General features: G+C 35.5%; 5 protein-coding genes across 14 annotated transcripts; all 5 read left to right on the forward strand.

Moving 5' to 3' along the window:
* The first annotated feature begins 2,047 nt into the window (after positions 1-2,047).
* On the forward strand, positions 2,048-4,296 carry LOC132304680 (uncharacterized). Its single transcript, XM_059802415.1, has 3 exons — positions 2,048-2,719; positions 2,923-3,465; positions 3,862-4,296. Exons 1-3 carry the CDS (start codon positions 2,048-2,050, stop codon positions 4,294-4,296), a joined length of 1,650 nt encoding a protein of 549 aa, XP_059658398.1.
* An 11,728-nt stretch (positions 4,297-16,024) lies between these two features.
* Positions 16,025-18,434, forward strand: LOC132304681 (uncharacterized). The gene is made up of 3 exons (XM_059802416.1): positions 16,025-16,232; positions 16,368-17,432; positions 17,524-18,434. Exons 1-3 carry the CDS (start codon positions 16,025-16,027, stop codon positions 18,432-18,434), a joined length of 2,184 nt encoding a protein of 727 aa, XP_059658399.1.
* Positions 18,435-19,938: 1,504 nt separating this feature from the next.
* On the forward strand, positions 19,939-25,614 carry LOC132302636 (uncharacterized). Its single transcript, XM_059799547.1, has 6 exons — positions 19,939-20,424; positions 22,768-22,853; positions 22,981-23,103; positions 23,254-24,102; positions 24,286-24,502; positions 24,648-25,614. The coding sequence occupies exons 1-6, from the start codon at positions 20,142-20,144 to the stop codon at positions 25,217-25,219; spliced, it is 2,130 nt and encodes a 709-aa protein (XP_059655530.1). The 5' UTR covers positions 19,939-20,141; the 3' UTR covers positions 25,220-25,614.
* Positions 25,615-33,522: 7,908 nt separating this feature from the next.
* Positions 33,523-50,928, forward strand: LOC132302637 (uncharacterized). 10 transcript variants are annotated; one of them, XR_009480885.1, is made up of 16 exons: positions 33,523-34,026; positions 34,543-35,750; positions 35,865-36,028; positions 36,248-36,480; positions 36,704-36,772; positions 37,364-37,436; positions 39,132-39,288; positions 39,443-39,734; positions 39,844-39,958; positions 40,082-40,245; positions 40,733-40,807; positions 40,936-41,359; positions 41,892-41,957; positions 42,505-42,556; positions 42,663-42,691; positions 46,426-50,549. XR_009480885.1 is itself a non-coding variant. In XM_059799548.1 (12 exons), the coding sequence occupies exons 1-12, from the start codon at positions 33,616-33,618 to the stop codon at positions 41,122-41,124; spliced, it is 3,150 nt and encodes a 1,049-aa protein (XP_059655531.1). In that variant the 5' UTR covers positions 33,523-33,615; the 3' UTR covers positions 41,125-41,579. The 10 variants fall into 10 exon arrangements, 1 of the variants encoding a protein (XP_059655531.1); XR_009480883.1 differs by lacking the exon at positions 46,426-50,549 and adding an exon at positions 50,566-50,928 and having other exon boundaries at positions 41,892-42,556; XR_009480882.1 differs by having other exon boundaries at positions 41,892-42,556.
* A 1,378-nt stretch (positions 50,929-52,306) lies between these two features.
* Positions 52,307-55,217, forward strand: LOC132302639 (uncharacterized). Its single transcript, XM_059799549.1, has 5 exons — positions 52,307-52,652; positions 52,929-53,032; positions 53,143-53,314; positions 53,673-53,795; positions 53,909-55,217. Exons 1-5 carry the CDS (start codon positions 52,467-52,469, stop codon positions 55,013-55,015), a joined length of 1,692 nt encoding a protein of 563 aa, XP_059655532.1. The 5' UTR covers positions 52,307-52,466; the 3' UTR covers positions 55,016-55,217.
* The last annotated feature ends 16,872 nt before the right edge of the window (positions 55,218-72,089 follow it).

The raw sequence follows: 72,089 nt of genomic DNA on the forward strand, positions 1-72,089 counted from the left end.
ACCTCTGGTTGTGTTGGTGACAAGACTGAAGACGTCACTTATTTCAATCTGTAGATGCAAGATTTGAGAACTAGGGTCAAAGACGTCATGCAAGCAATGAAAGGGAAGGGCCAGGCCACAATGAACGATCTGGTACAGAAGACCAACCTAGCATTTAGCCTCGCTGTTATGTTATGAGTTGTCCTCTATCTAGCAAATTTAATATGCCAACTCTTGAGAGCTTCGATGGGACGCGGGACCCTCTTGATCATTTGGAGACCTACAGCCAACTCTTGAGAGCTTCGATGGGACGCGGGACCCTCTCGATCATTTAGAGACCTACGAAGCTCTTCTGTATTTGCAAGTCGTACCGGATGAGATTATGTGCAGGGCTTTCCCTACCACACTAAAGGGTTGGGCTCGTCCTTGGTTCAATAAATTAAAGCCAAGCTCCATTGAAATCTTTAATGAGTTGAGCAAATAATTCATTGGACACTTCATCGCTGGGCAGAGGCATAGGAGACAGCAACACACTTATTGAATGTGAAACAGCATAAGGGAAAACCTCTCCGTGGTTACATAAGTCGTTTTAACGCTGATATGCTGCAGGTAGAAGAGGTGGACGACAAGGTTGCCCTCACAGCCTTTATGGGAGGACTACAGACTTTTAAGTTCCTATTTTCCTTATCAAAAGAAGCCCTTACAAGCATGACAGAGTTGATGGTTAGAGCATGGAAGCACATGAACGCTGAGGATGCTATGAATGCACGAAAAAACAAAGATGGTGAAGATAAGAGGTCGGAGAAGAAGAGGCCAGCACCTAACACTAGGGAGGAAAATGAATCGAAGTACAAAAAATTCTCAAACAACTAGGCTGACAGATCGTCTTGCCGCCCAGTGAGCCCAGGCAGGTATAATAACTATACCCCCTAAATACATCTGTAGATCAAGTCTTTCTGCAGATTCAAGATGACGCATCATTGAAATGACCACCAAAGCTAAAAGCTGATCCAACAAAGAGGTCTCTAGGTAAATACTGTAGGTTTCACCGGGACCATGGACATAACACAGAAGATTGTTTCGACCTTAAAAACCAGATCGAGAACCTTGTTCGTAAAGGTCATTTACGCAAATTCACAACTGAAAATGGAAAAGGAGGCTCCAACCCAGCCCGGGAGGGCCGAGATGATCGCCCTCCTCAACACCAACCAATGGGTGAGATCAAAGTTATATCGAGTGGCTTCGCTGGTGGTGGTGAGACGAGTTCGGCTTGGAGGGCTCATGCTAGGAGTATTCGGAGTTTTTCAGAGGTGAATGAAGTTGGAATGACAAGTCCTCCAACAAAATTACCTCGAGTTGAGGAGCCGGTCATAACCTTTTCTGAAGAAGATGACAAGGGAATTCACCAGCCCCATGATAACCCTCTGGTAGTTTCCATGGTTGTTGCTAATTTCACTATTCGACGAATACTGATAGACAATGGTAGCTCGGCTGACATACTATTTGTTAGGGCGTACGAGAAATTGAAAATTGGCCGAGAGAAGCTCCGACCCATGAAGTCACCACTGGTGGGATTTTCAGGCGACAAAGTATATCCACTGGGGGCAGTTACCCTTCCAGTTACTGCAGGAGCCAATCCAAAGCAGGTCACTGTAATGGTGGACTTTGTAGTGGTGGACTGCCCATCATCGTATAATTTTATCCCGGGGAGGACAACATTGAATGCCATGAAAGCAATCACGTCCACTTACCATCTCCTGATGTGTTTCCCAACTAAATATGGTATGGGAGAGCTAAAAGGGGACCAAACAATAGCTCGCGAATGTTATGTCGCCTCTCTCAGAAAACAAAATCGCAAGAGGCATTTACGATTGAAGGGCTGGAAGGGAAAGATAGACCAGACTTTCATAGAGCGGAACCTACAGAAGAGCTAGAAGAGGTCATCCTTGGTGATGGTGAGCCCGAGAAAAAAGTGAGTATAGGGTCTTTACTCCCCCCAGGTATCAAAGATAAACTTACTCAATTCCTCAGGAAGAATCGAGACGTATTTACATGGGTCCATGAAGACATGCCGGGTATAGACCCCACTATCATGGAGTACCGCTTAAATGTAAATCCTGACTTTAAACCTGTCAGACAAAAGAGGAGGACTTTCGTTCCAGAAAGGAATCAGGCTATATCAGAAGAGGTGGAAAAGCTCTTAAAAGTCGACTTTATTCAAGAGGTGTACTACCCCGACTGGCTGGAAAATGTGGTCTTAGTGAAGAAGGCAAATGGAAAGTGGAGGCTATGTGTGGATTTCACCGACCTTAACAAAGCTTGCCCGAATGACAGCTTTCCTCTCCCAAGAATCGATATGCTCGTTGAGGGAACGGCTGGACACAAACTATTAAGTTTCATGAATGCATATTCTGGATATAACCAGATATCTATGTACACCTCAGATAGAGAAAAAATGGCCTTCATCACTGATAGAGGTTTGTACTGTTACAAAGTAATGCCGTTTGGGCTCAAGAACGCTGGTGCAACATACCAAAGGCTAGTGAATGCAATGTTTAAGCATCAAATTGGTAGAAACATGGAGGTATATATTGATGACATGTTGGTGAAAAGCTTAAAAGCTGAAGACCATTTTACTGACCTGCAGGAGACCTTCGAGGTACTTAGGAGGCATAAGATGAAACTCAACCCCAGCAAGTGTGCCTTTGGGGTTTCCTCAGGAAAGTTCTTGGGATATATGGTAAGCAGAAGAGGAATTGAGGCCAATCCAGAGAAGATCCGAGCAGTCATTGACATGAGATGACAAGATCAACCAAGGATCTGCAATGACTAACAGGGAAGATTGCTGCCTTGAGTAGGCTAATCTCTCGGTCAACTGACAAGTGTCTACCTTTCTTTCGTGTGCTAAGGAATGCGTTTGAATGGACCCCAGAGTGTGAGCAGGCGTTCAAAGAACTAAAACAATACCTTAGTTCTCCCCCACTACTGTCTCGAACCATACCGGGAGAGGAACTATACATATACCTTGCAGTCTCCACGACAGCTGTCAGTTCAGCTCTGATACAAGAAGAAGAAGGGGACCAAAGGCCAGTATACTTCGTGAGCAAAACACTTAGGGGTGCAGAGGAAAGATATCCAAGGATGGAACAGTTGGTCTTTGCTTTAATTGTGTCCGCCAGGAAACTGAGATCATACTTTCAAGCGCATACGATAGTGGTCCTAACAGATCAACCCCTTCGACAGGTCCTACACAAGCCAGAAAGCTCTGGTCGACTGATGAAGTGGTCAGTAGAGTTAGAAGAGTTCGACATTCAATATAAGCCAAGAACAGCAGTAAAGGCTCAGGTGTTGGCTGATTTCTTAGCCGAGTTTACCCCTCCAGAAGAGGAGAAACAACCCCAATTTTCGACAGAACCAGATTTAAGTGAGCAGATGGGCCCAGAAGTAGTCTGGGACTTGTTTGTGGATGGGTCATCTAATGTTCAGGTTAGCGGAGCCGGGCTTGTTCTTGTCTCCCCAGAGGGAAAAAGTATATAGTACGCACTTCGGTTTGGTTTCAACGCAACCAACAACAAAGCAGAGTACGAAGCCTTGATAGCAGGATTAAAAGTGGCAAATGTCCTAAGGGTTGAGCAATTACACCGACTCCGAGCTGGTCGCTGGACAAGTTCAAGCGGAATATGAGGCACGAGACGAGAAGATGAAGAGTTACCTACAAAAGGTGAAGGAATTAAAGAATCACTTCCAAAGATTCTCAATTCATCAAATACCACAAGAAGAGAATGGGAAAGCAGACGCTTTAGCCCGGCTAGTTACTACATTGAACCTGAGATCAATAAGAATATACCACTGGAATATTTGGACGAACCATCTATATCTCAGGAGAGACAAATTGAAGTGCAACAAGCGATATTGAGTGTGGAATGGGCAGATCCTATCATCAGATATATCAAGGATGGGGTGCTACCAACAGACCGAGCAGAAGCTCGAAAGGTCAAGATGCGGGCAGCTAGGTATCCGCTTATCAAAGGGGTGCTCAACAAGAGAAGCTTCTCCATACCGTATTTACGATGCGTTTCTAGCGAGGAAGCTGACTACATTTTAAGGGAGATCCACCTAGGAGTTTGTGGAAACCATGCTGGGGGTAGGTCACTTACTAACAAGGCCATCCGACTAGGATACTATTGGCCCACCATGCAGAAAGATGCACTTGACTTCGTTCAAAAGTGCGACAAGTGTCAACGATTTGCCAACATCCCGAGACAACCGTCAGAGGAGATGACTCCCATGTCAAGACCATACCTCTTTCCCCCTTAAAAGAATGAAGGGTCAGCTTCATCTTCTTCCCTCTGTAAAAAGATGAGGGGTTAACTACTTCCCTTGTTAAAGGGTGAGCTGAGTGAAGCTCATATTAATCTACTTCCCTGTTAAAGGGTGACCTGGGTGGAGCTCGTATTAATCTACTTCCCTTGTTAAAGGGTGAGATAAGTGAAGCTCATAGTAATCTACTTCCCTCGTAAAAAGATGAGGGGTTAACTACTTCCCTTGTTAAAGGGTGAGCTGAGTGAAGCTCATAATAATCTACTTCCCTCGTAAAAAGATGAGGGGTTAACTACTTTCCTTGTTAAAGGGTGAGCTGAGTGAAGCTCAAAGTAATCTACTTCCCCTGTTAAAGGGTGACCTGGGTGAAGCTCGTATTAATCTACTTCCCCTGTTAAAGGGTGACCTGGGTGAAGCTCGTATTAATCTACTTCCCTTGTTAAAGGGTGAGATGAGTGAAACTCATAGTAATCTACTTCCCTCGTTAAAAGGTAAGCTGGGTGAAACTCATAGTAATCTACTTCCCCTGTTAAAGGGTGAGCTGAGTGAAGCTCGTATTCATCTACTTACCTTATTACGAGTTACGTGAAACTCGTCTTAATCTACTTTCCTTATTAAAGGAACAAGCCGACTAAAGATGTCAATAAAATCAAGTATAAACCCTAACTCAATTTCTCGATTTCTCTAGGGAAATTATCATTCACACTGACTTGTTCGTCGGAACCTACTCCACCGGTAACACACTGGTGCTTGTAGGATCACTTTTTCTTCTCTTTATTCAGGAAGTCAGATCAGATCCAAGTTGCGCAAAATCCATCATCAACATATATGAATTTTGATTGTGCATGTGAGAACCAAATTTGCTAACTTAATCTGAATGCTTTTTTTCGCTCATGTACTGTGAATATATATATGTATATCTGTTTTTTTTTTTTTTTTTCTAAAAAATTAGGTAATGTATGTGTTAGAATCAGAAACCAAACCAAATCTAAAGGTTCACGTATTTGGATTAAGAGGAGGGAAAAAAAAAAAAACAGCAGTTTTGAGATGCACATTTGGATACATAAAAAGAGAACAAGCAGATCTCAATAAGTTCATGTAGGACAGCTTCCACAACATACCACCTATGTGTAAAGAAAAGTTGGTAAGTGATCTGAAAACTCGGATGGATTGGAGATCTGGAAAAAGAAGAGAGAGAGGAGGAACAAAATATGAGAACCAAAAATAAAATAATAAGTTAATTAGAAAAATAAATATAAATTAGTCATACAGTGAGTTAGATTGAAGCTCAGAGATTAGTACCGAATGGTGTGAAAAGAGGGAAAAGAATGAGAGCGAGAGGCGATCTAGAGAGAGAAGAAGGATGAGGAGAGAGAAAGTTAGGGTTGGTCAACTATTGATTTGGGTGTGGATCAGACCCAACCTGAATTGAGCCCGATTTGTAAATTTAAAAGCCCACATTTCAAAAAAATTGGGTTAGATTCGGGTTGGACTAGGTTAACCCACCCAAATTACACCCCTATTTGACATGGATGTTTAAAAACTTTAGATTTGGTTTGGTTTCTGATTCCAGAAACCAAACCACATTTAGTACTTTTTGATTACTTAATTTAAATCTTAATTTTGAATATATAGCGGGTGGTAAGCTCAACTTGAAATTTAATAAAATTTTACATGACATAAATATCACTTATTACTAAATGAAATAATACCTTATTTTGTTTATTACTAAAAAAAAAAAAAAATTAATTATAAGGAAAGTTTTATAATTTAAAAACTTTTTCACTATGTTAGTTACTAAGAGAGAAGAAAATAAAAATTTTTAATTATTTTTACGATTATATTCAATAGTATTTATAATACTGTAATTTATAGAGTATATTATTTAAGATAATATTTAATTTAAAACTTTTATAATAGTTCACTTGTTTCATTTTATTCTTCAAAGGAGGAAGAATGTTCATATTTTTCTTTATTTTTTTATATCATCTCTACCGGACAAGGAAAATAGGATGGTCATATTTTCCTTTATTTCTTTATATCATATCTACTGAATAAAGAAGTCCGTTAATTCTTTTTCTTTTTGTTTTTTAACACATCCTCCCTCCAAATATGAAGGGATAAAATTTTATAAATGAGCAAAAACGGCTCATTCATTATCTTTTCTCTTCAATCATTTCCATCGCTCTACCAGAAGAAGAGAAATTATTAACTCCTTTCTATCTTTTTTCTGCTCCCTCTTCCTCCTACCAAACAAAGAACATAAAAGAAAAGAAAGATATTATCATTTGGATTTGTAAACAAAATCTACCTCCAAGCTGTCTGAAAATTAAACATTAATTCATGCGCGCGCGCTCCACATGACAACGACACACTAAATGGGACCCACATGCTCCCTGAATTTTTAATCCTTTGTCATATAACAGCACTCGTAGTGATTCAGTGAAGGTTTAGATTTGCAATATGATCTCTGTCCTCCATTATTGTACAACAACAGAACATATGGGCTCCTTGACCTCTTACACCATTGTCAAAACAAACAAATTTTGACCAAATTGAATTCTAAATCGAATTTTTGTTATTGAAATGGAAAAGAAAATTGAAATTGGTGTTTACCAAATTTTAAATTCTAATTAAATATAGTGTATTTAAAATTTATGAAATTTGGTCAAAATTTATGAAATTTTAAATTTACTTAATAATATTTACTGTTTTAATTACTTTTTTTGACTCATATTTACCGTCACGCAATTTGGAAAGAATTCGTCTTACATATTTGACGAGAATCAAATGTACACACAACTTAATCTTTCTATATAAAAAGATCATTTCTGATTCTAAATTTGTGGCCTCTGTGACATCGGCCGGGAAAGAAAAAAATTTTTATAAATAATTATTTCGTACTTTGATTTTTATCACCAATGATTAAAAAAGAGTCTATCATTTTGAGTGCTAGTCATTAGGACTACTACCTGTGGAAGAGTCTTGACAGTGATGTCCATCTGTTTTCTTAACTCCTTCACACTGAATCATTATTATTATTATTATTATTGTTATTATTGATAACCCAAAACATCCCTAGAAAGGGCTCTTACGGACCCGCCCCAAAGGTGCCAAACTGGAGATATTATAGCACGGCTCTACAGTCACAATATCAAATGAGTCGAAGGCAAAGGAAGAGGTAAGACTCGAACCTAGGCGGGTGCCTAACCAGGCCAACACTTTACCATTACTGTTGCGCCCTTGAGGGCAGATGAATCATTATTGAGAAGTCACAATCCCAATTAGTAGTCTATGACAAAAAAATATAATAATAAAATAAAATAAAATAATGCCTTGTAACACATTTAATCATTCATTATTGGCGTGTTACGCAATCGGGTGTATAATACATGCACCCATAGTAGTCTAGTAGTCCATATCAAATTGCATTTTCAAATTTAAATAAAAATCTAAGTTCGTGCACAATGTAACTCCACCATGCCACATGTCTTTTGTCCTTGGTTTTTCAATATTTGTAGTCGAATGCTTACTTGTCCCTTTCATGTTTAGGCTGCTACTCCTTCGTTGACTTGGTACAGATATTTGAGGACAATCGAACGACACTCGTTGAAGTCAATCGTCTCCCATTCCAAACTTGCAAGCACGTCCAATGCTGATCAAGAGAGGATACACTACATGTACATGGGCACGTCCGCAGACTATCGAAGCTCGTATCGCGACAAACGAACTTGTGGGGATGTTAGTCACGTGATTACCGGGTAAAAGGTACCAGGTCAGCCTCCGTCTTCACCGTTTACCGGGAAATCCAGGTCAAGAGCGGGCTTGTTTGAACGAGGCAGCCGGTGAGATTTGGAAGGATGGAAAAAGAAGATTCCGCGGGCCTTCGAAAGTCTTCCCGCCTTCAGAAAAGGAATAAATAGTGGAGCCGGCTTAGCTGTCATTTGTACCCATCTCCTATGCGTTACGTCACCTCTTTTGCCTTTATTCCCGACCCTTCTTTTTCAATCCCTCAATTATTTTAATCTTTAATATTAAATACTTTAACAAAAATTTTATTTAATATAACTGGGGAAATATGACTTGATCTGGCACTACATGTAGGCAAATGCTGGTGCAATAAAACTGTTTGATGGTTCGCGACATGGCATTTTGAGTGGTCCCACATCTCTTCTTTCCTTTCATGTTTTTTAATCAATGACATGAATTAGAAATTTAAAACAAATTGTTTTTTTTAAAAAAAGATCATGCTTACACAAAATATTAAATAAAAGCTGTTAAATAAAAGCATTTAAAATATGATTTTTTTTTATATTTTATATTAAAAGAAAGTTTGAAACATTTTCTTATATAGACAAAGAGGTCAATTCACCAATGTTAATATATATATATATATATAGGATAAGACTTGTTTGTTCATTGGTGAATAAGTATTCTTATTTATTGATGATGTATTTAATCATAAATATATAAACATTATTTAATTACAAAATAAGAAAAGTGATAAATAAGGATAATAAATTTTTTGTAATAAATTCTGTGATTTTTTTATTTATTACTTTCTTGATTTAATAATTAAAGACTATGTTTGCTAACAATTAGAGACTATTTATCACTTTACTGATTTAATATGTGACCTAACTAATAGGGCGCGTAGCTCCATCAGCGGGTCTCCCTCCCCCTAATTTGACCAAAAAAAAAAAACACTAATAATAATAATAATGCCCCTCAATATACTGCAACAGCCCATTTGACCACTAACGAATTAGTATGACACTTAGTAGCCTAATTAGTAGAGGGACTAGTTTCATACCCTAATTTGTCAAGAAAAAGCAAACTACTACTACTACTAATAGTACCTCTCAATATACTGCAACAGCTACAATGTGCCCATTTGACCTTTTTGTAACTTTATAACAACTAATTTTTTGATCTTCTACTTATGAAGTTGACTAGGAACAACTAAATTACAGTATTTGGTTATACAAAAGGTGTTTGAGGACCCAATATCTAAAGCACTTTATATAAATATTAGTAAAAGACACATTGTCAAAATTTAAAAATTAATTTATAAAAAAATAATTTTTTTTTTATAAATAACTAATTGGTAACTTGTTTTAAATAATTGATATTTAGTATTTATAAAGTCATTATAAATATATGTTTATAAGAGTTCCGTTTTATTATTTCTTTTATTAATAAATTTTATAAACAATAATCAAGTAGAATTGATAATAAAATAATTGCGATCCAAAACTAAAATAAACAATAATTAATAGAAATAATTTAGCTTTAGTATGTAAAAAATTAGATGTGACCCAAAACTATACAAAACAATAATCAAACAGAAATAATATAGTTTGTATATGTGTTGATAAAATTAATATGTAAATAGTTAATTATGATAAAAAAAAATTAAACTAAACAATAATCAAGCATAAATAAAATAGGAATTGAAAAAATTCATAACAAATAAAAGGTAACATACTCATTTTTTAATTAAAAAAATCCCAACTTTGTATGGAATAGAAAATGTTTCAGAAACCTAATTAAAAATCCTAACTTTTGATTCTTATCTCTCATGATTATTCTTTCTCTTGATTTTTCTTCAGCTTCAAATCCTAAAAATATAACAATAACAACTCTGCAAGCAAAACATGGAAAATGAATTGAAAATAAGAGAAATCAAAATTTTAAAATTTCAAGTTACGTAAAAATATAAAATCTAAACACCAATTATAAAGAGAAAATGAGCAGATATGGTAGAGGTAAAATGTATAATAAAAAATAAATAAAATACTTTCATGATACTTTAAAAAAAAAAAATCACAATGCAAACTAAATATTCAAAATCAACCAACCATTGTTGTCACCAATCAAACATTAAACAAAGAATCATAAATAAAATACTTTCATGGTGTTTATGAGAAAATAAAAATAAAAATTAAAGAAGAAAAACATAATCCTAAGGGTTTGTTTGGTTAGCATGAAGTAGATAGAAAGGAAAAGAAAAGGAAAATATTTAACTTTTTTAAGAGTTTGGTTAGCGTGAAAGAGAAAATTTACAGGAAAATAATTTTCTTGAATTCCTCAAAAATTTTCTGATATAAAACACAGGAAAATTTTACTTTCCATTGAAAGTGTTTCCTTCACATCTTGATTTCCTATTATGCCCATGTCACTCTCTTCACTTTCTCCACAAACTTCTATAACAAGTGAGTTTCATTCTTTTGCAAATTGCTTATAAGATCATGTAAATACTAACTTAATTGTATATAGTTTTATATCAAAATTAAAATTTTATTTTATTTTATTTTTTTCCTTCCACAATTAATAATGATTGAGAGTTATATATATATATGTAAATACTAACTTAATTGTATATAGTTTTATATCAAAATTAAAATTTTATTTTATTTTATTTTTTTCCTTCCACAATTAATAATGATTGAGAGTTATATATATATATATATATATATATATATAACTCTCAATCATTATTAATTGTGGAAGGAAAAAAATAAAATAAAATAAAATTTTAATTTTGATATAAAACTATATATATATATATATATATATATATGAATTAAATTATAATTTAAAAACTTGTATAGACACTAACCTAGTTTATATATATATATAACTCTCAATCATTATTAATTGTGGAAGGAAAAAAATAAAATAAAATAAAATTTTAATTTTGATATAAAACTATATATATATATATATAGTTTTATATATATATATAAAACTATATATATATATATATAACTCTCAATCATTATTAATTGTGGAAGGAAAAAAATAAAATAAAATAAAATTTTAATTTTGATATAAAACTATATATATATATATATATATATATATGAATTAAATTATAATTTAAAAACTTGTATAGACACTAACCTAGTTTATATATATATATAACTCTCAATCATTATTAATTGTGGAAGGAAAAAAATAAAATAAAATAAAATTTTAATTTTGATATAAAACTATATATATATATATATATATATATGAATTAAATTATAATTTAAAAACTTGTATAGACACTAACCTAGTTTTTTATCCAACACTTTGTTACTAAATACTCATATATATATATATATATATATATATATATATATATATATATTTATATATTTATTTATTTATTTATTTATATATTTATATATAGACTTCTTATGATTTTAGGACTCAACTACTGAAATGTACCAAACTCATTTAATTTTAACCCTATGTATATTAGATATACCAAATTAATTTAGTTTTAACTCTACGTATATTATATGTACCAAGTATTTTATTTCTATCAGACTGTTTTTTTTTTTTTTTTTTTTTTTTTGACTAAAAGTACATATATTAACTTCAACCTTTTATCCTCAAGAATATTCGGATCAAAATTTTTTATTAATTAAAATTGTATTGTTAAACATCAGAAGACAAGTACTATAATGTCCATTAATTTATCTTTGAACTTAAAATTTTAATTTTGTTCATAATTCTGGAGATATAATAGTATCTCAAAAGAATACAAAGTAATCTTACTATTAAAAGGTTATTTTTGGGAACTACAATCACTTTCTTTTCACTTTCATTCTTTCCAAACTTATAAAACAATATTTTCTCACTTTCTTGAAAAAATTTCTTGCTAACCAAATACATAATACAAACTTGATTTTATTTTCCTTTATTTCACTTTCACTTTCCATCAAAAATTTCTACCTAACCAAACGGACCCTAAGGAACTTATCAAATGAAGAGAGAAATCTGAACACCAATTACCAAAAAGAAAAGGAGCCAATATAGTAGTGGTAAAACACAGAATAAAAAATAAAAAAAAATACTTTCATGATACTTCTAAAATAATTAAAAAAAAAAAAAATTACAATGCAAACTAAATTTGTAAGATCAACCCATCATTGTTGTCACCAATCAAACATAAAGCCTACAATAAAAAAAAATAAAATACTTTCGTGATGCTTCTGAAAAAATTAACATAAAAACTAAAGTAAAAAAATCGTAATACTACGAATTCAATACGAATTGTACGAATAGAATTTTGAATTTAATTGGTGATTTGTTTTATTATTTGGTACATTATTTTATTAAACAATTAGCCTAAGTCACACAAAATGAGAGCGCGAAAGCTTGGGAAGTTTTTTTTAGTAGTTAATATATATATGTGTGTGTGTGCGCGCGCGCGTGTGGTAGTATAGTAACGTCATACAACTAGGGCATACTGAAATTTAAGTAATTAATATATATATTGAGTAATACTATAGGTAATAAATGTATATATGGTAATTTAGGCGTTCCATATTCTTTGGACGAATGGTGTGACTTAACAATTACCTGTTTTATCTATTTTATTTTAATTGGTAACTTGTTTTATTGTTTGGTAAATTGTTTTATTAAAAAATTACCTATTTTATTTATTTTATTTTAATTGGTAACTTGTTTTATGGTAAATTATTTTATTAAACAATTACTTATTTTACTTATTTTATTTTAATTGGTAACTTATTTTAGTTGTTTTAGCCTTCAAGAATTCCGAGTATAATATGATCATAATTTAATATAGTGTAGATGTAGATTTGTTCTCATATTCTATATATGTGTCTTAGTATCTATCTTTTTTGTTGCATTAGTTTCAAACTTTAGCTTCACTAAAAGCTTTATTGAGCTGCGGGAAACAAAAGAAAATTATTGAGCCAAAATCTCTACCTTTTAAAAGTATTTTTTAATTACCAAATACAGCTAAATATTTTTTATATACCAAATACAGCTAAATATATTTTTTCATTTTTCAAATGTAAAAGATATTGGCTCTTACAGGCAAATGACTAATGAACTATCATCATTTAAAATTGGCATGCCAGGAATGATTAGGGAAAAATAAATAAAACTAATAATTAATGTGCTGGAGGGAAATTAGAAGTATCATATAAAATATAGGAAAAAAAAAAAAAACCTAAACAATTACATATGGGCACTGTGGATTTGAATGAAAAAAGAAAAAAGTATTACATAGTTGTAAGATGGCCCCTTAACTATTTTTTGAAGCAAGTCAACCTATCAACTATACAAATATTGCATATTTCTACTCTTCAGGTATCTGATAAGCATGTGACTTTTTTTTTAATGACAAAACTACCCTTGCATATTACCATTATACTCCTACCTCCACCCATTTGTTATTTGTTTACTTCAATGTTTATATCTAACTCACATAAACCATGAGCAGAAGAACGCATTCGAGAGCGGGAGCAGAGGAGCGAATTCGAGAGCGGAAGTTTGAGAGCGGCAAAATTAAGTTATAAGTATTAAAAATTTGAGTAAGAGCGAGAGCGTGTTAGGAACGTGAGAGCGAAAAGAATTATGTGATTTAGGTTCGTATTCTCCATCCATTATTGAACACACCCCCATTTTAATCCGTATGAGAAAATTAGACGATAAACAGTGATAAAGAGAACTCCAAAACCATTTCCCCCTCTCAAAACCTCTTCTTTCTCTGTGCTTAAAATGTCGCTCTCGCTCGATCGGACCCTCTCATTCCTCACACAACATTTTATCTCTGCATCGTTTTGCATATTCGTGTGTGTGTATATATATATATATATATATATAATATTGTATATACAAGAGAGAAGGAAAAATTAAAACAAATAATATAGAAGTAGAAGGTAAGAGACATACACACTTTATTTTATGCACCTTATATATCCCTCTAATTCATGTTTGTTAATATTGTTTATGTTTATCGATTGTATAAATTTACTTATATAATTATTGTTCACAGATGTCAATTTTATAAATGTTAAAACGACGTTTATGATTATTATTATTATTTGCATGAGAAAACATAAAGTTTAGAAGCAAAACAAACATCATTCTTTATGGCTTTAGATAACCAAGAGGGCTACATTCCACTAAATATCAATAGTTTTTTGAGGAACACACCATTTGCAACCTTGTTAGAAGATAATTGGACACTTCATAAATACTTTTATTATTTGTTTAAAATAGGTGTTGAATTTTTTAAAAACAATTTAAATTTAACAAACATGTTTTTCTATTTTTTTTTTTTTAAATAAGATAAACATTTTTACGTTATCAAACAATGTATGTGTTTATTGATAAACATAAGTTACACATAAACAATCGTTATGTTTAGACTTAAATGATAAATAATAAACATGAACAAAAATGGTTATAAAAAAAGGCCTTAGTGTTTTATACATATTTTTGTAACGAAGACATTGTAGCGATGAAAGTACAAAAAAGGAAATATATATTTTTTTAACAAAAATGACCTCATTATATTTGTCAAACTTACAACACTTTTTTACCAAAATGTTTTTGTATTTTTATTTCAAAAAATCATACATCAAACTTTAAGTTATCAAACACTACCAAACATAGGGGCGGAGGGAGGGGTGGGCCAGCAGGGGCCTGGCCCCCCCAAAAAAAAAAAAAAATTATTAGTATACACATAAAAAAAAATACATATATATATTTTAGTACACTGGCCCCCCCACCCCTCTTGCCTTGCCCTAACCCTTTTTTCTTTACCTTCTCCTCCGTTGAGACTGTTTGTAGGAATTGATGACTTCATTGAATTGGTACACTACTTAGCCTCTTGATCTTCACATTTTCCGATTTATCTCTTCGTCAGATTCTCGAATCATGATTGATTACCTGGTAATTCCAATTTCCACAGAGAACTCACATCCATTATAATTTATTCTGTTATTTTTTCCTTTTCAATTGATACTTCGATAGTGTTTCTGTTTTACGTAACCGTTTACTGGCCCGTTTGTTCAATATTTTTCGAATCTTGTCTGGTATACAAATTTTTCATAGCTATTTCATCAAAGTCTAGGGCAGTAGGGCGTTGTTCACTTGTTCTTAACGCACAATCTTGATGTTTGCTTTGTTGAATTCATGTATTCTGCCTCTTATTTGTAGTTAAATGACAGCATTAGTCAGCATATATAGATAAAATGAAGGAGTTTAAATGTTTAATCGGACCCACTGTGGGACTTTGAGATTGTTTTGGACTTAAGTCTTGAATTGCTTTATTGTCCACTGTCCACAAATCTTACTTTATTAAATTATTGTCCACTGACCACTGTCCACAAATTTTGTTATTTCTCTTACCAACTCTATTATCCACTGTTCACAAATCTTGCTTTATTGTCCACTGTCCACAAATTTTGGAAGCAATTTTATTATTTCTCTTACCAATTTCTCGATGGTACTGATGTTTATAACTTTTTACGTCTCATGAGTAAAACTGCGTAATATTCCGAGAGAAACTATCACGGACTGACACGAAGGCTTTGAAAATCTTAATTGGTACACACTTTTTTCTTCTAAAACTTATCTTTTCCTATTTTTTCTGAAATTCACTTGAAATTAGTCATGTAACTGTTGCTATATATACAAATTCTAAGCTCACTTCACAGGCGAACAATTTATTTTTTAGACATTTCACAAGCACACAATTTATTTTTTAGACACTGCACAGATGCACAATTGTGGGTGATAACTTTTTTATATTTTAAATTAGTTGTTTTATATGCAATGAGGGTGCAAAATTATTTTTACTCAATTATGCTTATTGGGAATTTAGGATTGGTGGTTTAAATTACAATGTAAAACCCTAGGTATTAAAAGTTTGTATTTGAATTACCTTCTTTAGGTACAGTGTTATACGATGGCGAAGCCAAAAAGAACTATTGATTGTTTTTTTCAAAAAAATGATGTGCCTTCCGTGGCTTCCGCCTCTAATGTCGATGTTTCGGTTCATGATAACCAGCGTCCTTCAAAATCTTTAAGAGTTGAACATATAAAAGTTGATCATACCTTTTTAGAACATGATCCAGGATTACATCATCAAATATGGGATTATCTTGTTGATGAACGTGATGAAGTTTGACGAGCTTATATCAATGCGAAACCATATCAAATTGTGCTTTCAGTATATCCGCTTTCTAGATCGGAAAAGCATCGTCGTCGATTTCAATCATCTTGGTTTAAATTATTTCCTACCTGGTTAGAGTATTCTCCTTCAAAGGATGCTGCATATTGCTTACCTTGCTTTCTTTTTGGAGCGAAACCAACGGGGCATCCTGGAACCAATGCATTTACTAGCGAAGGATTTCAAAGTTGGAAGAAAGTTAATGATGGCAATAGGTGTGCTTTCTTGAATCATGTGGGAGGAAGTCCATGTTCTGCTCATAGCATTGCTGAGAGAGCATGTAAGGACTTAATGAATCAACCTTGTCATATTGATACAGTGATGGTTAGACAAACTTCTGAACAAGTTTCAAATAATCGATTGAGATTGAAGGTCACAATTGATGCGGTCCAATGGCTTACTTATCAAGCTTGTGCTTTTAGAGGGCATGATGAATCCTTTCAATCAAGTAATCGAGACAATTTCATTGAAATGGTAAAGGCTTTTGCGTCATATAATGATGATGTCGCTAGAATTGTTCTTGAAAATGCTCCAAAAAATGCCAAATATACCTCACCACAAATTCAAAAGGAGATTTTGCATATTGTTTCTAGAAAAGTGAGAAGTAAGATTCGTGAAGATAACGGTGATGCCAAGTTTTGTATTCTTGTTGATGAAGCTCGTGATGAATTTAAAAGAGAGCAAATGGCTCTCGTTTTAAGATATGTTGATAAGGATGGTTTTTTACAAGAACGTTTTTTTGATCTTGTGCATGTCAAAGATACAACTTCATTGAATTTAAAAAAGGATCTTTGTGCCGTTCTTTCTTACTATAATCTTGATGTTCACAATCTCCGAGGTCAAGGTTATGATGGTGCTAGCAATATGCGTGGTGAATGGAATGGTTTGCAATCATTATTTCTTAATGATTGTCCTTATGCATATTATGTGCATTGCTTAGCTCACCGACTACAACTAGCATTAGTTGCCGCATCTAGAGAAGTAATCGGTGTCTATCAATTCTTTTCAAACTTGAACTTCATTATCAATAACATCGGAGCTTCTTGCAAACGAACTGATGAATTACATTCTGCTCAAGTTATGGAAATTGCCCATTTGATATATCTTGATGAACTTGAAACCAGTCGAGGAGCTAATCAGATTGGTAACTTGCAACGACCTGGAGATACTCGTTGGAGCTCCCATTTTGATTCTGTTTTGTAGTTTGATAAGATTATTTGGTCCAACATGTTCAGTTCTTAACAATCTCATTGAAGATGGATGTAATTACAAGATCCGGGGAGATGCTGATACTGCTTTTAATACTCTTAGATCATTTCAGTTTGTGTTTATTTTGCATTTGATAAAAGATATCACGGGAATAACTAATATCCTTTGTCAAGCTTTGCAACAAAAAGATGAAGACATCGTAAATGCTATGCAATTGGTTTCGAGTACAAAACAAATCATTATGATATTGAGAGAAAATGATTGGAACAAGTTATTTGATATTGTTAAATCATTTTGTGAGTGCCATAACATTGATGTGCCTGATTTGAGTGTTCCTTATACCAAAAAAATTAAGGGTCAGTCACGTCACCCACAAGAGAATATTACACTTGAGCACCACTATCGGATTGATATATTTTATGGCACAATTGATTCACAATTGCAGGAGTTGAATAACAGATTTAGTGAAAAGGCAATGAAACTTGTTACTCTCAGCTCAGCTTTGGATCCTAGAGATGGTTACAAGTTCTTTAACGTTGAAGACATTTGCACGCTTGTAGATGAATTTTATCTTCAAGATTTCACGGACCAAGAGAGGATTATGTTGACATTCCAATTGCAACATTATGAGGTTGAAATGCCTGTTCATTCATATTTGAAAAATATGTCAACGATTTCTGAACTATGTAGAGGATTAGTGGAAACAAAGAAGTCAAAAATCTACTTTTTGATTGATGGGTTGATTCGTCTTGTCTTGACTCTTCCCATTTCCACGGCAACTACAGAAAGGGCATTTTCAACTATGAAACTTGTCAAAACACAACTGCGCAACAGGATGGAGGATGAGTTTCTTGCAGATTACTTGAGTGTCAGTATTGAAAAAGAAATTGCTCAGACTTTTAGTACAGATTCAATTATGTATCATTTTCAACTATAAAAGATCGTCGAGCTCAGCTTTTGTAGTAGTTGTTTGGTCTTTCAGGTTTTTTTTTTTGTATTTATCTATGTCATATTTGACTAGATATAGACTAAGTATTATTTGGTAAACAAATTGGCCAAATTTTGGCTAAATATATTTTTGTATGCATCTAATCGATCATGAAGTACTTTTAACTTAAAATATTATTATATTATATTAGTAAAACTGTTAATACTTGGCCCCCCCTTACATTGAATCCTGGCTCCGCCCCTGACCAAACATGTTTTCAATCACTATTAAACACATTATAAAACAAATGAAAACAAAAATACAAAACGTTTTTGATTACCAAACATGCCCTAGACCTAGATCAATTTATGATGAACTTATTCAAAAAAAATTAGAGGCTTTGCTAAAATATTTAAGGGGAATGCAATACCCAAAAGAATTATATAATTCAACAATGATTTAGACTAATCTATGGAATAATAGTTATCAGCCTGACAGCCTATTTCATGTGTCAAATTAGATTTGAATTAAAAAATCATTTTTAATTTAATATTGGTAGATGAAGGACTTGTTTGTTTGTTTGCTTTTTTATAACTAAAATAACAAATTTCAATGATTCAAAAAATAAGTAATTATTTTTAAATAGCTATAAAACAAATTTTTTTTAAAAAAGTTTTACATAACTTTTCTTATAAATGAAAAATGATTCTTTTGATGGATTTCTCTAAGAGCATCTCGGCAATTTGTTAAAATATATTTTTGTGTAAAATATGGCATGTATGATGTGTAATTTATTTTATCTCTTGTTAAGATACAATGTCACGTCACTTATGTGTAAAATTATTGTGTATTTTACACAACTTTTTTACATAACCACATCAGGACACAATCAGATTTACAAAACAAAATATACAAAACTGTTAAAGATGCTCTAACCTATTTATTGATGAAAAATTTATATCATTTAATGTCATGGATAAGACTTACATTTTAACTTATCCACTACATCAAACGATTAAAAATCTCATCCGTTTTTAAAAAATAATAAATTAAATAGATTTTTGTAATATTTTACAATTTTATCATTAATTAAATGGTGCCATTCTTTCTTTAAAATATTTAGAGAGAGATTATTGAAGTGAGATGATTCAATTTAAATTTTTTATTTTTAAAGGGAAGCCATATATGAATATATGAGACATTTACGTACGTGTGTGTATGTATATATATGGAGTATATATATTTAGTATTTAGAGACAGGCAGGGTATCATTCCCTACTTCGTTTTTTCTCAGAAAAGGCGAAATCTAAATTGTGTGTCAAAGACGATAAATTTGGTAAATCCAAAACTTTCCAAGGGCAATTACGGAAAATAATGATAACGTTACGAAAAACCGCAATTTCCTATGAATTTCCTCCGTGTTATCGCCGTGGACGCAATCCACACCGTTGATCTCAAGGCCTTATCGAACCCTAGTTCCCCCGGTAATATATTACGTTTCAAAAAGCTATTCAAACTCATCCTTCTTCGGTTGTTCCCCAAATAGAGAGAGAAAGTTAGAGAGAGAAAATTGACGTTGCAGAGCCTCAACCTAAATTATTATTCCTAGAGAGAGAGGGGTAACGGAGCTTTCTGTTTATTTATCGATTCTATAAGCTCATAGATATATATATTTTTCAGCCTGAAGATTTTTATTCCGGCGGGAGACTGGCGGGGATGGAGAAATCGGCTGCGGCATCGACGTCGTCGGCGGCGTTCGTAAGATGGGAAGAGTCGTTCGTATCGAACGACAAAGGGAGGAGAGAGGTTCATTATTACCTGAGACGCCGGGATGGGACTTCAGATCTGGCCGTAGTAGGCAAAGAGAAGAGTTCGAGGCACATGTCGTATCACTACGCTATTCGGGATCGATCTCTCCTTTCGATTTCATCTTCTCCTTCTCTCTTGAAGCTGAAATCTCGGAGAGAAGTTATCGATTGGTTGAATTCCATCGTCCCAGGTACATACATGCACCTTATAAATCTTCAATTCCTTTAAAGGAATGATTTTTCTTACGTCTTTTATATTATCAATTCCTTCAAATTTACAAAATGAATGTTTTTTCCCCTCCCTGGTTAATTTTCCTCTTCTTCATAATCATTTGTCGAGGTAGATCTGTGAGGCTATGGTGAGATATCTACCGAATAAGCGTGTTTTGATCGATTTTCCTCGACCTATCTCTAATATTGGATTCTAATATCTCATACCTCAACTAAGGTTTTATCTTGTATCTTATAATTGTGCAGATGGGTAAATTCCGCGGACTTGTAATTGACTATAATTTTTCTTGTGAAATTGAATAGATTGACGATTTGAAATCATCATGTGCTTGTGATCCTGAAGCCTTCAATGAGGGTTTATGGTTCTTTTCTATTTTCGGAGAGTTTATTGCTTTTAATTTTATCTTTTTTATATATATATATGTATATATATTTTTTTGTATATTCATATGTGCCTCTTCTGAGGCTCATAGGACTACCTCTTGAATCCAGATCTGCGTAGTTTTATTATTATTTTTTATAGCAAAGTTGTCATGAAATTCACGATGAAGGTGGGTGATTGGTTTCATGTGGGTTCTTTTTTTTTTTTTTTTTGGCTCCCTTTAGCCCTCGTTGTTTTGGGATGGATTGATGTTTTCACGTTGTTTATTGAATTCAATTTCCGGTGTTGGTTTCAATCTGCTTTTGGTGCTTTCTGGGGAAAAAAAGATTTTTTTTTTCTTGGTGTTTGGATAGATCATCGATAATGATTTTGTATTTATATTTTTAAGGTTGAATTCAATTTCTTCCCGGTGTCAGTTTCAATCTTGTTGTGATGGCTCTGCTTTGGTACATAAAGCAGTTTCTGGGGAATAAAAGATTTTTTTTCTTGGTGTTTGGATAGATCATAGATAATTATTTTGTATTTTTTATTTTTAAGGGCCTTCTTGCTTCAGTTCCTATAGCAGGGCTTTATTTGAGTTATTTGACACAGATAGACTTTACAGAAAAATACATACATTTTACTTTTTCTGCCCTCAATTTTTCTGGATGATTTTCTATTAAATGTAATGCAGCCTGATCCTCTTTTTTTGTAACCATGCATTATATGATGCCTCTGCTGCATTTTCTGTGAAAATTATTACACAGCTTCATTTATTAATTACAGGTTTCATTTATCAGTTTTCTATAATGCTTATTTATCAATCTTTGATAAGACTTCATTTGTGAAAATTTTGGGGAAAATTTTGATGCCCTTCTTGAAATATTGTTTGCTTGAAAGACTAAGAGAAGGCAATGAATTGCTACCTAATGAGGCTACTTCAAATTATATTGGACAATTTATATACATATATGTATATTATTTATTATTATTTATTTTAAATTTTTTTTTTTTACTTATCAAAAAAATATATATTATTATTTGTTGGATCATGCAACTTTAAGAACAAAATGGAGTCTTAGTTTGGCAAACAATGAGAGTAATTAAATATGGTTTTGTTCATTTTTTGAGTTACCTGTTGATATAAGTGGAACTAATTTTAAAAAAAATTGCTGTTTTTATGTCATATTCCAAGAATTGATAATTTGTTGTCATTATCTTTTTCCAATTTCTTGGGGAAATTTCAATTGGCCTTTCACTATCTGTTGGAACTTATTGTGATAGAGTTTCACAGGACAATACAACTTATTGTGATAATTCATTAATTTGTTGTCATTATCTTTTTCCAATTTCTTGGGGAAATTTCAATTGGCCTTTCATTATCTGTTGGAACTTATTGTGATACAGAGTTTCACAGGACAATAGAACTTGTTAAGATCCTCTCCCGTTGTGTCATTTCTACCTTTGCATTTTCTCCCATATCTTTGATTGCTCACCATCTCTAGGTTGCTGTTGGTCGTGTTATTGAAAGTTGACTTTGATCTGGGATGCAGGAAATATATCAATTTCCAAGAGCTGGTTGAGAGCCTCGGAATTCCTGTGCCCTCATTCTAGGTTAAGATCTACAATATTCTTTCATCCACAATTTGTCTTTGGTTTCCTAATTAGGTTTTTGTCTATTGGTGACATTGGTACTTAATTTGGTTCTGTAACTATTTACTTGAACCCTCTTGTTTTTATAATGCTACAGCCTTTTATAGTTTGCACCTCTCTATCTTCTATTGCTATGTAGTGTTTTGCTTCTGCCTGCTTGATTTGCCATTTTCTTTGTGTGTACTTTTTTTTTTTCTTTTTCTCCTTCATGGTATATGAGTTAATTTTCTTGGTTGTCAAGGAACACTTTTTTTTATAATGTATTAATAGTTTACATTTGTGAATTCAGATTCACTTCCTCATCAGTCAACACAATTAGCTGGTGGTGCTTTGGACAGAACAGATGCTTGCGACTTGGATGTAGAAGCTCTAAAGGTGTGAATGAAAGACCGATTGGTTAAAAAATTTCATCTGCAACACACTTTATTTTATTCTTGACTGGGAGTTTGAGGAAATCATTTTCTTATTGTTTATTTTTTTTCTTTCCGTTCTTTCTTTCCAGGAGCCTCATTTGAAGAAGCTTGGCCATCATACTACAGAATTTTTATGGGTAGGATCTCCATGGACTTGCAGGAAAAGGCGGAAGCATTATCAATCATTTCGTAGAAATGGTGTTAAGATATCTGTGAGTGTTTTTTCACTCTTTCCCTCTTTTGTATTTCTTAAGCTGCATTGAACAATCCGAAATGAATTAGCCTTTTTATTCATCATTCACTTTTATGGTTGTCATTTAACTGACTTCCTGCTTTGTTTCTCCCCGTTGAATTCTTTCTAGGTTCATGACTTTGTTTTTGTTTTGGCTGAAGAAGATAAAAGGCTTGTTGCTTACTTGGATGATATGTACGAGGATATTAGAGGCAACAAGATGGTTGTGGTAAGGTGGTTTCACAGAATTGATGAGGTTGGTATTTGTTTGCCTCAAAATTATAATGACAGAGAGATTTTCTTCTCTCTTTGTCTTCAAGATCTCAGTATTGAATGCATAGATGGATTGACAACTGTTCTCAGTCCCCAGCATTATGAAAAGTTTCTTAATGTTGCTGAGCGCGCACAGTTCAAGCCATTCGTATGCCACAGGCAGTTTGACAGTGACGATATCAAGCCTTTTGATGTAACTCAAGTGAAAGGTTATTGGGAACAAGAAATAATCAGATATATGGATTCTACTGCCCATTCAGATGCTCCCTTGAAGACTCAGCCATCTGATGGTGGTCTGAAGGTAGAAGGAAATCTAAATGATGCTGTTGGGATCAGACCCAGGAAGAGGCTTCGTCGGTCAAAAGATAGTAGTGCCCTCTACTTGCATCTTGCTAACAAACAAGAGTCTGTGGATGCATGTCTGCGAAAACAAAATCTTAGTGGAAGTTCAATTGCTTCCAAAGGTGGAAATGGAGGGTGCAGTGTGAAGGAAGACTGCTTTGCTGCATCTGTGTCTGGAAAAGAGGCCATGATGCAAAAGCCTCCACTGCATTTAACCATAGGTTCTCAAATTGAAGTGCTTTCTCAGGATAGTGGCATGAGGGGGTGTTGGTTTAGGGCTTTGATTATCAAAAAGCACAAAGATAAGGTGAAGGTGCAGTATCAGGATATTAAGGATGCTGCCGATGAAGCTAAAAATCTAGAGGTAAGAATACCATCAGCACCATATCCTTATTTTTATCTTTATTTTAGAGGTGGGAAGGGAAAAGATGTCACCTTATTATTATGTTCACTTCTATATTTTTGTATTCTACTTTACCTTTTCATCTATATATAGTCCTTCCAATTTATGTATTATTATTTATATATTCTCTTTTTAATGCTGTAGGAATGGGTTTCAGCATCCAAAGTTGCTCTTCCTGATGGATTGGGCATCCGGATTTGTGGAAGGACAACCGTTAGGCCAACCCCAGTGTCCAATAAAGGCAAAGTTTCATGGGCAGTAGATGTTGGGGCTGTTGTGGATGCGTGGTGGCATGATGGATGGTGGGAGGGTATTGTAGTCCAGAAAGAAACTGAAGATAGATTTCATGTTTATTTCCCAGGTTCGGAGTGATCTTTTCCCTTTTATTTATTTTGCTTTGAAGATGTTATCAATCTCAAATATGTTTGAAGTATTCTGTTTGGCAATTTTTGTTTCTTCCATGTAGATATTTTAAATTGACATATCTTGAATGTTTTGCTTCACAGGAGAAAAGCAAGAATCAACCTTTGGTCACTGTGACTTGAGACATTCTCAGGAATGGTTGGGAAATGGGTGGAAACATATAAAGGTAAGACCGGATCTTGTGACCCTGATACTAAAAAGTCTCAGTACAAAGCACATAATGGTCGAATCCCATGATAGCAAGCCAGACCAAGCTCCAATTTGTGAAAAGAAACAGCGGTTTAGAATTGTTCATAAAGACAGCTCGTCAGTAAAGCCTGAAGTTGTAAGTAGCCAAACTCAGACCGACGACGTAGGGGATAAGCTGAAGGAGTTTAAGGTGGTTCGGGATCTTTCCAAAGATGAGTTGCTTGCACAGTTGAAGTGGAAGTCGTTAGGGAAGAGAAAACGATACAGGAACTCTGCTAAGAAGCTGCCGCATTATAGTGCTGATGATTATAAAAGAAGTCCGGAAGCCGTAGAAATACAGGCTTGTGAAAGATTTTTCATTACTACATCTTTGAATGTTGATCATGACAATTGCAAATATGTTGGGGATTCTCTATTTAGTTCTTCGGTTGTGCCTCCTCTAACAAGCTTGGTTATGTCCAGGTGATCGCTTTTAGCATCCATTAATGAGAGAATTTAACTAAATTCTCAAAGTGGATCTTAGTTGTTTTAGATGTATACATGCTCTTTCTGCATTTCTTTATGCAGCTTTAGGTAAGGTCCCTGACTAACCAATCTTGTTGATGTGGGAAGTGTTTTGTCGAAAAGTAGCAATCGAGTCCTTCACCCCTGTATCAATATGTACAAAACCGGTCCTGCAAATTGTGGGCAGCAGTTTTGAATTCAATAGGAATTACATTTTAGAGCTCAAATTTTGTCTTTTATTTCCATACTAAGCGGCACTTTGTCACACAGGTTTTCAGTGGAGGATTTCTTGAGCAACTTTTGTACTGTACATGCTTTCTAGTAATAAAATTTAAATTCCTTGTTTTTATTAAAAAATAGTTGATTTTCGTGGTGGTACTAGGAAGCTAGTTAGGCTTTGCCAGCATCTCCAATGCAATGCCATATTGCATGCTATTTCTAAAATATAGGGGCTCGAAAAGGAGCTCCAATGCAAAGTTATATTGTCTGTAAAATTTTAACTTTGTCAAAATTGATACCAGTTATAGCACAAGAAATTGCAGTAGTTATTTGAGAGATAGGGTTTCAGATCTACACACACACACACACACACACACAATATATATATTTTAAAAAATCTTAATCAAAATAGGATTTAGTTTGCAAAACAAGAAGGTGAAATAGGATTACAACCCTTGATCAGAGAAAAAAATAGAATTACAAACCTTGATCATAAAAATAGAATTACAGAAAAAAAATTAAAACAAAATCCATACATACAAGTTAGCAGTTGCAAAGAGAGAGGGAGGCAAGCTTAGTCCTAATGGAAAGGCTAATGAACTGGATTTGGAGATTCACCTAAGTTTTACATCCAGAAAGGAGAAAGTGATGGGAAGTAGAGATGTTGAGGCTGAAATGATTTGCCCTAAATATATAGTACTATATTTTTTCCTGGGTCGTGTACATAGTGTACATACTGTCGGCAAAGAAGATACATATCTCTTTACCTTGCTTGGAACAATGTGGGTAGCCGCCATTTCAGAAGGCATCAATGTTTTTCTTACTTGAACAATGACCAGCCTAGTACGAGTACTATCCCCGGTAAGCAGGGGCGAAGTCCGACCCAAGCATAAAGATGGCCTATAAATTATATAGTTAAATATATGGGTCTATAAATTATATAGTTAAATATATGGGTCATGGCCCCCCCCCCCTCTCATTTTTTTTTTTTTTATTAGGTTTAATTTTAATTTTCTTCTAATGTCTATGACTTGATTTGGAATGTGCCTAATATTAATATTACTGATACAAATATGAATGGTGGGAATGGTAGTTGAAAAAGAATGGTGGTTATGGAAAAAAATAACATTTTGCATGAAATGCATCATTAGAACAGAATTGATAAAATGTAGCATTTTGACACTATAACACCTGTCAAAATATAAATTTGGCACGTAAAAATGACTTTTAGCATTAAAGATGGTCTAAGGGCCTATGTTTTTAGACATCTTGCATTTTCCAATAACTTTTGGTCTGGTTTCAGATCATGATTCCCCTACCTAGAGGGATAGATAGGTCCTTCCATTTTTGTTTTGGATGGGTTCTTTCTTTTGATTTGGCATCTTTGTCCTTGTCCCACATCGGATATGAGTGGATGGGTGGGTATGTAGGGGTAAATAGACAAGTGCTCTTTAAATGGACATTCAGGGTAAATGGACAAGCGCTCTTTAAATGGACATTCTAGAGGGTGAATGTTTTTAGTATTTTTAGCAACTCTTAGGTTGAATATTTTTGTTAACTCTGCAATTTTATTCATTTTATTTTTTATAATGATAATTACATTCCTTTCTTAATAAAGTTGTTATTATTAAATATGGTAACATCATATTAAAAGATATTATTGTAAAATAAATAATAAAATTGTCTAAAAAAATCTTGTTCCCAAATAAATTAAAAAATAATTTAATTTTGAAAAATACTTATTATAATTTGTCACAAAATACCTACTATGTGTTTTGTATTGACACAAACTTTTTTACTTCTATTGATAAAAATGCTTTTCCTATTCCAACAGCAATCCCAAGCGAGCTCTTAATATCATAATTAGACTATTCAGTGTATCGACAAGCTGGGTATTGTGAGTTCTGATAGGAAAAAATGTTACAAAAGGTATTTGTGCCATATCCGATTCAAATGAAAAATAAATTTGATATTCCATAAATGAATGAGTATATAATATTACTATCTAATAATTTAAGTTTTTAAATAAATAGGCAAATAGGTGTGTTTTAATCCTCTGAGCTACATGCCCAATTCCGGCTCAACTGGATTAGTTTCCAGAACCATGATTTGTAGCCACGTGCTTTAATCTTCAGGACTAAAGACTCCATTCCGGCTTAACCTTTCCTCTGGTAATCATGTTAAAATCATTTAGGATGTAATAAGCATCAGAGAAAAGCACCAGCTCCTCAAAACTTGAAGAGAATGTGTGCTTGTGGGGGCTAGTCTGGTTTGATTGCATTCGCACCCAACTTGAATGTGACATGAGGTTTAATTGGAACTAAAAAGTTGTGCAAGAGTTGTTAGCTAGTCTTCTAAACCAGCCACCACTAGCCATTATTGAATATTCAAACATGAAAGGGTGGTGTGGCTGTCTTTATTTGAAGCATCTTTGCCAACACAGCTTTACAGATTAGACCGTGGCCGCCTCGCTCTCTCCCTTCACTGTTACTGTTTAACACGTCACATCCCCTCTTTCCATTGTTCTCCAACAAAATCGAGCATCTCAAAAAAATGGGATTACTCCATCTCGGGTGGACAAATAATTCACAAATTCAATCCAATGCATGCAGATTGGATTGAATCGAATTACTATACCCCACGGGTGACAATTTCAATATACTCTATATTAATTAATTTAATTAATTAATAATTATTTAATGAACTCTAAGAATATATTAATTAATGATGATTTAAATATAAAATTAAAGTTAATAAATAAACAATATAAGACTATTTAAGAAAAATTTCAATTCGTGGATCCAATCTGTTTCAATCCGTCATTACACGGATCCAATTCGTGGGATCGTTATCCCATGGATTGGCAACGAATTCAAAAAATTTTAATTCATTAAAAACAGATTGAATTAGAATTTATACCTAATATGATCCGATCCATTCCGTGACCAACGCTAATCAGTATAGACAGAAGTTGTTCACACACACAAACTCTTTATTATTGCTTGTTGTAAGCTCTCCCTATAAATAACCACTTTTGCAATGTATTATCACATGGAGGCCGCTGGGAGTATGCCTGGGACCTTAGCCAACGGAAGGCCTCAATTTTTATTTTTTCATAATATATCTTTTCTAAAATTTTTATTTCCTTCCTATTATCACTAACTTTCAATTTTTTTTATTTGTTTATATTATAACTTTCTTAAAAATGTTATTTTCTTCTTATAATTAAACTGTGCTCAATATAAAGGTCCCAAATTTCCAATTTTTTTTTATTTCCATGTAATATAACCTCTTTACAATTTTTATTTATATCGATTATTAGACCTTAACCAATAGAGATTTAATAGAGCTCAAAAGATTTCTATCTTTATCTTACCGGCCTTTTAAGGTGATTCTGGGCAAGTTTCGTTATTGGACTCCTCCAATAGCCTCGCCAAAAATTGGGTCCCACCCAATGGGTCACGGAAATTTTCCACGACCCTCTTGGCAAACCTAGAGCCCGCATCAGTTTTGTTTTAATTTTTTTATTCTGGGCCAGAACCGTGTTTTAGCCCAGAACACTGTTCCTAAGGCTTTTATTTGCTTGAAAAAGAAAAAGGAAAAAAACAGATTTTTGGCTTGTTTTGGTCTCTATTTTTTTTTTTTTTCAAAATAATTGAACCAAAGAGCCATTAGCCAGACAGTGCCTTAAAGGCTTTTTTGAAAAAAAAAAAAGTTAAAAAAAAATAGAGAAAAATGCCTCTTTTTTCTTTTTTTTGAAAAATTTACTTTTTAAAATATTCCTTTTGACATATAACAGTTTTAGGCACTATTTGGTTAACCCAAACTGTGTCTTAATAGTTATATTGACACAAAAACCTATTTTTTGAATTTTTTTTTAACAATAATTATATATATATTGATTTATTTTAAAAAAAACCTTTCATTTTTCCTCAATAAATATATCAACCCTTATTATTATTCAACTCATATCCAACCCATCTTTTTTAGTCTTCAACCTACAACTACAACCATTAAATTTGTATTATTTAAATTTATGTCGTATAATATTGTTTTTAATAATAAATATTATTAAAAGTTAAAAAAAAATAGAGAAAAATGCCTCTTTTTTCTTTTTTTTGAAAAATTTACTTTTTAAAATATTCCTTTTAACATATAACAGTTTTAGGCACTATTTGGTTAACCCAAACTGTGTCTTAATGGTTATATTGACACAAAAACCTATTTTTTGAATTTTTTTTTAACAATAATTATATATATATTGATTTATTTTAAAAAAAACCTTTCATTTTTCCTCAATAAATATATCAACCCTTATTATTATTCAACTCATATCCAACCCATCTTTTTTAGTCTTCAACCTACAACTACAACCATTAAATTTGTATTATTTAAATTTATGTCGTATAATATTGTTTTTAATAATAAATATTATATTGTTTAAATTTCTTATATGATATAGTCGTTTTAAAATATAGCCATTAGAAAAAAGATAAAAAATAAAATTTATTAAAAATTTTAAAATATTAAAATATTAATATTTTTGGAGAGCAAAAATGTACCACTGGAGTATATCCGATAACTAAAATTTGGAGACTTTAAAATGCTGACGTGACTATGAGAAATGGTGACGTGGTTATTGAAATATGTTGATGTGGCAAATTCGGAGAGCCCATTGGAGATGCTCTAAGAGCATCTACAATAGACTCTCTAAAATTAGGCTCTCCAAATTTGCCACATCAGCAACTTTGAATAGCCATATAAGCATTTTCCATAAACACGTCAGCATTTTAGAATCTCCAAATTTTAGCCATCACATGTACTCTAATGGTGCATTTTCACTCTCCAAAAATATTAATATTTTAATATTTTTTAAATTTAAAATAAAATTTATTTTTTAATATAACCGTTAAGGCACTGTTTGAGTTAGTCAAACAATACCTAAAATGGCTATAATGCCAATAGGAACATTGAAAATTTTGAAAACGAAAAAAAAATCACTTTTTTTCAATTTTTTAAAACTTTTTTTAGCCCAAAAAAGCCTTTAAGGCACTATTTGTGTCAGCCAAAAAAGTGCCTTAAGGGCTCTTTGGTTCAATTATTTTGAGGAAAAAAAAAAAAGAAACCTAAGTAAGAAAAAAATCTGAATTTTAGCTTTTATTTCAGCCAAACATGTCCTTAGGAATAGTGTTCTGGGTTGGTACAGTGTTCTGGCTTGAATTTAAAAAATACAAGAAAACAAAAATGGGCCCACAAAAAGTGAGCCCAATCGCCAACCCAATCTTGGCGACCTCCATCAAGAGCCTAAACTTGGGGGTAACTTTTCCTATATTCCATTGGAGCATTGCATCTTAAAAAATTGGGCCATTTTCGCCAAAAAGAGCGCTGATGGAGTGCTCTAAAGGCCCCAAATGTCCAAATTTTTTATTTCCTTATAATATAACCTTCTTACAATTTTTATTTGTGCCGATTATTAGACCATAACTAATAGAGATTTAATAGGCCCAAAAGATTTCTATCTTTATCTTAACTCCCTTTTTTTTTTTTTTTTTTTTTTCTCTCTCTCTCTCTCTCTCTCACTCACAGTTCCTCGTTCGCGTTTCTTTTTTCTGCATAATTTGTAAAACTTTCTATATTCCTATTTTAACTTTTATCTTCTTTGTTTTTGTTTTTGTTTTTTTTTTTTTTTTTTTTCCCCTTCTTATTTTTGACATATTTTTCTTCATTTTTCATTAAGTATGAGTTGTATAACTCTAAGATCAATTATGTGACAAGAAATATTAATGTGATTGATTATATATATATATTAGATATTAAAATACCACTTTTATATTTTTCGCCTAAGGTATCAAATTATATTGAGTTGCCCCTGTTATCACACCAAGTGAACAAATGCAGAGGCAGATGTGTTTTTTAAGGGCACCTTTACAAGAAACAAGAACCCGATAGGAATATCGACTCAACTTCTTGGGTGGTATGGCTCCGTTACCTTCTTTCCACGTCTTTATATTCCAAGGTTCACACGGCGAGGCAACATGTCAATTAAGTGCATCATAATGTATATACGTTTGAAATATATTTTTCATGTCACATGTAACAAGGATAAATGTGGATGTTGGTCCCCAAAGGTATAACCGCTTTGACATGAATATGAGAGATAAGTTTTTAAAGTCTCATTTTCGAATCGCACTTCTGACTTAAATGACGCGTGTATCATGAGGCCGATACACGTGTTCTAATGAAAAATAAATAAATTAAAATGTGGATGCTGCATATAACAAATAATTTTTATAAGTTAGTGGAAGGTGCAGAAGCATTTGTGTTGAGAAGTGCTATATCTAAAGAAGTTTTGAACAGGGCCTTCCCATTTGTTGAGTAAATGGTCTTTGTCTAAAAAGTGTGGTGATTTGTCTAAAAAGTGTAGTGATTTTCTTTGGTCAATGTGGCCTGTTTGGTTGCTTTTAGCTTTGGAGGCTGATTTGTCCGTTGTTGGGGCATCTGTTGGTGCTGCTTTGTTGTAGTCTTTGTTTCTTTGAAAAAAAAAAAATAATAAAATAAATAAATAAAAGAACAGGGGCTTCAGAGAGTGGTTTTTGAAATTGATTGTGAAGGGGTGGTTAAATCAGTTAATCACTGTCAATGGGGTTGCTAGTTAACTAGCTGCAATGACTATAGAGGGGGTGAAAAAAAAATTGTCATTGAGAATGAGTTGCCATTTTTTCATCATATTGTGTCATTTGACTTTTATGTAATTGAGTTTTTTCTCCTCTTATCAATATATGTCTTTGCCGCGGCGTAATGAATTCGTACAAATATTAGTGTAGATTGGTCGAATTAACTAATTTATGGAGGTATATAACGATATCAAACCCTTAAAAAAGGGTTATAAACCGACTATATTGACCGATACGACGAACTATGTTTTTAAAAACAAATTTATTTTTGATAAATAATAATGTAGCTACATGATACTAAAATATAAAGTAGATGTCATTATAAAGCTCATGTCTATTTATTATTATTATTACTTATTATTATTTTTCTTTTGACAATGGTGGAGCCATCCGAACTTAATTGTCCAAAGAAAGTTTATTCCTAATTCATAAAGGAAAATGATAAAATTACATTTGTTTTTTTCGCTTATGTTTATCTTCAATGCAAGAGAGAACTATTGGGCTGGAGTAAATTTTTGATGTTTATTGTCGCTTGGGTAAATGAGATTTTTTTTTTGGTCATTTATGTTAAAAAAAAAAAAGACAAAAGAGGAAGTATATATATATATATATATATGTAAATATCACCTCACTTATTTTTATTCTTTTTATAAGACTATGTCATTCACCACACCACACTATGTATGAATTTATATTCTCAACCGTCAAATTTGAGAATTTTTTTTTTTTGTTCAAATCAAAATTGAGAATAAACTTTCACAAAATTTAAATACAATAGAAGCAATATAATTAAATTTAAAATTAGATAAAATCAAAATTAGAGTAAATTTATTTGAAAGTAGATATTCATAGTAAAAAGAAAATAAAAATTGTACATGAACCTTAAGTTTGTTTGGTTTGTAATTTTGGAAACAATTGTCTATTTTCAGAGAATTAAAATTAAAATAAAAAAATTGTACAAAAACACTGCTTAATTTAATTTTTTAAAAATTCAGTTATAAAAATATTTAATTTTAAAAACATATTTTTATAATTATTTGAAAACACTCTTCTAGTTACAAACCAAATTGACCCATAATTTTTCTAATTTACCGTGTTGTTTGAGTATATTTTTTTATTCTGATTTGATAAAATTAAATTGAGAGTAAATTTAGTTGAAAGTAGATATTCATATGTGATGATTTGATAAAATAATGGGAGTAAGAAAATTAAATGAGAGTAAATTTAGATGAAAGTAGATACAAAAACTTACCTTATCCTTCCTAATTTAGTAATTTACCTTATCCTTCCTAATTTAGTATTTTACCCTGTTCGTTAAGTTTAATTATATATACAGTGCGTAGTATTTTTTGTTCCCCGTCAGACTCACGGTTTTATACACGGATCTATTGCCCAATTTCATATTCGCCTTCGTGCCCTCTTTTTCGCGAAAACCGAACCCTAGATTTCCAAGCAACAGATACTCATGGCCAGCGATAAGCAAGCCCCCTCCCGCCACAAGCACAGACGTTCCTCCGACGACGAATCGGAGGAGCCCTCTAAACGCCGTAAGCACCACCGTCACCGCCACCACCGCCACCGCCACAGCAGCCGAAAACACGAAGAGGACCAAACCATACGCGAAGAGGAAATCAAACCCGATAAGGATGAAATTAAACACGATGAACGAGAGGACGTTGCCCTTCCTCCCCTGGAGGGCGCTGTATCGGGTTCGAATTGGCAACCCGATTATGAGATGGAGGAAGGTGAGATTGTCGAGGATGAGGACTTTGGTGGAGTTGATACTGATGTCGTTAAGAAGGCAACGGATTCTGATGCTGAGTTCGTTGGAGTAATGGCGGCTGAAGTTCACGTTGAATTTGATAATCACAACATGGTGTGTTCGATTCCCCTTGCTCTATTTTGATAAATTTGATTGTTTTGTACTATCTGTTTGGTTTCTGAGAAAATTGGGGGAAAACTAAAAGTTCAATTTGACTTTGTTACACAACTTTAAGCAGTTAATTATTTGTTTACCGTCTCTTGTTTTCAATTGATTTCTCAGCAACCAAACAGAAAATTGTTATATTTGTGGTGTGCATATGATGAATTTTCTTATTTTTTTCATAGTGATATTGATAGAGTGCATGAGGTATCTCATAAATATGTTAGAAACTGCCTCCACTGCACAGACATGTGAAATGAATGAATCACAAAGGAGCTTGCACTCCACTATTACATTTTTTTTCCAGGCAAAGTCAATAGGCGTTTCCTGAAGACTGATGACTTTCATTTGATTTGTAAGAACTAGTTACATGCTTTTATGTTTGCATGTTTTTAGCAATTATACTTTTTGGTGCTTATGTAAGGTAATCCCTGCCTAATCATTATTTTTACATTCATTGTTTTGCAGGGAGTTCAACAAGCTCAAGATGAAGTTGGCCTTTATTCTGGTTTGCCACCAGAAGATAATCTAGATATAAGTGGTCAAGATTCAAAGGCTTTTGGAGATAACAAGTCTGATGACGAGTTGTTGGCTAATACAACCGTGAATAGGAAAGAGAAAATGATTACTGGTAATAAGATCCATGATGAGGCTGGTGTGTGGAAATATTCAAGTGTGGAGCAGCACGCCAATGGGGACGTTAGGCACAAACCTATTGATGTATATGATAGGCCACATACAGGATCTGGATCCCCTGTGAAAGGAAGTCGCAAGCGAAAGAGCTACCGTGATAATGAAAGCGGTATAAGGGATCAGATAAAATCTGTCTCATCTGAAAACACTGGTGAGAGGCACAAAGCCTTGGCATGCTCGTCCTCTCGTGACAGTTACCATGAAGAGATTCATAGTGGGAAACGATCGAAGTCACATGACAGGAATAGAGAAAGATCTCGGTCCCGCAGCATTTTACAAGAGACGTCATTTTTGAAAACCACACACCAACAAGATGCTGCATGTGATACCAAAATCAGGAAAACTATGAGTGACTCAGATGATGATGAAGTTGTTGGACGCAATGGGGACCGCAGACATGGAAGCAGAGAATTATTTAGGGATAAAGAAAGGGAACGTAGTTCTAGTTATAGCAGATATACTGAGCGAGTTGACAGGCATCATAGTCTGGAGATTCGGGACAGAGACAGGGCGAGGACTCGAGATATTCAAGACAGAGATGTGGAGAATAGCCAGGAGACTCGCGATAGGGATAGGAGAAGAGAGAAGGAACGATTGCGTGACAGGGAGTGGGATAGAGAGAGGGAGAGGGAGAGGGAGAGGGAGAGGGCCAGGGAGAAAGGTAGAGACAGGGAGCGGGAGAGAGAGAGGGAGAGGGCCAGGGAGAAAGGTAGAGACAGGGAGAGGGAGAGGGGGAGGGGGAGGGATAGTGGAAGGGATAGAAATAGGAGTAAAGATAGGGACAGCGAAGTTGATGGGGTTAGTAGGCACCATAAGTATGAAAATGTTGGTGGAGGCTTTGGTGATCGAGACAGGTATAATGATTTGAGGCATAGAAGAGATGTTGTAACAGACCATAGGGACAGAGCAAGGACACATTATCCAGAAAGAGCTTATAGTTCCAAAAATCATCATTCAGAAGGGTATGAAGATAAACTTAAAAGGTACCTTGTCGTCTTAAACAGATTTATGTATTTGGTGGGCGCTCATGATTCCTCTCCTTTTTTTTTTGTTGTGTGATGCACACACATATTTACATGTTACTTTATTGGCTACAGAGACGAAGATGAACAAGAGGACTACCAGGAGCGCATTTCATTGCAACTTGAGGTACAGGAAGAGGAAGACCTTAACAGAATTAAGGAGGAGAGCAGAAGACGAAGGCAAGCCATACTGGAAAAATATAAAGCTCAGCAACATGTGCCTCATCCAGAGGATACTGGTAAGGTTTCTTCCATGTCCACTACTTACTATTGACATCTTTGTACTAAATGTCTTGTTAGTGTGATTTTGAGTCTTGAACCAATCAATTGAGCCTTCCTTATCTAAGAGGCTGGTGGAGCTTAAAGCTTGGACCATTTACTTATCTATGAGAGATATTCTTCCTTTGGCACATTTACATTATTTCTAGTATTCAGTTAGTTTCTGTTTGCACTAACAGCTATAGGACATGAAACAGATATGAAGCATGTGGAGCAGTCTTCTCTGGTACAAACAGCTGTTAATGTTGTTCCAGAAGTTACAGCTATTAATGTTGTTCCCGAAGTTCTTGATGGCCGGAGTGATGCAGATACGGAGCCATCGTTTTCTGTGGGTAAATCTCCTCCACAAAATGGGATTTCTGCATTTGAGAGGACTTCTAGTGCTAAGGGATTGGGAGAGGGTACTCCAAAGGTATGTCAACTTGCACTGAAAATATTGTAGATTTTTTTTAAAATTCTTGCTTTGTCCCATCACTTTGATCCCCTTTCAATATGCTAAATATTCCTAAATAAATTTTTTTTTTTGGGTGAGCCATATTTCTTTGGGTACTTGAATTTTATAATAATGTAGATTTAAACTTAATTTGATGTTAAGTGTGTATAGGGAGATGACTTTATTTTATCAAATTTTGCAGAGCGAGAGATCAGACGATATGTTCTGTGATGATATATTCGGAGAGTCACCTGCTGGAGTTCGTAAAACGGTACGTCTAATGGTTATGCATTTATGAACCCATCGAAAATTTATAGTGAATTTCTATTCCCAAATTGCATACCTGTATTGAATTTTGTTATTCAAGTATGGGCCCGAGAATTGAAGATTCCCCCTCTTCTGCTACTTTTTAAAATGTATAAAAGGTTTGCTCTCCAATGTATTATATTACAATCTATTGTTTTAGGGTTATGCATTAAATTTTTCCAAGTCAGGTCTGAGGTCAGTTTTCCACTTGTTAGTTCTCCATCTTTGAAGTTAGCTTTCTGCCAAACTTTCTGGAAATATGTTGCCCAGTTCCTCTCACTACTCAAGAACTTCAGAATTAAGTTTTTGTATCTGAAAGAAGTAGTTATGACTAACTTTTGCTTGGAAGGTAGGCAATGTCATGAAGATGTGGCAAATCCAATGTTTTTTTGTTTGTTGTGCCCCGTTTTGCTCTCATATACTTTGACGAGAGTGTTCTTTTTTTTATATTTATGATTATAACTTTTGGGCGATGTAGATGATATGATTTTTGTACCTACCACTTTTGTCATGGATGACTATACTAAAGTTTTCTGCTCTTTTCTTGTTCCTTCAGGGGAAAGCGGATGGTTTAGCAATTGAAAGGAGTGGTCTTCATGATAATTGGGATGATGCAGAGGGCTACTATAGTAAGTTTATGATCACCCTATAATCATCTATCTTTGCTTTAGATTTCTTTTGATATAATTTGAGGTGTGTTATTAAATAGGGAGGGGGATAAAGGTTAAGAGTTGTCTTACAGTTAATTTTAAATGGTTTTCTCTCAAGGGTCAAACAAAACAATTTGTTGCTTTTCTCTCGTTTTGACACTCATGGTGAATAAGTTTTGAATTTCAATCAAACCTAACTCGTGGTTTATCCATTGCCACCCAAAAAAACAAAAAAACAAAAAGAGTGGGATTTTTATTTTGGAACAAGGAAAATGAAACAAATATATGACCACTAAATAATTGTCTATTTTTGTTATCAATTCCTTTTTATATAATCTAAGCTGTCTTATTTTTGTTTAAAGGGAAAAAAATAAAATAGAGCTGTTTTACTTATTATTTCATATGTTTTTCTCTTGAGGGTCCAACAAAACAATTTGTTGCTTTGCTTCTCTCTCATTTTGACACTCATGGAGTCATATAAAACGGATATTAATCACTAAATGACACTAGACAAATATATAAGAAAAGCGGGATTTATGAGCCTGCAAAAGCTTACCAGAAGTCTGCTTTTGAATTAATCATCCTGGGGATTTAATAGTACAAAATATCCAGTTTTTTTAGTACCTTTGGAACCCCTTTGCCTTAGCGGACATCTAGCTCCAGTTGCTTTTTTTGTTGCCTATTGTGGCAGAATCTTACGCATATTGACATGGTAAATTTGTGATGCAGTAAGCAAGCATTCAGCCAATACCTTTCCAATGAGTTGGTGGTACCTTGACCATAAAGGAGTAGCTGTGGTCATCTGGATTGGGTGACAACATGATAGGTTCCTTTCATTGTCTACATAAGCCACCCATTCAATTTTTATGGGTATTGAACAAGAGCACGTATTGATTTCTGATTAAAATATCCCATGCAGTTGAGGCTTCGATATTATAAATTGGGTAGTTTAAAACTTCACAGTTAGATTGTAGGACCACATTGCTTTCCATTCTATATTAACCTCTGAAAAAAAAACACCCTGGTATCTTTTTCTTGTTGAGATTTGGGTTTCAGAAAGGTATAATTACTCGAGTGGGTGGTTTTCTGAAAGATATAAGAGAAAAGATGAAAAAAGGAAACCTACGTCTACCAAATGTCTGTTCCAAACACGTTTTGTTGCCTGTCAATGTTAATGTTGTTGGAGCTTAGCCATGGTCAGTTGCAAATTTTTTTCCATAGCAGTGGTGAGACATATTTTGTGGAGCTTGGCCCTTGCTATTTCCAAAGCCTGTATTTGGGGGAGTGCAGAGGGATTTAACCTTCATTTGAATTAGTGAATTCAAAGATTGCCTTGACCAGAATCTCCTTCCTCCTTTGGTTTTGGAAAAAGTGATATGAAGCTTGAAAGTCACCCCTGAACTTTTTATATTCACTATTTTGATGTTGTGAGAGAACATGGATTTTTTGTATGTTAGTGTAGAAAAATGCAACTTATTTGACATGCATGTCTTAAACCAATCAAAGAATACTTCACAAGTGTAACACTTCTCTCACAATATCTATTAAGCAAGAGTAGTCTAAGGTGAACTTGCTAAATAACTTTTGAACTTAAGTTTGATCTGTGCGAAATCTTCCTTTGTAAATCTATAACAATTACCTACTCTTTTTTCTCACACTGAGGTTTTCTTTCAGGCTATCGTTTTGGGGAAATTCTTGATGGTCGGTATGAAGTCACTGCTGCTCATGGGAAGGGTGTCTTTTCAACAGTAGTTCGTGCAAAGGATTTGAAGGCTGGGGCTGGTGATCCAGATGAAGTTGCAATAAAAATCATTCGTAATAATGAAACAATGTAATTACGAGTCACCCTACTCTGGTGCTAAATTTGTTGTTTGCTACATTTCCGTTTATGTGGTTGTGTGTAATTCTTGTTTCCTATTTCGATAGCGCATTTTTATGGCCCCAATTTTGTAAGACAAACTGTTTCTTGTTCTTATCTGAGACAGGTATAAGGCTGGTTTAGAAGAGCTGGTCATATTAAAGAAGTTAGTCGGTGCAGATCCAGAAGACAGGCGCCATTGTGTTCGTTTTCTTTCAAGTTTTAAGTACCGTAATCATCTTTGTTTAGTGTTTGAATCTCTTCACATGAATCTGCGTGAGGTTTTAAAGAAGTTTGGCCGCAATATTGGACTTAAACTAACTGCAGTGAGAGCATATGCAAAGCAACTTTTCATTGCGTTAAAGCATCTCAGAAACTGTGGCGTTCTTCACTCTGATATAAAGCCGGATAACATGCTGGTAAATTTTTTTTCTTTTCTTCTTCTTCTGGTAAAATTTTTATTTTTTCTTCTTCTTTTTCTGGTATGTATATATAGATATCTCACCTTCCATTTACTGTCCTCTTCAGGTAAATGAAGGAAAAAATGTGCTGAAGCTTTGTGATTTTGGCAACGCCATGTTTGCTGGTAAAAATGAAATCACGCCTTACCTCGTCAGCCGCTTTTATCGTGCCCCTGAGATAAGTAAGCACTTTTTTTTTTGAAATTGAAATTGATATTATATATTCGTTTTTGATGTTTAGAAAATGGGCATTCTTTTGTTAGAATCAATCAATTTTGTAATTGGTAATGTATTTCCTTCTGCAGTTTTGGGCTTGCCGTATGATCATCCTCTGGATATCTGGTCAGTTGGTTGCTGTTTGTTTGAGATTTATACCGGGAAAGTTCTTTTTCCAGGTCCAACAAACAATGACATGCTTCGCCTTCACATGGAACTAAAAGGTCCATTTCCTAAGAAGATGCTTCGAAAGGTTAGAATCTGATTTGCTATGAATGTGTTTTTAGCTGGATTTGTTGGTGGAGCAACTGAAGTGCTTTTTGATTAAACAGTAATTGAAATATGAATTTTTTTAGTGCTGGAATAGTAGTATTTGAAGACTTTTCTGTAGCTGAATTTGTAGAAATGAAAATTTAAGGATAAACATGTTCATTTAAATTAAGTTTTAAAATCATCTATCACTCTGTATGCATTTTTTGACAAGTGAAGCCTTTTGGACTCCAGGCATTTTCTAAGTGGAATTTTCATTACAAGTAATAATTAATTTTGTGATTCGTAAAACATTTAATAGAGAATCACTGATATTGTCAGTATTAAACACTTTGGTTATCAAAGACTACCTAAATCATTTTGGCTGTAATTTCTTCTTGTCTTTGGTTTTGTATTTTATTGTGAAAAGCAACTAATTTTTCCTCTCCTCTGACTGCCTGCCCCCCCCCCCCCAATCCCATTTCTTACAGGGAGCATTTACACATCAGCATTTTGACCAGGATTTGAATTTTCTAGCTTCAGAGGAGGATCCTGTTACAAAGAAGGTAGGCATTTATTTTTGAGCAATATTTGACTTATTTCCTGTTAACTGTATGTCTTGTTGTCCCTTTTTTTTTTTTTTTTTCTCCCCCCTCTTTTTTCTTTTATTGAACTTATATTTCTGTTGTTGCAGGCTATAAAACGGCTGATTCTCAATATCAAGCCAAAAGATATTGGTACCATAGTTACCACTTCTCCTGGCGAGGATCCGAAGATGTTATCCAATTTCAAAGACCTCCTTGAAAAAGTTTTCGTGTTGGATCCAGATAAGAGGATAACAGTATCACAAGCGTTGAACCATCCATTCATCACGGGCAAGTGATAACTGATGCTGACTTTCTGACTCCAGAAATGATGTTGAGCTAGATGTTTGTACATTCTGATCTAAATTGATATTCAGATATCTAATCGTTGGCCATTTATGTCTTTATTTTCTCTGCGCTGGCTTGAGAGCTTTGGACACGGTCTATGGCGTGGTCGAAGTTGAAAGAGATGATATTTTGACTGGAGACTTCTTACTTGGCAGTTCTTGCAGTGGAATATGTTCTGTTTCTACCGTAAGACAACTCTCCAAAGGCGTTTTTTTCCCTCTTGTACTCAATTCTTGATGGTGACCATTATGAATTTTTATTTATTTTATATAATGTGATTTTTTCTCATGAAAATTAAATTTGTACTTTGTACATGGATCCCTGCAATTGTATGTTGCGGGTCTAATGTCCACCAGAAAGTTAATGAATGCAGGAATACAGTTATTTCTGTGGTGTTGTAAAATAATGATATTGTTTTTTTTTTTTTTTTTTTGTCTAATTTGGCTGGGGTTTTCTTTTTCTTTTATCCTGCCTTACTGTTTTTGACTCAGATGGTTTTGGCTGTGTTAGCATAAATGTTACTTGTTTACTGGGACACTAAATTTATTCTCTTTTTCACTCATTGTGATGCCTTGGACTACATTTCTTTTTTCATAGGCTATTTAATAATTCACATATAGTTATATTTATTTTATTATTATTATTTTTTCGTTTCTTTTCCCTTCTGTTTTCCTGAATTGGTTGGGTCCTGGAGAGTCTAATTCTATTTTTCGTTCAGGATATCTACCAGTGCTATGAGGCAACCATTCAATGCTCTAGATGCATAAAAGGCACTCTGGAGAAGGTACCTTGGTTTGTTCATTAGGAGCTTATTGAAACACCCAAACTATATGGCATGATCTCTGATGGAATGTTATACTTCTTTTCTCTTCTAACCTTGTTATTGGTTATGGCTGGAAATTAATATAGGTTAATTCTAACTGTTTACATGTTTGCCGTGATTTTTCTCTGCATCACACCTTATATTATGTGTGTGTGCTTGCATGTTACACATTTAGATTTAGTTATTGGTGGTTGGTACTTCATATGCACAGCAAGAGATTATATTTCAGTGCTACTGTATATAAGTATGCTACTTTTCCTCCTTCAATATGCTCACCACACCTTGGACATGTATTACCATGCACTCAGTGACATTTTATATATACATTGTACATGAATATATGCTCCATTGGGCTGAAGTTGATGATTCAGCAAGAGAGCCGTCACTGGTTTTATTTTTATTTATTTATTTATTTTTTTATGTTGCTTCTGTTATTAATGTTTTTAAAATAAATACATATTCTAATAAAGCTGTATTATGTCTGATCCATGGCTTGACCATTCTGGAGGAGTACACACTGGAGGCGAAAGGCTACAGCTTTGAAGTGAGATTATATTTCAGTGAGTAACCCTGTTTGATTATCCAGTCTCTCTCTTGTAGAGCTGACAATTCCTTGTGGTGTCGTTCAAAATTTCAATGTGTTGATATGTCTTCTTATCTTTTTAGGGTACAGCTCCCATGCTTCGGTGGCTCTAGTAAGTATTCCTAATTTTCATTTTTTGTCTTGACATTGCCCTCAGATCCCCACTGTAGGGTTCCTGATATTGAGGTTTTTTGGTTCGTAAGTATTGGTTTATCTTTTGCGATTATTATTTCTTATAGATGTCAACGCAAGAATCATTGATGACATCTTATACTTGGGAAAGGTTTTTGTGTCCTAGTAGGTTTGCTTTGTGTTTTTCCCAACCTAAATAATTCATATTTTCACAAATGTCAAGATCTGATTGTGGTTTGACTGTTACTTATCCACACTAAACAAGTGTATGTTTCAGATTTTAAAACGAATATTTTGGAAAATGAGATATTAATCCAACATTTTCTATGATTAGGCAATTTTGCTAAATTGTTCAAGTGTTATGCAAATAGTGTGACTTTTTTTTGAAGCCTTCCAAACTCTGTATTGGAAATTCAGTGTCATTCTGTCTTTTTGGAGATTGTAATCTGCTTTTATTTTGATGAGAGAGAATTTGGTGCGAAATAGAACCTTGAGATGTACCTAAAGATTCAATAACACTATATTATCTTTGGCAAGGTTTCTTATGTGGATACAAATGTGAAACTATACATTGCCAATTGTTTCTGATATTATCATATTCATAAATATTACTCCTCAACTAGAAACCATGTTCCATCTCTATTTGGATTTTGTTACACAAATTCATTTTTGCCCTTTTTTGTGTATTGAAGTGACATTCATTAAAGAATTAGCTGTCATGATGTTCACAAGTACCTCAACTCATGTCAATTTTGGTCATTTCCTTGCCATGGTGGACCATGTTGCTCTTCCTTATTAGTGCACTTCTCAGTTTTCGTTGCACATGATAAACCATTTTAGTTGGTTTTCTATCATGTATCTCCAAAGAGTGCTACTATCATATTGCCACGAATGAACACGCTTCTGGATTTATCCTTCAATTAAATGCAATGTCTTTTGGCACTTATAAAAAAGAAAAGAAAAAATGCAACGTCTTTTGGATACCTCGACAGTTAACATTTTTGGCCATCCTCAGTTTATAAATGTATTTTTTTTAACCGTGTGACACATATAACTGCTGTTACTTTTGCTATATGCAAGTGTAGAAGGAATGAAGGATATCTTCGCTTGACCAATCTTTGCCTGAGGCTTATGGTAGTGGGTGGTAGAAGAGGGGTCCTTATTTTGCTCATAGTTATTGGGATAGGAATGGGGTGGCACTCGGAAAAGGATGGGTGAATTTCTGAGTCAGGATAGGAAAATCAAACATGTTAGAATTCAATGGCTCCCTTTGTTAATTTTTATATTGTGAAGGTGCATTACCCAGTTTTGATTCTGCCTTGGCAGGAATGGGGAGGGAGGAGTCAGAATAGGCCTAACCTTAGGTATTTCACAAATGGGTTGACTGAGGCTCAAACTCACATGGTGACACTGATGCTCAAGTGTTTAATTACTTGTTAATTATTATATTCTATTTTTTGATAATTATGCTTTATTATAAGTAAGTAGGAAAGGGGAGCATAACCCAGAAACATGCGGAATGTACGGGAGCCAAAGCCTAGACTCCTATGAAGACATCCACCCAAAAAAACTTCAAAAAAATGCAAAGATCAGGAAATCTCAAGAGATCCAGAAATGAGGGTGAAATGGGTTAAACGTAAGAATGTGGTGATTTGTGTTTTAAGGAGGTTACTTTGGGGGAGATTTTCCGATCTATTCATGATATTGACAGATAAGGATGCATTTGTAGTGGAGTTTGTCACGTCATTGGTGAGTGATGTGATGTGGAGAGCGAGATTTACAATAGCCTTTCAGGATTTGGAGATTGACTTTCTGTGTGTGAATGTGAATTATTTCTTTTTTGCGGGGGGAGGGGGGGGGGGGGGGGGGGGGGGGGGGGGTGTTGGGTTTTTTGGGGGGTGGAGCATGATGGGGTTGGGGGTGCTTTGAAATGAAAATTTACTGAGAATGAAAGATAATGAGAGAGAAGCGGAGTTGAAGAAGATTTGGGGAGAAGAAGAAATTTAAGGGGAAGAAGTGTGTAATCTCAATGTATTCCATAGTCAACCATAAAAAGATGCCAATCCTACTACCATAAATAAAACCTTAAAATACTAATTTACTAAAATATCCTCAAATTAGAATAATAATAAGTAAATAAACAAAAATTCCTAATTCAGTCTATCTTTTTTCTTTCGGAAGGTAATTCTCTCTCTTTTCCTCGTCTCCAACAGTAAAGGCGGAACACTTCAACCTCTCGAGGGGGGGGGGGGGGGGGGGGGGTTGTTGAGGGAGCCAAAGAAAGGAAATTGATAATATATAATTTTAGGAAGCTTTACTAACGAAAGGAGATAAGTCTTCCCATGTCCATTTTCCACACAAAGGCTTTTTAAATAGAGGTATTTTTCTGCTTGGTGTGCTGCTCTGGATGCCATTCTGACAGTTCGAGGAAAAAAGTGTTTTGAATAGTTAATCAGTGTTTCATGTCTGGAGTGGCAGCGGAGATCACTAGTCATGTTCTGTTGCATTGTAGAGTATTGAGGAAACTGGGGCCCTTTTATCTTTGTTTGAGATTGCCTGGACCAGTGGTGGCTATATCGGGGAGGGGTTGCCAGCATGTAGAAATTAGAATTGAGGTTTGGGATCGTCCCCTCTGCCATCTTGGTGCATTTGGAAGGAGAGGAATAGAGGGTCTTTTCCAATAGGGTCAGCTTACTGTTAGGTTGAAGCAGGTTTCTTGAGAACATTGGTCTTTTGGATCGTTTAAATATAGCCTTTTGATTCTTCTAGAAGTTTTGAAAGATTTTAGTTTCTTTTCGTAATCTGTGTGTAGTTTGTATACCTTTTCCATACATAGATTTTCTCTGGTTTGCTCATAAAAATAGATATCCACAAACTCAAAATTCCAATCTTGAAGAGGTGTAAAGCAGAGCTTCAATACTTATCTAATTCTCTCAAAACCTGATGTAATCAGTTACTAGAGCACCTCTAGTAGAAGCAATAGGGTCAGATTGGGTGGAATTAGAGATGTTTGATGAATTCAAAGATTTTAGTTGTTTAATAACCAATTGGGCCTCATGCTTACCAACTATCTTTTAGCCCTGCTCGAGGAGGTTGAGGCATAGTTAGGATGGGACTTATCTACTAGGAATAGTTTGGAAGGGGTGGGTTATCACAAACTTTCGTGTCGCCACTTGTGTTTGGATTGCAAGTATGAAGTAATTCATGTTGGATTCTTATAATTGCCGACAAAGGAGGCCTTGTTATGATTTACTATCTGTATGTGATATGTAAAAATAATAAAATATTATTGTATAAAATATATGAATTAAAATAAGAATAAATAATTTAATATTGGAAATCATCATCATCTTGCCTTAATCCCATGTGAATGTGTCCAAACTTCGTCTCTGTCTCATACCTTCTATGGCAACTAGTCTTCCTTGTTTAACTGGTGTGTGCGTCTAGGTCTCTGGTGTATGTGTCCAAACTATCTTCTTTGTTTATAGGGTTTCGATATACAAATTGAAATACACCATAAGGGTATACCATCTAGCATGTAATCATGCATGTTGTAGTAGATATAGTAATATGTGCACATAACAGATACATATGTGTTTACATTGTGTGTCTAGAAAATTATATATAATGATATTTGTACAAGTAAATTCTTATATAAAATACCTTCACTGTTAAAAAAAAGAAAACTGACCAGACGTACCTGGTTGCAATCAGATGTAGGAAAGAAGTTCGTTTAGGAGCCACCGCATATGTTACTCTTGAATTGATTTGTGATCGCTCTTTCCCCCCGCCTCGCTGGTCGGCGGCAAGGATGATTGCTTGGCGAAGCTTGGGTTGACAGACATGGCTTGAATCTGAGTATAATAGTTGGAACTTTTTGCAAAAATAATGTCAAAGGTTGTAGGCTGGCACATCACTGAGTAATGGACTTTTTTAACTTGCATTCAGTTTCATTTGGACAATTATGGCCAGACCTAATGCTGGAATGAGGTCGAAATATCTTGACAATGAATTCTTGGCATTGGCGCACTGGTTTACTTGATGACTCTTTTGATTTCTCTTGTATTTCATTTCTATCTCATTCCACTTCCGTGACCAAAACATGAGTTTATGGAAACAGTGCTTTGCTATTAACTAGGTATGCATATTAGGACTGGTTAAACCAACCAGACTTCTATTGTAGAGGTTGGTGATTTATTTATTTATTTGGATAAGTGGGGTTGGTTAGGTTTTTTTGGAGGTTCTGTTCAGTTCTCGTTTGAAAATTTGGAGAACCGATGAGGTCGTTTGGTTTTGTTTGATTCATCTGGTCACCTGAATCAGTCCAAGAACTGATACCACTTGGATACTTCAAGTTGAATTTTATTTGTAAAATCAAAGCCCACCTGTTTATTTGTTGATATATTGGAGCCCACCTTTTGCTATCTGGTTGATTTGGGTGTGACCTCATAATAAAATCATGCAAAGCTTTTATATGTATATATAGTAGTTGCTGAATGAGAGATCAGACTTTTCTATGCTTACTATGAAAATTCTTTTAACCCAAAACCCAAACTGAACCCCCAGCTTTACTGGATCTATTTGGTGAATTCTTCACATAGTCGGCAGTTTTGGTTCCGTTTCTTGTGAAACAACTTAGGTCAGTTCAATTTTGGGTTTGTGCCAACCTCACCAAACTCCCTGAGTGAACCCCTATTGTTAACAATTGATATGCATTAGATGGGTAGCTATTGCCTATTGGTGACTGACGCATTACACTGTCTAGAAGTAACATAATACAAGTCTTAAGTTGTGTTTAAGTTATTGTGATTTGATCGACGTAGTTGTTCTTTATTTTTTATATGTGGCTGTAGTAATGTTGCAGTGTGATGATATTGTTTGATGTAGTATTACATGTTTGATCGGCAATTAGGGGGGTGGGGGGATTGATATAAATCGATTGATTTGTGTCTCAATCTAGTGAACATTTTATAGCCTCTATGGTCGGGATGGTGCTCAGAATGAAATGGCATTCGTGCCCTTTTGATTGTTTGAAACAACACGTAAGATTCAGAAATAAGGTATATCGCACAACTCTCAACCATTTCGTCCTTTGTAGCTTGTGTAAAGATCAATGGGAACTTGTGAAGGTGATTCGGGTTGGGTCAAATGATTTGAGCAGATCCCTGTGCACCCATAGAGACCTACTAACTTGCATATTGATAAATCTCTATCTCAGGCGGGCACACAGATGCACAGACACCTCTCTCTCTCTCTCTACACACACACACACACACACACACATAAATATATATGTATTTACAGCTATTGGCAAAGGAACCTGAAGATGGGGTGGGGTTGGAGAGGCTTATTGGTGTGGGTTTAATACATAAACCAGTTGCAGTTAAGGGGTGGGGGATTTCTGCTGCGATTGGAGTGGGCTCCTTGTCTCATTCCCGCTCTATTGCCAAATCTACTACTTCAATTCTAGATCTCTAATAGTTATAATCACATTATGGATATGGGTATTTTTGACCCCCCTAGAGTCAAACTAGTCGATTTATCTTTTGCTGTTTGTCTAGATTGCTTTGCGACTTTTTTATTTTTTATTTTTGAGATTCATATATCAGCCTTTGGTAGTTAGAATTCTTTTCGTCTACTTATGTTACTTATTCCATGTGCATTGTTGGACTTTCTGAGAGGTACTAAAATGGAGTTTTAAGTTTAATTTTGGGGAAAAAAATCTGGTTGGCTTAAGCTTTACTTCCTTCTTAGAAATGGATGAAGCATAACCAAGTCTGCCATTAAATCCCTTTTTTATCCTGTTCTTTTTGTTTGTTTGTTTTTCTTTTTGGTAGATTGCCATTCCAAGTGTTTCTCCCCTTTTTTTTTATTTTTTTATTTTGAGTTAATAGATTTTCTTGCTCATTTTAAAACTTGAGGTGGCTTAGTTCCATTATATATATATATAAAGAAGGGGGAGTTTTCTTGGGTTAGCCTTGTAGCATTTGCTTGTGTTATAACTTTACGTCATGTTCGATGATATAGTGGGTTGTTGTAACGGACCGGGGGATTCGCGGTCCGACTCAAACGCTTAAGCTATTAGGTGGTGCTAGCACCCAATGCATATATACTCGATCATTTACCCATCCTGGATCCGATGTGGGACAAGGATTGTAACATTCTGCCCACCCGAATTCGCAACAACCTCGTTGAGGTCGGGCTACCTTGCCTTCACGGGGGAAGGCACCCGAACATGTTCAGACCGGACGTTTGGCATGCCACCAGATGAAGGATTGGGTCTTGCTCTGATGCCAAGTGTAACGGGCCAGGTGCTAAGCGGTCTGATGCAAAATCTTATCTATTACCATATATAGCTAATCACTTTCCGAATAGGTGAAACTGTCCATTTGTCCGTGATGGTATTATCAACGGTGATGGTAATATCAATGTAAATGCAGTCAACTTAAACCTTGTAGGAAATGGTTAATTATGTATGTGGAATTTGTGCACCCTTCGCAAGCGTCGCTTTTCTACCCTTTTGGTGTTTGTTTTGGGAATAATTTTTTAAGGCTTACTTGATAGTGTTCATTGAATCTTCTTCCTTTCTTTTCTCAAGAATAATGTCAAATTATATATTATAAGGTTTAATTGCAGTTGTTGAGTGCTTTAGTGTTTTAGAATGAAATGACTAGTGTTGGGTCTGTATATGCTCCAGAAAGGTATGATCTTGAGTCTTTTCATCCATGTGAATCATTAATCTAATTTCTGCGTGTATTTTTTTGCTTGAAGCATATTTTCACTCGAAACGGAAATAATCCAAGGAGGGGCATTGACACAGACGTATGCGCACATAAATTTAACTGAAAAAGAAGAAGAAAAGAATTATACGATAATAATTTTGATATGTAGGTCTTTGGTGAAATCATATAATGATTTTCTGAAACATAGAATTCTTATATGAAATATGGTAATACTTTGTGGAAACTTTGAATTCAAATTTGTAGTTTGATCTTCTAAGTTGTATGCGAACTTGAATTGAATGATTTGATCATAGTGAATCTTAACACGTTCTATAGTCTATTTGTCTCGATGAGACCATATGACACCCCCAGGTCTTTGCTTCTGTGACAAATGGCTGGATTGCTAGTATCAGTTGAGACTCGAAGATCAATATGCTGGTTTGGATTTTTTTTTTTATCGGTTGGTGATGGTAGATAGTGACAGGTATTAGTATTAACATTGGATATGATGGTCATTTTTGAGGCTGAAAAGAAACACAATGATTTGTTCATAAGCTAGACGCACTGAGGAAGGAAGAAGGTAAATGAAACAAAGGTTTGTTGCTTATTCAACTCACAACTTTTATTTCGACATTAGAAGTATTTGCAGGAGAAAATTCTTAGATAATGTTGTTTGTTGACATAGTGGTAAACATTAAAGGGAGGAAAGAATTTTAAACTAATAGAAAGTTTGACTATGTTTACACTTTCTAATACTTAATTTTCTTCATTTTTTAATGTCATTAGAAGAATATTCAGTGCATGAAATTTTAATTAGATGAGCCTCCGGAGTGATCTGCTGAGTCTGAATAATTTTCTGAAGGTCTGGAGTAAAATCATTATGGAAAGGGAAGGCGATTTACAAGGTTTTTATCAGGTTTTTGTTTCATTATTATAGGGGTCTCGTCTCGTTGTAGAAATAGCTATATGGGGATGATGTCTTGTGGCCAAAAAGTGCTATAAGATCCCATGAAACGTATTACGTTTGTATCAGCGTTTAATAATTCATGTTACTTGTATTACAAACTTGTTGACTATCAGCTCATAAGAAATGATGAAGAAAGTGCAAGTTTTATTTGTTTTGTATTTTCAGATTCTGAAAAGAGTACCAAGTCCAACTTGTGGGCTCTTGCTACGAAACGTATCCAAGGATGAATTCCAGGTCAGATGGGACGACGACGTTTGGATTTTAAACCATTTTAATCATGACAGATGAATTTAATTGGTCGGTTGTGCGCTCCAGCTAAGAGTTCTAATTTCTTGATTACTTGGATCACCAAGTCTTTAAGAAATTTTACTGCCTTTAAAGAAGCCAGTGGTAATCGAATGAGACTTTGGGTACCGTTTGGTGGTTAACTTTTAATTGAATGGACTTGTTTATTTTTTCATTGTAGTCTTTTAAGAAAAGTTTCACAATTTTGAATGAATTGAAATAAAAAAATTCTATGGTTTGACAGTTGACAAACACTCTATTTTTGTAGAGCTTTTTATTTATTTATTTATTTGTTTATTTTATATGGTTCTTTTAAAATAGTGTCTATGCAACTTTCAAGGATTAAACAATCAAAAGGATTATTTTTATTATATTTTTTTTCTTCGGGGTAACTAACAATATTGTGAATTTATGGCCTGTCGGGATTGAACAATCAAAATGATTATTTTGTATTTTTATTTTTTTAAAAAAAGAAAAAAAAATGTTTTATCTACATTGAAAGGATGTCCAAACGGTACTTAAAAGTCGCACTTTTCCATTATTGGAAGTTTTAAATCAACTTAATGGAGTAGTAGCTATCGATATTGTGACCTGAATCGCGTCCATTACAAGAAGAGATCTTGTATTTTCAAGTGAATTAAAATGACATGCCTAATAGTCATTATATTCCAACACCACTAATATATTTCGGATTCGAATTGGATAAAAATCGATCAACTGACAACAGGCTTATTCCCAATTCTACCGTGATAGATAAGAAGCTTAATTGTTGACCGAAGTGTTTGGAAAATGAAAAACTGATTAAATAATACAAAATTGTCTAACAAAAAACAATAGCATTGTTTGAGACTAATGAATAATTCTATTTTCGCAACGTCTGCAAGTGGGGTGTGGAGTGTATTTCTTGATATATACATATTGTAAACTAAATAATGCCTCTAAAAGTGAATTATTTATGAAGAAAAATATTAGTAAAACAAAGATAGGATTTGTTTGGTTAGATAGAAATAACAAGAAAATAAAAAAAAGAAAATGAAATGTTTGGTCGGTTAAAAAAGAAAATTCTAATGAAAATTTATTTTTTGTAACCATTAAACTTTTCATAATTTTTTTATTTATTTATAAAAATATAGAAACAAGAATATTTTAATTTCTTGGGAAAGTATTATGAATTTCAATAAGACCTTTTTTTTTTTTATAGTATATATATATATATATATATATATTTTTTTTTTTTTTTGTTGTTCAAACCATAAAAATTAATTTTTATAACTTTTTGAAAAAAAAAAAAAAAAAATCATGCTAATTGAATAGATGGATGTAAAATTAACAATATTTAAATGGCTTCGCAGTGTATCCGGACTACTTGGGGTAGGTAGGTAGAGCGTATATGCATGTAATTCGCATATCCTATTACTAGTATTTTTTCAAGGATCATATAGACCGCGTGTATCTTCCCTTCCTCGACGCAACGCAGACAAACCAACCGCGTCAAAAGCCTCGTTCCCATTCAACATTTCCGCGAGACTTCGTTCTTAAGAAACTTCCAGATCACACGTAAAAACCCCACATCATTACACACATTAACACACATTACATGATACACCATATAATATACGGACTAATATATATACCCCACACACTTTCTGGGTTTATCTCTCACTCTCTCTCTCTCTCTCATCGACATCATCACGTAAAGGTGCAAACGAGTCTCGACTCGTTTGTTCTCTTGTATCCTCTGCTCTACAACCCACTCTTCCCCAATTTTCACAACAACAGTCATGGGTAGGAAGCTAGATGCTCTGTTGGGAAGAAACATCAGTACCTCCAAGTTCAAGCCGCTCGTCAACGTTGCCGTCTCTCGTGTCAGCGTCCTCAAGAGCCAGCGCCAAGCCCGGTGCTCTCTTGCCCGGTCCGACACCGTTCAGATCCTCAAACTTGGCCAACATGAGCGAGCTCTTCTTCGGGTATACCCACTTCACCTTATTGATAAACTGTTTGAACTTTTTCTTTTTTGTGTGTTTGAAAATGATTGTGTTGCTCAATACCCTTTTGAAAAAATAATTGATCTTTTTTTTGTTTTTTTGGGTGTTGAAAATGATTGTGTTGATCAATACCATTTTTGGTAAAAGTATTGATCTTTTTCTTATTTGGGTGTTGAAAATGATTGTGTTGTTGAATACCCTTTCTGATAAAGTATTGATCTTTTTGGTTTTGGGTGTTGAAAATGATGGTGTTGATAGGTTGAGCAAGTGATCAAGGAACAGAACATGTTGGATGTGCTTGCTATGATTGAAGGGTATTGTCTTCTGGTGTTAGAGAGGCTCAATCTCATAGAACAAGACAGGTTTGTTTGTTTGTTTGTTTTTTTTTTTTTCATTTTTGATGTGTTAAAAGAAGTGTACTTGTTCTATTCTTTTACAGTTTTATGGGTTAATTGATCCTTTGTATATATAGGGTATGTCCTGATGAACTGAAAGAGGCCATATCGAGTTTGCTCTATGCATCTACGAGATGTGGAGAGTTCCCAGAGCTCCAAGAGATGCGCGCGTTTTTCACATCTCATTATGGGAAGGAATTTGTGGCTCGTGGTACTGAATTACGCAACAATTGTGGGGTCAATCTCAAGGTATTTATATATATATATATATATATATATATATATATATATGCATAATGAAATGATAAGTAATGATTTTTAAAAATTAATACAATTGGGAGATATGGAGTTTTATATATAGAAGAGTGGAAAAAGAGAATCACGAGGCCAACTCCGGATAAAGACAATAATGATGATATTATAATGATGATATAATGATGATATTATATATATATATATATATATATATATATATATATATGTATATATATATATTGCATCTACGCACGACATTTTATTATTTCAAATGTTAGAGAAATGTTCCTTTTGAAGGATTTTTCTTTGATGTTAATGGTTACATATTTGTATTGGGTTTTTGTATATGTAGATGATACAGAAGCTGTCAACCAAACAACCAATTTTGGAGGACAGGTTCAAGGTGCTTAAGGAAATTGCTTCCGAGAATGGGATTGATTTACAAGTCGAAGAACCTTCTCCAAAGAAAACAGAGGTACGCAGGTTATATTATAACATGACCAAGATTGCAAGTATATGAATATTATTGATTTGTTTAACCAATAAACATTTATTCATGCCATGTCTATTCTTGTGCATTAATTGCAGGAGAAATTGGAGGAAGACCAGAAGCAGAACCAGCCTAACCCGAACCCATCAGCGAATTCCGGTGATGATAAGCTTGGAGATGGTTCGCAAATATTAAGAGATGATATTGAAAGGGTTGAGAGGTTTTCTGATTCTGTGATGGGGAAGAAAAAGTACAAGGATGTGGCTGATGCAGCACAAGCTGCTTTTGAATCGGCAGCTTATGCTGCAGCAGCTGCAAGAGCGGCAGTGGAACTCTCTCGGTCTGAATCCCATGAGCCCGATGATCCAAGTGGTCCCAGTCCTCGAAGGAAACAAGTACTTGACACTCATGAGCAAATGCAATTTGAACTTCAGACTCGGTCTGAATCTCACGATCCTGATGATCCAAGTAGTCCCAGTGGTCGAAGGAAACAAGTACTTGACACTCATGAGCAAATGCAATTTGAACATGAGACTGGTGAGGAAGAAGATTTGAGAGGAATTGAGGACCGGAGTGTTGGATTGGGATTTGAAAAAAACCACCAAATTGAGAACTACCAATCTGAATCCGAAGATGAGGAAATCCATCCAATTGAGTACTACCAATCTGAATCTAAAGATGAGGAAATCCACACTGGAAGTGAGGATCAGGACTCCAAACAGAGTAAGAATGCATCTGAACTTCAGAGATCAGTGTCTGCCTCGAGTTCAGATCCAGATGAGAACATTTTGAAGGAGACTACAAATTTTCCAGAAGCGGGGAGCAAGTCCAAGACATCGGAGACGAAAATAGTTTTTGATGACAGTGATGATGAGACTGGAAGTGATCATGGAAAAATACAGTTGCCGAAGACCCATGACTTGGGTTCTGATATGAAGCCAAGTTTGTTTTCGAAAGAAAGATGGAGGTCTAAGATATGTAATACTGATAAGAAGGAAGATCATTCAGCAGCTGGTGGTGAAAAGCTCTCCCACCGTCCTCACAAGCACTTCTTTTTTAGATCTCGAGCTCGCATGAATTTAGAATCAGGTTCGGTAGAGCCCAAAGCACATTCTGCTGAAGGATCCAGGACTCAAAGTGCACGGCCTGTGGACGTGCAGAGCAGGCCAACCTCTGTGAGGACAAATCTATCACATCAGCGCTAAGAAGCATATGATTACATTAGGGGTTGTAAAAGATTTGGTGAGTTACAGTTTAATAAGCTGCGTTTGCAAATTAGCTTGCTTTGTTCATTTTTTGAGTATATAATTTGTGGAAATGTAATTTTTGTGCAATGGTTTTGAACGGTGAGTGGTTTCCCATTTTTTTGTGAAGTTAAAAGTATTGTTTTGTTGTTAAGGTTAATAATTCTTAGTATTCCAACATGTGAATGGGTACTGTCTAGTCTCTGCTATGTGATGTGTGTGTGCCTCTATGCATATTGTATGTAATGAATTGTCTTCATAACCAGAATCTACACCATAGAAAGACCCCTAATGATTTATCAAGAAATTGAGTCTGTTCAAAGTTGGAAGTGCTTTTGTGGTCATCCCGACCACAGCCTATGAATCCTATGATTCATCACTTAAAATGGAATCCATTAAGAAAACAAGTTGCATATCCTCACATGGGAAATTGGACTAAGAATCGGATCATAAACGCATTACCGAGAATACAAAAGGTGGGATTATAAATTTTTGAGCACGTCGAACTAAAGATGATCATGTTGAGCATGTAACCTTGCCTTTTGTTTTGATTCATATGCTTCCTTGTATCTATGTTTTGCCCTCTCTAATATTATTGTTCAAGTAATAAAATGATGCTCATGCTGAGTTTTGTTCAGGGAACTACGTCGTACCTTTGATCTTGTCTTCTCGAAGAAGCTTCTTTTTCTGATCCGAGTGGCCTTATGCTCAAAAATTTGACCTAAATCTACAACAACATAAATTGCCATATCATGCACAATCTATGAACAATGTGCTGGTTGGGACAACTGAAACAGTAAATTTGCTGAGATTCGGGAGCACAAATCAAATCTTAAAATCAAACAGTTACAAAAAAATTTCAGATTTAGGTCAAGGAGAACATCAAGTAACCTATTTGCTAGAACCTCAATTAACTATGTAAAACTTCAAGGTGAAATCACTGGTTCCTAGTTCACTGCTTCCGTGTTATTTTACCATTTCAATCTAAAGTTCCTTCCTTGTACATAAACACTTACTATAGAAAAAATAGAAAAAGTGTTTGCAGAGCCAAGTAAATACACATATATGACAACAGAACCTTTTCGAGATCTTTAAGTGAGTTTATCAGTCATATCATCCCATAGATCTTAGAACATCCTGTTAGCCTTCTCCATTGACATGCTATTTCTGAGTACATTGCTCCATGGCCTTATTTTCTTTTGGGCTTGCCGGATGTACTCCTCAGAATTTAGTCAATTTGTTCAAGTTACCTGGCAGAGACCTCTTTGAAATCAGTTTGGAAGAAAGGAATCAGGTATGTCTCTGTCACTTGCCTCCTTCCCTAGATTGATTTCTTTTGCATGTATGTGTTTCCGTGTTAATTTCATTTTAGTTTCTGCAACAATACTGTGTCTTACTTTCTTATGTGAAAACCAAATATAAAAACCAGCATCAATATATTCGAGTAATTGAGGATATGAATTTTCATTTGTAAATGTGTGTGTGTGTGTGTGTGTCTCTTGATTGAAAGTAGGGAAGTATCGAGTGCCTTAGCGTATAAGTCCTTTTGAGTTTGAACTTTTGCAAAAAGCAGCAAATTCCATTGTATACATATTACTGGGTAAAGAAAAAACAATAAATACGAGAGAAAGTTCAACTCAAACAACAGTTGAAAGATAGGCAAAACTCATTTGTAGCTTACCGACATACCCAAGCAAAGGTATTTGGCAGCAAACGAGAATATGCAAGTGGCCTTTAAACCTGAATATCCCTAAGTGCAAGTGCATTGTCCTTTTCAACGTTTGCTTCAGTTAGCGTGTACAGCTGTTATCTATTAACTGGTATCTATTAGTTGTTAATGTATTAACTGTTAGTATTAGCTGTCAATTAAATTGTATAGTTGACTTACCTTGAATACGTCTGTGTATTCTGTATAAATATCCTTGAGGTATATGAAAGAGAAGTATCTTTTCAGCCATTTATCAATTTGGTATCAGAGCAAAAAGAAAGGAATTTCCGCTGCTTTCTTTTCTTTTCTTTTTTAACCTTACTTCTAAAGACCTGCAACAGGCGTCAGCTATCTTCTTTGTGCTGCTGCTGCTTGTCTTTAATACCTCTTAGCCACGATCCATGGCAGCCAAAACAACCACTGATTCTTCCTCTCTAACGAGATTTCATCTGATAGCAAGAAGTCCTCCACGATGAGTATTCACGAAACTTCTTCTCCCATTCCTATTAAATTGGATGGTGCTAATTATCGTGTTTGGTCTCAGATTTTGGAGATGCATATTGCTGGTAGACAAAAAAAGGGGTATTATCATAGGGAGAAAGGTTGCACGTGCAGAGGATGATCCAAGCTATGATGAATGGGAGGCTGAAGATGCCCTAGTCAAGTCTTGGCTTATCAATTACATGACGGTTAATCTGATTTCCCACTTTGTGCAGTGTGGAACAGCCAAGGAGGTTTGGGATGCGGTAAAGAGAAGCTATCTTGATGTCTCTGATTCTTCTCAGGTTTATGAACTGATGAAGAAGTCCTTTCAATTGCGTCAGGATGGCCGGCCTCTTGTAGAGTCCTACAATGAGTTGAACTCAATCTTCAAGGAACTTGATTATCGAAGACCAAATGATATGACGTGTGCAACTGATATTGAGAAACAGAGGAAGCGTATTTCTGAGGATAGGGTCTATATGTTTCTTGGAGGTTTGGATCACAGTTTGGATCAAGTTAGTAGTCGTGCTATAGCTACCACTCCTTTACTAAGCCTGGAAGAAGCATATTCTCTAGTTTGTCGTGAAACACAGAGATAGGTCACCATGGCAATAAAGGATCACTCAGAGGCCTCGGCTCTTGCTATCCAAAAGAGTTCCCGACCAGCTCTTCCTTCAACCGACTCTACTTCTCGTCTCTGCACTCACTGCAATAGTACGAGACATACGGTTGATGTTTGCTGGAAGAAACATGGTTATTCGTAGTGGTTCAAGCTTAAGCAAGCTGAGAAGAACAACAAGAAATTTGCTCAGGTTGCTATCATCGACACTTCTCCATCTTCAGCTTCTTATGTATCTCGAGTTTCTTCTCAAGGAGGTAATTCTGGTTTGGCCTTTATTTCTACTGCTTCTAACACTTGGGTTATTGATTCAGGGGCCACTGATCATATGACTAGTAACTCTTCCATACTTGACTCTCTAATACCTTTACCTGTTAAGTTTGTTCAGGTTGCTAACGGGACTCTTATACCAATTATAGGGCTGGGAATGTCTCACTTTCTCCTACATTCTCCATGTCTTCAGTTTTACTTGCTTTTCCTTCATTCTCCATGTCTTTAGTTTTACTTGCACCTAATCTCTCTAACAACCTTCTTTCCATTAACAAAATTACCAAAAATCTTAATTGTTCTGTAACTTTTCATTCTACCCATTGTGTGTTTCAGGACAATCTTACGAAGATGACGATTTGCATTGGTAAGGAGAGATGAAGTCTTTACTACTTGAAGAAGGGGGTAAGGGAGTTAAAGTCTGAACCTAGCCGTGGTTTTCAAATAGAGAAAGAGTCTGATAGAGAGAAGATATTTTTATGGCATTGTCGTTTGGGACATCCATCTTTCTCTTATGTAGAACGTTTATTTCCTAAGTTATTTTGCAATATTTCTGCTTTTAATTTAGGGTGTGAACAATGCATTTATGCTAAAAACCATCGTGTTCCTTTTAAAGTGAGTTTCAATAAAAGTCCTATTCATTTTTCATGTGTTTATACAGATGTGTGGGGTCCTTTTTCTACTCCTTCTGCTTCGGGCCATAAATACTTTATATCTTTTATTGATGATTGTATTAGAGTGAGTTGTGTTTATTTGCTAAAATCTAAGAGTGATGTTATACATGTTATTCCTTAGTTTTACGAAATGATTGTCACACAATTTCATACTCAGGTTCAGGTTTTCCATTCTGATAACGGTCGTGAGTTTGTGAATCAATCTCTTACTGATTTCTTCAAATAACATGGCATCTTCCACCAGACAACGTGTGCCTACACGCCACAACAAAACGGCATAGCAGAGCGTAAGAATCGTCATCTTTTAGAGGTGGCTCATACCTTATGCTTTACTATGAATGTTCCTAAGCGTTTCTGGGCTGAGGCTGTCATGATTGCTGTTTTTCTTATCAATCGAATGCCTTCTCGTATAATTAAATATCAAACTCCATTGAGAATGCTATCTCGATTTCACTTTATTACTTCTACACTAAATCTTTGTCCTAAGGTTTTTGGTTTTGTGTGTTATGTTCATATACATTCTTTTCATAGGAATAAGTTTGGCCCTCGTGCTCTTAAGTGTGTCTTCCTTGGTTACTCTAGTTCACAAAAGGGCAATAAATGTTTTCATCCTCCTACAAGTAAATACTATGTGTCCATGGATGTTCAGTTTTGTGAAAGAGAGTCTTATTTTTCTGGGGATGTATCTCTGATTCCTATTCAAGGGGAGATTAGTAGTAAGGAAGAGGAACGATTATGGCTGGAAGAAAAGAGGTTGTGGATTTTAGGTAAGGGGGAGGATTCAGCTGTTATAAAAAAAGGAGAACCTTTAGATACTCTTGATCATGTGGAGACCGAGTTCGATGAAAAAATAGGTGATAGACCAGCCCACTTGTTCAAAGAAGTATATGTGAGAAGTGTAACGACCCAAATCCACTGGGTCCGGGTCATTAAACGGGTCTTTACCCGACCCAAAATCATCTAAGGGTAATATGGTCCTTTCACATTAAATTTGTATGTTAAAGTCCAACAAGGACAAGATGGTCATTTGTTACAATTCTAATGGTTTGAGACTCAAAGGGGCAAAATAGTCATTTATTGTATCACGTAATAAATAAGATAAAGTCCGGGACAATATAGTCATTCCCATGGTTAAAATATAATTATTGTATTTTACGGGACCTTATAATGTGCAACAATACACTTTAGTGAGACGTCAAGGGCAAAATGGGAAAATAAGTCACAAATGTTTACTACACAGGAACCGGTCGACGTATGGGGAGTTACATGTCAACTGGTTTGGGACGTGTACAGTAATAAAAACTCACTGCCAGGATACTAGTCGACGTATGGAAGGCTACCCGTCGACTGGTTAAGGACTTGTACAGTGGAAGCACTCACTGCCAAGATACCGGTCGACGTGTGGGAAGCTACACGTCGACTGGTTCAGGTCACTCGGTCGACGTATGGTATTTCATGTCGACTGGTTTGGGTTATCCACACTCAATTACTCACTGTCCAAAGAAAACCAAAATACACCAATATTTGATGACCAACCACCCACGCCACTACACTCACGTACATATTTAAATACATTTTAACATCTAATATATTAACAACAACAACAATGTTAACATAATTTACAACACGTTACATAAAATACACTAAATGATTTAGTGTAAATAAGCATAATTACATTTCCCCCAATGGCTATATACAAAATGAATCTAAATATTTCACAGGCTGTAAAATGATACGTTTAGGTCAACACTTTACAAAATGAGGCCTAATACAAAAGGTAACAAAAAGATTCATTATTCTAATCTAAACTAAGGCTGGGGTGGATTGTCACCCGCCACTTCTTTTCCCGAACCTGAAAATGTTAAAATAATGGGGTGAGCTAAACGCTCAGTAGGAGGTGTCTAAGACACACTTCTTATGACCCCGTGAATCCATGTAAAGAATAGGTAAAAGAAAACGGGATCATAACATAAGGGTACATGGCAACAACCATAACAACAAGTATACAACAATTGTAGTCCAAACACATACACACTGTGTATTCTAATGAAGTGCAATGCCATGCAAATGTCGCTCCCCATATCCGAAATATTTCCGTTTCAACTTTCAAATCGTTAGTGTAATCCAACCCAAGGCACCTTCAAAGCGTCACGAAGGAAGGGTTGACTAACTATCCATCACCACAAGGCACCTCCAAGGCGTCGCATCCGGCCTAATTAGCTCAACCACACTCCCTTCTAGACTATACCAACATCTCGGACCACTAGGCGCCTCCTAAACGTCCGGTTTTCGCAAACATTTTTAGAAAAATATTTTTCCCAAAACACTTTCATATGATTTCAAAACATACTCCCCTTTTTCTTCCCCAATGAATGCATGAATGCTTCACGCTTCAAATCATCAATTCATCTATAGAATTCTACACATGTTTTTCAATTAAAACTTACTAGAAGTACGTGACTCATACTTTCATTTCCCATTACTCTAACATAATAAGCATACAAAATACCAATTTTCATTTCACATAAGCATGTTTAAATCATAACATGTCAATTAACACATAGCCGCAAATTTCATGTAATACATTTAAGCAACTTACAAAATTTTAAACTAATTAAGCATGCAATTCAACAACTGATAAGTAAATAATTCACAAAAGCATAAGAAGATAATGTATTAGAGACCCCTACCTCAATGGAGATGAAAACCCCCAAAACTCCAAATCAAAGCCCTAATTTTCAAAATTCCTAGGATGCACCAAAGTTGCAATTGTTTACATCAACTTGAAGATCTCGCCGAGCTCCTCGATTTGCAGCAAACGGCACCCAAAATTTTAAAGAATTGAGGAAGTAATCAAACTTTGAGGTTCAAAATCAAAAGAAAGAGAAAAGGAGAAGAAAAGTGAGAGGAAGAGAGGTAGGTTATGGGGAGGGAGAAAGTGAGAGACCAAAATGGTCTCTAAGCCATACATAAGTGTTAGTGGTGGGTCCCACCACTAATGAAAAACCTTTTTCATTTAATTTTCTACCATAACTTATACATATATGCACACAACCATACAAATACCATATTAAACACCTTGAATAAAATGCATGAGATGCAAATCGGCTTAACTAAAATCCCCGTACGCAGCAACCCCGGTAGTGGGTCCCATCCTAGACCGTCTGGCCCGAAAAACGAAAAAAAAATGCCGAAATGGCAACCATGCATTTCCAAGAGTCCCGAACTCAAGAAAATGTCCCACTCGACTCTCGGACACACCCGGTACACCCCACGATGTTCGACACGCAGAATGAGAAAAAGACGAAAATGCCCTTGCAACAACGAAAAATTCAAAAAAGAAAAATGACGAAAATTGGAAACATTACAATCTCCCCAACTTAAAAAAGATTTCGTCCCAAAAATCAAACCATACCTGAGGAAGAAACGACTCTGGATACTTGGAGCGAACCTCCTGTTCAAGCTCCCAAGTAGCCTCCTCGACCCATGATGCTTCCAGAGAACCTTCACTAACGGTATCGTTTTGTCCCTTAATACTTTCTGCCGTGTGTCAAGGATCTGAACTGGTCCTTCCTTGTAGGAAACATCCTAATCAATGTCCACATCAATCCAATCAAGAATATGGGACAGATCTGGCTCGTACTTTTGCAACATCGATACGTGAACGACGTTGTGGACTCTATCCAACTGTGGTGGCAATACAAGCCTGTAGGCAACGTCTCCTACCTTGTCCAAGATCTCAAATGGTCCAATTAATCATGGTGATAACTTGCTACTCTTTCCGAACCTCATCAACCCCTTCCGTGGAGAAACCCGGAGAAAAACGTGGTCTCCCACCTCAAAGGATAGCAGTCGTCTCCGTTTAACCGCATAACTCTTTTGTCGACTTTGAGCCGTAAGCAGCCTCTGTCTAATTAGCTTAATCTTTTCTATAGTCTCGAGTACGATGTCGGGTCCTAAGGCGGCTGTCTCGCCCACCTCAGTCCAACAAACAGGAGACTTGCAAGGCCTGCCGTACAACGCTTCAAATGGAGCCATCTGAATACTCGCCTGATAACTGTTGTTATAGGCAAACTCAATTAGTGGAAGGTGGTTCTCCCAACTACCTCCCAACTTAAGAACACAGGCCCGAAGCATATCCTCCAAGATCTGGATGGTGCGCTCCGATTGGCCGTCCGTCAGTGGATGGAATGCCGTACTAAAGTACAATGATGAACCAAACGCTGCTTGAAGTCCTTCCCAAAACTTCGAAGTAAACTTGGCATCCCTATCTAAAACAATAACCACTAGAACTCCGTGCAATCTTACAATCTCTTTCACATAAATTGCACCAAGTGCCTCTGCGTCATCTGTTGCCTTAATAGGCAAAACGTGTGCCGTCTTGGTCAATCTATCAATAATGACCCATACGGCTTCATTTCCCCTCCGTGACCTAGGAAAACCTGTCACAAAATCCATTGCGATCTCCTCCCATTTCCACTGCGCTACCGACAATGGCAGCAATAAACCAGCTGGTCTTTGGTGCTCGGTCTTCACCTGCTGACAGGTAAGGCATTTGGCTACAAACTGTGCAACATCTTTCTTCATTCCACTCCACTAATATTGTCTTCTCAAATTGTGATACATCTTGGTACCACTTAGATGAATTGCAAAACGAGAAGTATGGAACTCCTGTAAGACATCCTCACGACAAACTGTGGGAAAGACCATCAAACCCCTGAACCATAGGCCTCCATCTGCATGTAAGGTCTAATCTTTCACTGTCTCACCACTCGAGATCAAAGTGTGAATAACATTTAAATCGTAATCCTATCTCTGTGACTCAATCACTTGTCCGACAAGAGTGGGCTAAGCCACAAGACTAAACAAAAATGCCGACTCACTGCAAACATTATCATCAAAACACTGCAATCCCATCTCTGCCAGATCTTCAAGCATCTTCCATTTTCGAATGGCCAAACCGGCCAAAGTCCCACGAGATTTTTGACTCAAGGCATCAACTACCACATTTGCCTTACCCGGATGATACTACAAGTCAAAATTGTAGTCTTTTAAGAATTCAACCCATCACTTTTGTCTGTTGTTTAAGTCCTTGTGGGAGAAAAGGCACTTAAGACTCTTGTGGTTCGAGAAAACCTCAAATCTCTCACCATACAAATAATGTCTCCAACACTTCAAAGCAAAGACGACTGCCGCTAACTCCAGGTCATGAGTAGGGTAGTTAAACTCATGAGTCTTCAACTGTCGAGACCCATAAGTCACTACTCTGCCATCCTGCATTAGTACACAACCCAAACTATCACGTGAGGCGTCATAATAAATCACATAACCCAAGCCATGTTCAGGTATCACTAACACTGGAGCCATAGTCAACCTTGCTTTCAACTCTTGAAAAGATGACTCACAGGCTTCGTTCCATGCAAACTTAATCCCTTTCCGGGTCAATCTGGTCATAGGAGTCGCCAAACGGGAAAAATCTTTCACAAATCTTTGATAATATCCCGCTAAGCCAAGGAAATTCCGGATCTCAAAGACATTTTTGGGTTGCTCCCAATTCAGAACCGTTTCAATCGTCGATGGATCAACCGATACTCCACCTTCTGAGACAACATGCCCCAAAAACTTCACCTCTTGCAGCCAAAATTCACACTTCTCATATTTGACGTATAAACGATACTCCCGCAAAATCTGCAATACAGTACTCAAATGGACATCATGCTCCTCCCGAGTTCGTGAATACACAAGGATGTCATCCATGAAAACTACCACAAACTAGTCCAAGTAATCGTGGAAGACACGGTTCATTAAGTCCATGAATGCCGCTGGCGCATTAGTCAAGCCAAATGGTATAACAAGGAACTCGTAGTGTCCATACCGCGTACGGAACGCTGTTTTCGGGATATCCTCATTCCTCACTCGCAATTGATAATAGCCAGACCTCAAGTCAACCTTCAAAAAAAACTGGCTTCTCTCAACTGACCAAATAAATCATCTATCCTTGGCAAAGGATACTTGTTCTTGATGGTGGCATGATTGAACTTCCGGTAGTCAATGTACAACCTCAAAGAACCATCATTTTTCTTAGCGAATAAGACCGGTGCACCCCACAGTGACACACTCGGTTGGATGAAACCTTTCACTCTCAAATCATCAAGCTGCTTCTTCAATTCTTCCAATTCAATTGGTGCCATACAATACGGTGCCATAGAGATTGGCGCGGTACCAGGCATCAAATCAATACCAAACTCCACCTCTCGGTGTGGAGGCAACTCCGTCAAGTCCTCCGGAAACACATCCAAAAAATCACGCATAGCCTCCGGATAATCAACCCTACAAAAATCAACATCATCATCGGTGCAAAGGCTAGCCAAGAAGAACGTCTGCCGATCCCGACCCCTAACACCATAGAATGAATGAGTGAAGGGATCACACTGATCTCCCACAAAACAGATCGATCCCCATCCAGGGTACACACTGACACTCTGCCCCTGAAACAATCAATAACGGCTCTAAAAGATGACAACCAATCCATCCTAAGAATGACGTCAAACCATGTCATCTCGAGAAGGATGAGATCAAACTCAAAAACACACCCGACAATCGTGATGGAATAACCCTTACAAACTCTACTAAGAGTAACTAAACCCCCGATAGGTGTGTCAACACAAAGCGGTCTGCCTAACTGACTGATCTCCAAACCCAATGCCCGTGCAAATGATGAAGCTATAAATGAACAAGAAACACCAGAGTCAAACAACACCCGAGCCCAAGAATGGGACACAAGAAACATACCCCTAACAACTGAATGACTGTATGATGGCTCAGCTGGAGTGAGTGCAAACACATGACCCTGAGTCCTCTGACCCTGGGAACCACCTATCTGATAACCGGACTACTGGGTAGGTACACTCGAGGAAGTTCATCTGCCCTATCGAGAACTTTGAGCTGACACGGCTGGCTGAGACGGCTGAGGTGGTGGTGGCGGTCGAAACCCTGACTGAACTGTGGTAGACTGCATCTGCCTCTACTGTGAACCTTTACCTCTGCCCAAACCACTGCCCGGCTGTGGACAATCTTTCACTCTATGGCCCTGCTGGCCACACCCGAAACGTCCACCAAACACCACTTGAATCTGAGTACACTGAGACTTGTGGTGCCCTGACTGGCCACACTTGAAACAAATCACTTGAACTACCTAAGCCTGAGTGCATTGGGACTTGTAATGTCCCAGCTGTCCGTATCTGAAACAAGTGACACTAGGTCTAAAAGAACCCATAGACATGGAAGCTGTGGGTGCGGATCTGGCTGACTGTTGTCCCTTGAACCCTGACTACTCATACTTCTGCTTCTTACTTGATTGACCCACGGAGAAAGCACCCGTACTCTTGTTGTGCTTATAGGACTAAAGCACCCGTACTCCTGTTGTGCTTATAGGACTCTCTAATAGCTTTGCTATCCTTGTTTTCAGCTTCAATTACTAAGGCATTTCGCACTGCTTTTGCATAATTTGTCGGTTCTGAAGCGGCCACGATTGGCCTGATGGTAAGATCGAGGCCATCAACAAACTTCTCTATTTTTCCTTACTCATCATTGGTAATCCCCGGTGCAAACCTCAAAAGCGATGTGAACTTGTTCTCATATTCAGTGACTGTCATGTTCCCTTGCCTCAACCCATCAAACTCTTTCTTTAGCTCTCTCCGCTTGGGTGCCGGAAAATACTTTTCATAGTACAACTTCTTAAACGTGTCATATGTCATGGTGTCCAAATTATGGGTGTGAGAAACGATCTTCCACCAAATCTCAGCATCCCCAACAAAGTTATAAGTTACTAATATAATCTTCAACTTATCCGTCGCCAAATTTATGGCGTTGATATGCTTCTCCACCCTATCCATGAAACTATCCGCAACAAGCGGATTTGGACTGCCCTCAAACAAGGTTGGCATCAACTTCACGAACTTGACAATGTGATAAAGAGTATCATTTAACTCATTCATCTTTGGAGGTGGTGGTGGTGGCACAAACTGTGACGATGATGCTCCTGCCGGCCAAAATGTTTTGAAAAGAGCTGCCTGAACGGTCAACTGCAACTGTTCCTCATTTATCTGAAAAGGTGGATCAACGGTCTCCCTCACTTGTCCCCCTCTTGGTGGGACCAAATCACGTAACAAAATATCGTCTTCAACTTGTTCCTGATCCCTTTCTACGTGATTTGAGCTAGAACTTTCCCCGGGATCCCTTCTTGGTGGCATGACGCTATAAAATGAGAAAATGGATCAAAACAATGACACTTACATGTGTACAAGAACGGAGTCCTCACACAATTGACTCGACAAAAAAATGACAACACTTAAAACTTTCCATACTCCCTGAAAAGAAATCCCATCAATCATAATCATGATCATGCTAATAATATACAACAACGTTAAACACTTAGCACGTAATTATATAAGCAGTTAAACAATTTAACATGCCTTTCAAATGATTATACACCTTTACACATAAGCATATAAGAATGCAATCGCCTAAGCAATTAAGCAAGTAAACAAATAACTTAACTCCCCATGCAACCCTAGGTAAGCCTCTACCCGTCGTCCAAATGGTATTCGAACCATCGCTCTGATACCAAATTTGTAACGACCCAAATCCACTGGGTCTGGATCATTAAATGGGTCTTTACCTGACCCAAAATCATCCAAGGGTAATATGGTCCTTTCACGTTAAATTTGTATATTAAAGTCCAACAAGGACAAGATGGTCATTTGTTACAGTTCTAATGGTCTGAGACTCAAAGGGGCAAAATAGTCATTTACTTGTATCACGTAATAAATAAGATAAAGTTAGGGACAATATAGTCATTCCCATGGTTAAAATATAATTATTGTATTTTACTGGACCTTATAATGTGTAACAATAAGTCACAAATGTTTACTACACAGGAACCGGTCGATGTATGGGGAATTTGTGATACCCCTCGGATCCGAGACACGGGTTGATCAGGCCCAGGCCCAAACCCGAGGGATATCAAACAATTAATATGTAACCGAACGCAGAATACAAGATGAAATAAATAATAATAATAATAAGCTGGAAGAATGCTAATTGAAATCCTTAAAATATAATTATTAAAATCCGATAAATCCAAACTCCAAACTCCATAAGTTATAACTCGGGAATCCATCCAGTGGACCCCTTATTAAAACCAAAAGAAACTAAACATCTGAAATAGAAACTAAAGGTAAACATAGAAAAGATTCCTACGTAATCGGAGGAATGAATATCTGTATCTGCTCTGCACGTCCAAGCCCTAACCCTGGAACTGACGAACACCTGAAAAAATAAAAGAGTGGGTTAGGCCCACATGCAAGTCCTATTCTACTACGATCCAAACAGTAATCCGATACGCAGATACATCCTAGGAAGACTCAACAATATCTAGAGTAGTCCATATGTATATATATAGTACACACTATAGGACGCTCACTAGTCCAGTAGGTCTATCTCAGCCTGAGTAGAGATACCATGCAAATCGCACAATAATGTGGTCATGTGTACCTAGACCTACCAGGGAACAACACCTATGTCCAGTTATCCATTCTAGGCGATATACGTGCCCTAACCATAGTCCTGAGATTCAAACTCATACCATGGCATCATATAATATATATATAAAATCCTTGTACTCCTAATACAAAATATCAACCATCTGTATTGTGGTTTGATATATGTATCACCAATCCATCCTGAAACCACCACAGGTCATTCAAGTGTTTTATTGTTATGACACAAATATGAGATGAACTTAACCTTTTTGGTTAATCCATCATTAAATCCAGATTAGGTAGAACACAGTGTTTGAAACAGTCCATACCCAGTACGCCACCGTCCCATACCGGTGCATACAATCCTCCATCCAACACAGTTAACAAAAATAGCACCATATACATTTATTAACTATACTCCAGAATCAACATACAACCAATCTAATATGTGTATGATTCAATTATACATTCAATATAAGATGTAGAAATCCTATTCCAGTCCTTCGAATTTAGAAAGAAAGACTACGCATATAACTCCTCCAAAACAGTACAGTAACTGATGAAATATACCGTATAATTAAACATCAATTAATTTCCATTCAAGCATACTTATTTTTTTCCAGAATAAATAATACATGCCTATAAAACAGTTGAAACATGAATAATAGTTTAGAATCATGCTAGAAACCAAATTGCTTTATGGAAACAATAAGCAATTGTCAAAGTATAATTCAACCTTCCACATACAGTGTATTATTGTAGGTTATCCCATGCTTTAATATTAATACTAACATGCTTCCCAATCCTTTTTATATCTCTGGGACAATTATACAGACCATCCATATTCCCTGAACCAACCTAAAAACCTTCCCACAGGCCAAACTGGACCTAAAACCACGTAGAAACCAAGAACAGAGGTTGGAGCCGCCTCCCTCCACATTGGAGCCGCCTCCAATGCATGTGGAGCTGGCTCTACCTCTTGTGGAGGCGGCTCCACCCTTGGGGTGAGCCGGCTCTACTCCATTGTGAGCCGTTGCGCGTAATCTGATCATCTTCTTCGCCTCCGGTGAAGTTCAGAGGCTCTGTACAATTTTTATAACTTATTCTAGAGTTCAATTGATGTCCCAGAGTTAATTATAAGCATGGTCACATCCCACATACATGAAATGTTTTCAAGTTTAAACATTAATGCAAACAGACTTTCAAGTGAGAACTACCTCCAACCAATGACAGAATTATGCAATGATTTAAAAATTGATACAAACATAATTACAAGATGAATTATGATATTTATTTAATCCATTTTAACGTTGGTTTAATCCCTGGAGTCATCCTAAACATGCACAGATCACAAATTAAAGGGAAAGAGAAGAATAGTGACTTGCCTTTGAGTTTCAGATTTGAAACTCTAAACTGCTGTCTCTTGAATTTTCCGACGAGGTTTCCGACTGTTGGTCCACCTTCGTCACTCTAGGTTTAGTCTCAGTTGGAACCCACAACCCTAGCTTCTTTCCTCTTTGTAACTCTCTCAAGTTCCCCTCTCTGCTTCTCCCAAAACCACAACTGTTGCTCTCTGTATGTTCTCTACGCGTATGGGTTTTGTTTTGTTTTTTTTAAAACCCTAGGTAGAACTCGTACATGTATTTATAGGTATTTGTAATACACAACCCTAATTCTAGTTACAATACAAGAAGGAAACCTACATATACTAAGTCGGCTACCATGAAACCTAAAACCCTAATCCTAACTTACGCATTTAAATAATTAAATCAATTACAAATAACTCAATTAAAATAACCATAATTAAATAAAACAAGTATAAAATTAAATACCAAATAAACAAATAACAATTACACATTTAATCAAATATCAATTAAATCAATTAAAAACAAAATAACCCTATTTAATTTAAAATAATTTACAATTAAGCAAATAATTAAAAATTAGACAAAATACATGCAATTTAAGTAACACAACAAACAAGGAACCAAGTAATCAAATAAAAAGACAATTAAATAAAAAATAAAATACCAGAAATATCATTTTAAAATTAGGGGTATTACAGAGTTACACGTCAACTGGTTTGGGACGTGTACAGTAATAAAAACTTACTACCAGGATACCAGTCGACGTATAGAAGGCTACCCGTCGACTGGTTAAGGACTTGTACAGTGGAAGTACTCACTGCCAAGATACCGGTCGACGTGTGGGAAGCTACACGTCAACTGGTTCAGGTCACTCGGTCGACGTATGGTATTTCATGTCGACTGGTTTGGGTTATCCACACTCAATTACTCACTGTCTAAAGAAAACCAAAATACACCAACATTTGATGACCAACCACCCACGCCACTACACTCACGTACATATTTAAATACATTTTAACATCTAATACATTAACAACAACAACAATGTTAACATAATTTACAACATGTTACATAAAATACACTAAATGATTTAGTGTAAATAAGCATAATTACATTTCCCCCAATGGCTATATACAAAATGAATCTAAATATTTCACATGCTGCAAAATGATACGTTTGGGTCAACACTTTACAAAATGAGGCCTACTACAAAAGGTAACAAAAAGATACATTATTCTAATCTAAACTAAGGCTGGGGTGGATTGTCACCCGCCACTTCTTTTCCCGAACCTGAAAATGTTAAAATAATGGGGTGAGCTAAACGCTCAGTATGAGGTGTCTAAGACACACTTCTTATGACCCCGTAAATCCATGTAAGGAATAGGTGAAAGAAAACGGGATCATAACATAAGGGTACATGGCAGCAACCACAACAACAAGTATACAACAATTGTCATCCAAACACATACACATTGTGTATTTTAATGAAGTGCAATGTCATGCAAATGTCGCTCCCCATATCCGAAATATTTTCGTTTCAACTTTCAAACCGTTAGTATAATCCGACCCAAGGCACCTCCAAGGCGTCACGAAGGAAGGGTTGACTAACTATCCATCACCACAAGGCACCTCCAAGGCGTCGCATCCGGCCTAATTAGCTCAACCACACTCCCTTTTAGACTACACTAACATCTCGGACCACTAGGCGCCTCCTAGGCGTCCGATTTTCGCAAACATTTTTAGAAAAATATTTTTCCCAAAACACTTTCATATGATTTCAAAACATCCTCCCCTTTTTCTTCCCTAATGAATGCATGAATGCTTCATGCTTCAAATCATCAATTCATCTATAGAATTCTACACATGTTTTTCAATTAAAACTTACTAGAAGTACGTGACTCATACTTTCATTTCCCTTTACTCTAACATAATAAGCATACAAAATACCAATTTTCATTTCACATAAGCATGCTTAAATCATAACATGTCAATTAACACAGAGCCGCAAATTTAATGTGATACATTTAAGCAACTTACAAAATTTTAAACTAATAAGCATGCAATTCGACAACTTATAAGTAAATAATTCACAAAGCATAAGAATATTATATATTAGAGACCCCTACCTCAATGGAGATGAAAACCCCCAAAACTCCAAATCAAAGCCCTAATTTTCGAAATTCCTAGGATGCACCAAAGTTGCAATTGTTTACATTGACTTGAAGATCTCGCCGAGCTCCTCAATTTGCCGCAAATGGCACCCAAAATTTCAAAGAATTGAGGAAGTAATCAAACTTTGAAGTTCAAAATCAAAAGAAAGAGAAAAAGGGAAGAAAAGTGAGAGGAAGAGAGGTAGGTTATGGGGAGGGAGAAAG

The sequence above is a fragment of the Cornus florida genome, unplaced genomic scaffold, assembly GCF_030987335.1.
Source record: "Cornus florida cultivar Cherokee Brave unplaced genomic scaffold, ASM3098733v1 CherokeeBrave_3.0.0_Hap2_Chr04, whole genome shotgun sequence".
Taxonomy (NCBI): domain Eukaryota; kingdom Viridiplantae; phylum Streptophyta; class Magnoliopsida; order Cornales; family Cornaceae; genus Cornus; species Cornus florida.

What these genes read in the sequence shown, in the direction of transcription:
- LOC132304680 (XM_059802415.1), top strand. Translation starts at nt 2,048, where the DNA reads ATGCCGGGTATAGACCCCACTATCATGGAGTACCGCTTAAATGTAAAT. An exon ending in GAAAGTTCTTGGGATATATG is followed by an intron (nt 2,720 to 2,922) that starts GTAAGCAGAAGA and finishes GAGTGTGAGCAG; the next exon opens with GCGTTCAAAGAACTAAAACA. An exon ending in ATGGGTCATCTAATGTTCAG is followed by an intron (nt 3,466 to 3,861) that starts GTTAGCGGAGCC and finishes TCTATATCTCAG; the next exon opens with GAGAGACAAATTGAAGTGCA.
- LOC132304681 (XM_059802416.1), top strand. Translation starts at nt 16,025, where the DNA reads ATGGCGAAGCCAAAAAGAACTATTGATTGTTTTTTTCAAAAAAATGAT. An exon ending in GGATTATCTTGTTGATGAAC is followed by an intron (nt 16,233 to 16,367) that starts GTGATGAAGTTT and finishes CTACCTGGTTAG; the next exon opens with AGTATTCTCCTTCAAAGGAT. An exon ending in TCGAGGAGCTAATCAGATTG is followed by an intron (nt 17,433 to 17,523) that starts GTAACTTGCAAC and finishes CAACATGTTCAG; the next exon opens with TTCTTAACAATCTCATTGAA.
- LOC132302636 (XM_059799547.1), top strand. Translation starts at nt 20,142, where the DNA reads ATGGAGAAATCGGCTGCGGCATCGACGTCGTCGGCGGCGTTCGTAAGA. An exon ending in GTTGAATTCCATCGTCCCAG is followed by an intron (nt 20,425 to 22,767) that starts GTACATACATGC and finishes TTGTGAATTCAG; the next exon opens with ATTCACTTCCTCATCAGTCA. An exon ending in GAAATGGTGTTAAGATATCT is followed by an intron (nt 23,104 to 23,253) that starts GTGAGTGTTTTT and finishes AATTCTTTCTAG; the next exon opens with GTTCATGACTTTGTTTTTGT.
- LOC132302637 (XM_059799548.1), top strand. Translation starts at nt 33,616, where the DNA reads ATGGCCAGCGATAAGCAAGCCCCCTCCCGCCACAAGCACAGACGTTCC. An exon ending in CTGCTGGAGTTCGTAAAACG is followed by an intron (nt 36,773 to 37,363) that starts GTACGTCTAATG and finishes TTGTTCCTTCAG; the next exon opens with GGGAAAGCGGATGGTTTAGC. An exon ending in TGATGCAGAGGGCTACTATA is followed by an intron (nt 37,437 to 39,131) that starts GTAAGTTTATGA and finishes GTTTTCTTTCAG; the next exon opens with GCTATCGTTTTGGGGAAATT.
- LOC132302639 (XM_059799549.1), top strand. Translation starts at nt 52,467, where the DNA reads ATGGGTAGGAAGCTAGATGCTCTGTTGGGAAGAAACATCAGTACCTCC. An exon ending in AATCTCATAGAACAAGACAG is followed by an intron (nt 53,033 to 53,142) that starts GTTTGTTTGTTT and finishes TTGTATATATAG; the next exon opens with GGTATGTCCTGATGAACTGA. An exon ending in ATTGTGGGGTCAATCTCAAG is followed by an intron (nt 53,315 to 53,672) that starts GTATTTATATAT and finishes TTGTATATGTAG; the next exon opens with ATGATACAGAAGCTGTCAAC.